The sequence below is a fragment of the Enhydra lutris genome, unplaced genomic scaffold, assembly GCF_002288905.1.
Source record: "Enhydra lutris kenyoni isolate GAN:26980312 unplaced genomic scaffold, ASM228890v2 scaffoldscaffold10, whole genome shotgun sequence".
NCBI lineage: Eukaryota > Metazoa > Chordata > Mammalia > Carnivora > Mustelidae > Enhydra > Enhydra lutris.
In genome coordinates this window covers 7586029-7646976 of record NW_019154094.1, presented here as the reverse complement: position 1 = coordinate 7646976, position 60948 = coordinate 7586029, and the positions used below count along the sequence as shown (strand labels likewise).

At 46.9% G+C, this 60948-nt stretch overlaps 2 protein-coding genes across 5 annotated transcripts; both read left to right on the top strand.

Moving 5' to 3' along the window:
- The first annotated feature begins 1004 nt into the window (after positions 1-1004).
- Positions 1005-52565, top strand: LOC111143891 (ubiquitin specific peptidase 4). 4 transcript variants are annotated; one of them, XM_022497935.1, is made up of 22 exons: positions 1005-1139; positions 3863-3990; positions 7777-7907; positions 9075-9201; positions 10267-10412; positions 10542-10603; positions 28989-29129; positions 29961-30078; positions 34287-34460; positions 36124-36282; positions 37589-37813; positions 38554-38637; positions 39750-39844; positions 42131-42322; positions 42990-43078; positions 46219-46443; positions 47588-47658; positions 47919-48037; positions 48392-48541; positions 49509-49612; positions 51357-51445; positions 51805-52565. In XM_022497935.1, the coding sequence occupies exons 1-22, from the start codon at positions 1039-1041 to the stop codon at positions 51964-51966; spliced, it is 2892 nt and encodes a 963-aa protein (XP_022353643.1). In that variant the 5' UTR covers positions 1005-1038; the 3' UTR covers positions 51967-52565. The 4 variants fall into 4 exon arrangements, with proteins under 4 accessions (XP_022353643.1, XP_022353642.1, XP_022353644.1 ...); XM_022497934.1 differs by having other exon boundaries at positions 46216-46443; XM_022497936.1 differs by lacking the exon at positions 28989-29129 and having other exon boundaries at positions 46216-46443.
- A 594-nt stretch (positions 52566-53159) lies between these two features.
- Positions 53160-56446, top strand: LOC111144083 (chromosome unknown C3orf62 homolog). Its single transcript, XM_022498190.1, has 3 exons — positions 53160-53839; positions 54739-54830; positions 55896-56446. Exons 1-3 carry the CDS (start codon positions 53313-53315, stop codon positions 56159-56161), a joined length of 885 nt encoding a protein of 294 aa, XP_022353898.1. The 5' UTR covers positions 53160-53312; the 3' UTR covers positions 56162-56446.
- The last annotated feature ends 4502 nt before the right edge of the window (positions 56447-60948 follow it).

The following is a 60948-nucleotide window of genomic DNA, read 5'->3' as shown; positions in this document are numbered from 1 at the left end:
TCACAAGCTCGGGAGTCTACAGTCTTTGGTTCATACTCTTATGGCACTTACCTACTACACACTGCTTGACCCTGGGGTTATTTGTGGAGGATCTCTTCCCCCATTAGATTGAAGTCACACACTGTGACTTATTTTTGAGGGCAGTAACTGCTAGACCAGCTGCCCGGTCTCTTCCTTGCTCCGGGCTTACTTCCCACTCCATGAGGAGGGCTGTGCTTTTTGTATGTAGGGTCGAGTGGAAAACATACAGTTTCAGGACACTGCATATTGTTCCTGCAACAAATGAAGCAGCAGCTTGGGCACCTGATGTGGAGAACACACCTGAACCTCCTTCCCCTGTTGCTATCGCCACTCAGCGGCTGCTTGTCTCCCTGACAAGGCAAGTAGCTAGCTCAGTGTGGAGGGTTTGGGGAATTCAGTCGTGGGCTACGATTCTGGCGTCTATACTGTTTGAGAGGAGTGTTAATGACTAGATCACATCTTCGAGTCCCGGTCCCACGGCGGTGGTGCACCCAGCAGCCCCCCAAATCCCTGTGGGGCCTCCAGGGCAGGCACCCCGATTCCACGTTTGGGCGGCTAACGACTGGCCTAAGGTCTCCAGCTCAAAGCAAGAAGAGCTAGTTCCATGGCTTCTCGTACCTGGCCTGGGTTTATCTAAGAGCAGGCTAACACCGCGGGCCCGGACGGCGTGCCCGAAGGGCCGAGGGGCCTGTGGTGAAGCGCTTAGAGAGATGGCCGGGCTAGACGGGGAAAGGGAGGCAAAACAACCACCCCGCGGCTCCGCCCACAAGGCGGGAGGAATGGGCGGCTAATTTGCCAGCGCCCACCTCCTCTTCCGGTCCTCTCCTGGCTTGGTCGCGCACCCGTGGGAGAAGGGCGGTGCATGCGAGGCGGGCGGGCGGGCGTTCCAGGCCGCGGCGCTAGGTGGGGCTAGGGCGCGCGCGCGCGTGCGTGCTTGCGTGCGTGCGTGGGCGCGGCCCACAGCACGCTGTGCGCGAGGCGGATGTCCGGGCCGGCTGGGCCGGGGCCGCGGACGAGATGGCGGAAGGTGGAGGCTGTCGTGAGCGACCGGATGCGGAGACCCAGAAATCCGAGCTCGGGGCCTTGATGAGGACCACACTCCAACGAGGGGCGCAGTGGTGAGCACCGGACCCGCGTTTCCGTTGCCCAGGCTCAGGGGCAGGGACTCTGGCCCTCAGACCGGACCCCTCTTTTCCCGCTTGGGTAGGGGCCGGGCGGGGGCGGTGTTAGTGACCCTGAGAGGGTGTCCTGAACCCTGCCTCTCAGGAGAATCTCCTAGGGGAAAGTGTGAGGGTTGTTTTGGCCCATTCGGAGCCCCAGAGGGCGGACCCGATGGGGGCAAGGGTTGCAGGAAGGGGAGAAGGGGAGTGCTTAAGGGGACCTTCTGGATGGGAAGAGCCCTTTGCCTCCGAGGACTCGTTGTGTGACCTTGAGCGAAGGCGACCACACCTCCCAGACCCCCGTGCCTTACTGTTAAAGCCAGGGTAGCAGTATTTGGCACCCCCACCTTATGGGTTCAGGAGAAGAGATACTTTTGTAACTTGTAAACTGCCCAACAGATGTCAAGGTCAGAAGTTGGACAAATGTTTGAGAACTCCAGGTTATTTTGGTAGCAAATGTCAAAAATAATTGTGGCAGCAGCATTTTAGAGCGGGAGAGGAGGATAGCTTAGCTCCTAGATGAAAAGATTAAAAGTACAAGGTTTAGAAAAGCAAGTCTGAGACATGAGGTTTCTTAATTGTTTAGTAGAAGAGACAATACTTCTACTAGTGAAGATGTTCCTGGGTGATATTATCATGTGAGAGTAGAAAGCTAGGGCTTGGCTTTGCATCCAATATGATTGAACATCCATCTTTTAAGAAATGATGGTGGTGTTGATAATGCCACTTATGGTAACAGAGGAATTGACCAGGGAAGGGAAACATTGGGATTAGGAGGAATTCAGATAGGGCTGTACAGCTGGCCAAGCTGTGAGAGGCAGGGCAAGCAGAAGTTATCCTGCATAGGGGTGATATATGAAGAATATTCAGAGGAACCAGAGGAAGTTTGAGATAGACTAAGATCACACACTAAAAGTGTTTGGAGGATATTGTTCAAGGGGTTTGGAGGGAAAAGAGCCTTTTAAAGGTTTGGATGTACTTATGGATCCTGTGGCCTCTGGGAAGCTGCCTGATTGCTGAGGTTTATTTTTTTATAAAAACTTAAAGGACTTGGGGTGCTTGGGTGGCTCAGTTGGTTAAGCATCTGCCTTCAGCTCAGGTGATGATCCCAGGGCCCTGGGATGGAGGCCCGAGTGGGGCTCCCTGCTCAGCGGGCAGACTGCTTCTCCTCTCTTCCTGTGCCTCTCCCCCTGCTTGTGCTCGCTCATTCTGCCTCTCCTACACTCTCTCAAATGAGTAGATAGATAAAATATTTTTTAAAAAAATTACTTAAAGGACTCACCAATATAAATGTTATGCTTTTTTCCCCCAGAGAGATTTACTACTTCTTAGTTGTAAAACAGCATAGTGATTCTTTTATTTTTTCATTTTTTTCATAGGGATACTTTAAAAATATAACCAGATCAGGAATAACTAGAGACTATTATATTTGTATAGTACCATACCTAGACACTATTATATGTGTGTGTACCTTTTTTTTTTTTAAGTACACATTTTTTATAATGTCTTCTTTGGTACTCAAAGAAAACTTGAATTGTATGGTGTTTTCATCCCATTTTCAGAGAGAGAATTAGTTTAATGCTTTTCATGTTGAGCAGTATAACCAAACTTTCTGTTCTGGACAAGGACCTCTATAAAGATCGTTATGAAATTAATGACTTGCTCATTGGCAAACAAGATTTTAGCCATAGGAGGACTTCACTTAAATAAGCATTTTGAAGCCAGTCATTTCCTTTTATTCATTCATTCCTTTTCAAAAAAAATTATTTATTTATTTATTTTATTTTATTTATTTATTTGACAGCGAGCGATCACAAGTAGGCGTGGGGAGGGGGGGGGGGGTAGGCCCCCTGCTGAGCAGAGAGCCCCATGTGGGGCTGGATCCCAGGACCCTGGGATCATGACCTGAGCCAAAGGCAGTGGCTTAACCCACTGAGCCACCAAGGTGCCCCCTTATTATTTTTTTTTTATTAAGTAGGTTCCATGCCAGAGGAGAGCCCAACACTGGGCTTAAACTCACAACCTTAAAGTCGGGACCTGAGCTGAGGCCAAGAGTCAGATGCTTAACTGAGCCACCCAGGCACCCCTTGTTCTTTCTTTCTTTCTTTTTTTTTAATTTAAAGATTTTATTTATTGAGAGAGAGAGAGGGTAAGAATGCGTGAGTGGGGGGAGAGACAGAAGGAGAGAGAGAGAGAAAATCTCAAGCGGACTCCACGCTGAATGAGGAGCCCGACATGGGGCTTGGTCTCATGACCATGAGATCATGACCTGAGCTGAAATCAAGAGCTGGACACCCAACCAACTGCGCTACCCAGACTCCTGTCTTAGTTGTTGTTGTTGTTGTTTAATAAAAATATTTATTTATTTTTAAGTAAGCTCCGTGCCCAACATGGGACTTGAACTCAATGACCCCGAGATCAAGAGTTGTACATACACTCCACTGGCTGAGTCAGCCAAGCACCTATATTCATTCTTTCAACATTTCACTTAATGGACTCTTGTCCTGGGCCAGGCTCTTTGTGCCATCTGAGGCCTAGCCCTGCTCTTGTTCTTGCAATATGTTTCTGAATGGGAAATGTGTGTTCCCTGGGTGGAAAGATCATTAAAAAAATTAAAGGAGCAACTGCAAAAACTTATAACCTCAGTTTTTCTGGTATAGTAAATTTTTATCTGTCTCTAGGTATCTTATTGACAGCCGGTGGTTCAAGCAGTGGAAGAAGTATGTGGGTTTTGACAGCTGGGATATGTACAATGTGGGTGAACACAATCTATTTCCTGGCCCAATAGATAACTCCGGACTCTTTTCAGGTATAGTATCCTGTTGCTTTTCTAACTGAAATACCCACCTAGGCAGTGACCTGAGGTCACCTTTATCAGTAACATGGATGTTGTGAACCTGACTTTCCTGTTGTGATGGATAGAAACAAGTGTCTTTGATTAGCATCTGTACCAGAAGTCTTTGTAAGACCCTCTGAGAAGAATGAAGCTACTTTTTTCCTAAACTAACTGCTTCACACACGAGCGTGCTTCTCGTATTTTTCTTTTTGGGGATTAGTTTTTTTTAGAGCTGTCAGATTTTAGATTAGCATGTGGAATGGAAAGAAATAGGTTATCATTTTAAAAACTGCATCTGGAGTCTGAAATTTGGGTACCAGAATTTTCTGTGTTACCTTTGCAGTGGAACAATTTGCAGACCTGTCTACATTCATCTAGCATTCCTATGATGATTGTCATAGGAATGTGTGAGGAGAGGTGGAAAGTAGAGTTATTATCACGGTCAGCTCCCATTGGAAGAAGTGATTGAAAAAATGATGCATGACATACCAGAGCTGGGCTTGTACCTGTAGATGCATAGATAAGACAGTTGACCTTTCCCAGGCTGTGTTCTGCTTAGCTTCAGACTCCCATGCAAGCAGAATGAGAGTGATCTGTTGATTGTGTTCAAAATCAGAGCAGTAGGAAGGCAGACACGTATGAGGTTTGATCCAAGTACTTAACATTAACCTGGGTGTTTTTAAAAAATGGGCAGTGCTTCAGGTGAGACTTGTTTTAGGAGAGGTCAGGTGACATCATAATTCATTGCTTTGTTTCCTGATGTAGGTCAGATGGTGGCATCACACCATGAAGTTGGCGTAAGGGAGCACAACAGCGTGTTTGCACTTTTCCTCCCCCTGCACCCCCCCTTCTTTTAAAGGAATCTCTAACCCCAGTGTGGGGCTCGAACTCATGACATCGAGATCAGGGGTTATATGCTTTACTGACTGAGCCAGCCAGGTGCCTCTCTTTTTTTTTTTTTTTTAAATAGATTTATTAATGCTTATAAGAATACTAATGATAAGGGCTAGAGGAGCTTTGTGAAATCATTTGGATGACCTTCAGCTAAGGGAAAGCATTTCTTCCATGGTCCCCCAATTTAATGTCATCTGCCTTTTCCTTGAAACATTTGCTTTGTGCTTAGAGGTAAGAAGTACTTTCTGTTCAGAACCTGCTTAGAACATTGACAGTACAGGAATGACCTGTCTCTGGTGAATCACCCCCTTAGTTCCCAGGCTTTCAGTCACCTTTCAGTCCCAAGCCAGCTACCTTTCACATAGGAATGTGGAATTGGCTAGATAGGGCTCTTGGAAGTGTGGGAAGGATGGGGTCTAGCCTGTCCTTCCTTACGTTGTCTGCAGAGCACCCCTTTTCTGCTTCCCACCTCTGCCTCTACTGTATATCAAATGAAATCCTTGTGCTTAGGCCAAGCTGTGCTCTCATTTTCCCCGTTTATTCTCCTCTGTGAAAGAAATTTGCAGAGACTAAATCCTCATTCCCAAACCTCTGTGTGATTTTGAGCATGATGCCTTTAGACTGGTCCTGTTTCAAGTGAAAGTCGTGAACTGCATTGGAAATTCCAATCATATTCCCTGCATTTGCACTGAGCGTGTAAGCTTGATGTGTGCAAAAATCATCACGGATCCTTAGAGGGGGAAATGGCCTGTGGAAATGATGTACTTGGGGTTGGTGATGCTGAAAGCTGTTGTTCTTTTACCACATTTAGAGATTTCTGGCTGCTGCTTGGCACAGTGTGTGTAGCCAGATCTGCATAGTGCTTAGTGTTAGAAACGAAGAAGCATATATCCGCAAGAAAGACAAGAAGTGAATAACTTCAATGACTTTTAATTTATAAATCAGAGAAAAGTTGAATTTATGAATCAGAAGTTTAATTTAGAAATCGTCAGAAAAGTGTCAGTTTCAGGGGGAAGCTTTTGTCTCAAGCAGACTGATACCAGCGGATCATCCTTCTGTTCCTCAGCAGAAAAGGCCTGCGCTGTTAGTGTTAATAATCGTGCCAGACAGGCTGTGGAAAGTGATTGGCTCATCAATAAGAAGCATCCATCCTTTTTTTTTTTTTTTTTTCTTTGTTTATTTGACAGATCACAAGTAGGCAGAGAGGCAGGGAGAAAGAGAGGGGGGAAGCAGACTCCCTTGTTGAGCAGAGAGCCTGACGCGGGGCTTGATCCCAGGACCCTGAGATCATGACCTGAGCTGAAGGCAGAGGCTTTAACCCACTGAGCCATCCAGGCTCCCCCGCCCCTTTTTTAAAAAGATTTTATTTATTCATTTGACAGAGATCACAGGTAGGCAGAGAAGCAGACAGAGAGAGGAGGAAGCAGGCTCCCTGCTGATCAGAGAGCCCGATGTGGGGCTCGATCCCAGGACCCTGGGATCATGACCTGAGCTGAAGGCAGAGGCTTTAACCCACTGAGCCACCCAGGCGCATCCCCCCCCCCTTTTAATGGTAAAATACACATAATAGTTTATCCTCTTGACCATTTTTAAGTGTGCAGTTCAATAGTATTAAGTATATTCACATTGTTCCGCAACCAATTTCCAGAACATTTTGACCACGCAGAACTGCAACCCCTACCCATTAAACTGTGACTCCCAGTCTCATTTCCTCTGAGCCCCTGGCAGCCACCATTCTACTTTCTGTGTCTGAATCTGTCTACTCTAGACACCTCACTTAAGTGGAATTGTTTAGTATTTGTTTTTCTGTGACTGCCTTATTTTATTTAGTATAATATTCGGGGTTCATCGTTGCAGCATGTGTTGCAATTTCCTTCCATTTGAAGGCTGAGTAGTGTTCTGCTGTAGGTATATACCCCATCATGTTTATCTGATCGTCCATCTCACCTTGGTATTTCTGTCCTCCGCTGCTATTTAATTCCTTTCCTGTTCTCCCTCCAGATGAAAAAGGCAGAGGTGGGTCAGGTCTGAGGCTTGCTGCAAGGAAAGGCAGAAGAGCTGATGGGTTGGGTAAAAACTGGTGGGGGGCACCAGGGGATGCGGGTGATGGGAAGCCCCCGTCACTTTGTGAATGCTTTTTATGGTTTTGGTTTTGGTTTTTAACATCATATGCCTCGAGTTACAGATGAGTTGCACCACTCTGGGTACTTCTGCAACCATTACGGCAGGAGTAGGTATTGCTGGGCACAGGGAGGCTCCGTTGGTGGGAGGTGATCAGTCTTCCCTTGATCCAGTTCCTTGGTCTTCAGCTGAGGGAGTGTGTTTCAGATCGTGGACGTCCACTCCTAGTCATGTTGCCTGCCTGTGGGGGGTGTGAGGTGGACGTTGAGCACATTAGGGTGTTAAAGACATTCCCCCCTCCATAAGAGGTTGTCCAGCTGGGTTTCAGCTTGGCTTGTGGAAAACTAAGAATACTGAATGACTCTTGGTAAAATAAAGTTAACTTCAATGATGTGTTTGTTGTTTTCTTAGTAAATCTTTCAGAAGATATTTGACCTCAATGAAGTTTCCCTAAGCAGAATATTATGTTAAATGTTCATAATTAACAGTTTTCATTGTGGAATCTGGAAGCATATTGAAAATGTAAACTGGAGTTTTTTATTCTCTCTACTCCATTTCGTTATAGAAGAAATACATGTTCCTATGAAGGCGTGGCTGAATACTGTGTTATGGCCAGTGACAGAATTTTGGAATTTTGTACCTGTTCTATAAATAATTTTCTTTCTGAAAAGTACATAAGAATCCTGTAAAACAAATATTTCTGGGGAGAAGAGCAGTGAGTTATGAGGTGTTTTCTTTTTTCAGATCCTGAGAGTCAGACCTTGAAGGAACATTTAATTGATGAATTGGACTATGTTTTGGTCCCAACAGAGGCCTGGAATAAATTACTAAACTGGTATGGCTGTGTAGAAGGCCAACAGCCCATTGTCAGAAAAGTGAGTACACAAGTTGTTGCAGCTGCTGGTCAGTGTCTGCAAGTGCTCCCTGGGGACACTGACTGGTGTTGGTTTTCTGGGTTACTGGATGTGCCTAAGTGGAGGAATAGAGGTATTTGAGGCCTTCTTTCTGGTTCTCTTTAGGGAATTGTGGTCGTGAGTGGTGGTGAGTGAGGCTGCTCACCTGAGATGTTACAGTGAGTGGCCTCCAAACATCAGAGCTTCCCATGGCTTGGGATGTGTCCAGCAGTGCCATGAGAGCACTTTCTGGAAGGCTCTTTGAGAGAAAGTTTACTTGGGGTCATGTGGACATACAGTAATGTACTGCCTCTTGTTTATCTTACAACCTTTCTGAGACTGTTTTTTCCTCTGTGCTTATGACTCTTGGGCCACACTGTTGAATATCTCAAAAAGCAGGTGTTTATAAGCCAGAGAAGCATAGCCTCCTGAGGGAAAGCAGGCTATGAGGTAGAAATCCAGATTCTTCACCCCTCTGGTAGATGGGACTTAGGAGAAGACCATCCACCCTGACTCCCACAGTCATTTGCTTGTCCTACCAGAGGGGGAATCACATGTTTGCTGAGAGGTAGACATTGGGTAAATTTCTTACTGTCCCTGGTATATAGTTCCCCTTTTCTGCGTAGGAAAGATCTGTAGTCCTGAGGCCATGCTTCTAACAGTCATTGTTTGAGGCCAGAACTACATTCTTTCTGTATCTGGAAACCTGGGCCCCTGAGAGGGGTTAGGGATCAAAAAGTTGGAGGTGTGCCAGTCTGGCAGATGTCCCCTAATGCCCACAGTGTTGCCATATGGTGAGTGTTCTGCTGCCCCAGGGTTTTAGCTACATTCTCTAGTCCTCTCATTCAGCAAACCCTGCAAGGGAGACCTCATGATTCTGACTTAGAGATGAACAGTGACTTCCCTGTTGTGCACTGTTACAGCTAGCTGGTTCTGGCTCTACCCGGGTACTCTTTCTTGTGAAGGGAAGAAAGATTTGAAACTCTTGGATAGATACTGGCGGCTTTAAAAATCTGTCCTGATCCCCTGATCACTTAGGGAAAGTGATTATTGTGTGGATTCTGCCCCCTTACCACTGATGAAACCTATTGTTTCCCAAACTTCCCGGTGTGGAACCGCTGCTGCTTTACCTGTGCCTCTTGTTTGCAGGTGGTGGAGCATGGCCTCTTTGTCAAGCACTGCAAGGTGGAGGTCTATTTGCTGGAACTGAAGCTCTGTGAGAATAGTGACCCCACCAATGTGCTGAGTTGCCATTTCAGCAAGGCAGACACTATCGGTGAGTAGCTGGGCTGCTGTTCCGAATTTCCGGAGGCGGAGAGTGCGGAGCATTGTGGCTGATGAGAGTGAAGCCAGGCACCCCCTCCAGAGTTGTTACCCACATAGTCTCAGGTTGTGGTTACCAGTCCTGACCTGATTCTTGTGGAGAGCTAGGCCTGGGAATCGTGTTTTACAGACTCTTGGACATGCTCCCTGACCATGATATGTGATACGGTGATAAAAATGAGGAAATGCAGATTTGGGGAGGTTACACTTACTTATTAAGAAACCTCTGAGTTGGGGGGCGCCTGGGTGGTTCAGTGGGTTAAAGCCTCTGCCTTCGGCTCAGGTCATGATCTCAGGGCCCTGGGATCGAGCCCTGCATCGGGCTCTCTGCTCAGTGGGGAGTCTGCTTCCTCCTCTCTCTCTGTTTCTGCCTGCCTCTCTGCCTGCTTGTGATCTCTGTCAAATAAATAAAATCTTAAAAAAAAAAAAAAAAATCTCTGAGGGGGTGCCTGGGTGGCTCAGTTGGTTAAGCATCTGCCTTTGCCTCAGGTCATGATCCCAGGGTCCTGGGATTGAGAACCACATCGGGCTCCCCGCTCAGCTGGAAGCCTGCTTCTCCCTTTCCCACTACCCCTGCTTGTGTTCCCTCTCTTGGTGTGTCTCTTTGTCAAATAAATAAATAAAATCTTTAAAAAAAGATCTCTGTGAGAAAGTGGCAGGGCTGGTATTCGAAACCACATTTATCTTAACTTCAGAGGAAGGTTTTGTCACCTTCCTGTGTTGCTTGTGTGCTGTAAATGGGACCCACCTATTGAAGAAGGAGAAGCATAGGGAAGGTTTCTAAGTGTGTGAGCGCAGGAGGATGCCCATGGAAGACATTTGGCCTTAATCATCGAGGGGCCGAGGTCAGTCGGAACTTTCGTTCCAAAGCACCCTGTGACTGATGGTCCGAACAGGAGGGAGGATGAGCATTAGCTTGCTACGGCTGTTACTAGCCTTGCATATGGAGTGAGGTGAGTGATCCTTCTGTCCGTCTGAGTGATCTTCAGTCCTGAGTGATCCTTCTGTCCGTCTCTAGCAACCATTGAGAAGGAGATGCGGAAGCTATTCAATATCCCTGCTGAGCGTGAAACACGGCTGTGGAACAAGTACATGAGCAACACCTACGAGCAGCTGAGCAAGCTGGACAACACTGTCCAGGACGCTGGGCTCTACCAGGGTCAGGTAGGAGGGCTCAGGCCATGCCCAGCAGGCTGCTCTGCCAGGGTGTGTGGCCAAGATATCTTCTGGTTCTGAGCTTGTCACCAGTGAGGTCTTTTGCATATTCCTTATTTGGTTTCCCCTTTCACTCAGGTGCTAGTAATTGAGCCCCAAAATGAAGATGGCACATGGCCAAGGCAGACCTTGCAGTCAAAGTAAGTGACCATTTTCTCTCTTGTGGCTGGGCACACAGGTGTAAGAGAGACACTATTTTCTAAGGCGTTTACTTGTGCTAAGTAAAATTTTTTCGGGGTCAGAGGAAGAAGTGATCCATTTCATATTCAGAGTCTGTTTCATATCCAGAGTCTGTTTGGGTAAGCAGCATTTTGGGCAGCTGTTTGAGGAAAGCTGTCAGAGTGTGTGAACACAGTGGTGAGCCTCCTCTCCTTGAGAATGAGAGAAGGAAGAGAAGGGGCCCAGATCTGGGAATGCTGCATGCCAAGAGGCAGCTTTGTTTTTGCCGAGGGCTGTTATTTTCTCCACCTGTGATTAGAAGCTCGGCTGGAAAAGAAGAGGGCTCAGGCATGGGGTCCTATATGACTTAAAGTTTGATCCCACACCACTTTTTACCCACAGGCCTATTATTGTTACCCTTTTTGCGTACTGGGGGGATTATTTTGCCTTTAAACTGGGACCCCAGGCACCTCTGTCTCTGGAGAGGTTTGTGTGTGGTGTGGAATTGTGCATGTCCTGAGGAGGAGACAGAAGTGGTGATGAGTTTTTCTTACAGTTGAAGGGCGGGGGAGGATTGTGTCTTTGTTCTGATAGTTATGGGCATAGTGCTGGTTTTTGCTCTCTTCCCTCAGTCAGTTCTTGGACAGTGACTGTTTGATAGTAATGGGCTAATACATAGCTCTTTTGAGAATCACGAAAGCTATGGGCTCTCTTGAGAAACACGTCGGAAGATACATTTTGCCAACAATCTCAGGGGTTTTATAGATAACCTGAAGCCTAACCATGGACTCCAGTTTTAGAAATCCTGGTCACCAGTTCCTGACAGGATGATATATAGCTGTGGTAGGCAGAATAATGCACCTCTCCATTTCTAAGTCCTAATCCGCAGAACCTATGAATATATTAGGTTCCATAGCAAGGTGATTAAAATGTGATTAAGGGTCTTGACATGGGGAGATTATCCTGGATTATCTGGATGGACTCCGTATAATCACAGGGTGAACGGGGGAGACAAAAGAATCAGGAGATGAGAGGACAGAAGCAGAGCCTAAGTGATGATAATGAGAGAAAGACTTCACTGGGCGACTTTCCAAGGTGGCACAGTAGGAGACCTTGGTTTCATTGGGTCCTAGGAATTCAGCTAGATAGTTAATTAGATCATTGTGAACACCTGCGAACTCAACCAGAGATCTAAGAAAAGCATTGCTGAAATTCTACAGATAGAGAAGTGACCACTTTCTACAAGGTAGAGGGTGTGGAGAAGTGAACGTGAGGCAGTATATGGGAAGATAAACTGCGGCGGGGGGTGGAGTGCAGCAGTCAACATAGGAAACCGATACCGCAGCTGAGTGCAAAATCAGAACTTTTAGAAGTCAGCTCCGGTAAGGGAGGTCCCTGCCTGAAAGGCACTCAAGTGGCAAAGAGGGGCAGAATCTTAGATGGGACAGTGTGGTCTCAGGATCCTTGGGGTCACAGAAACATCAGGAGTGCCTGAGTGTGGCAGAGTTCCCAGGCATGGTAGTGGGGAAGCCAGCTGCTATCATTGAACCCATGAGTGGGCTTTCAGCTTGGTTTTGCCATAAACTGCAGACTGTGGCATGGTTGGGCAACTGTTCTCCGAGCAGGGGCCCAGCATTCCACTGAACCACCACAAGACCCACCCCTTCTGGAGACTCGAAGCAGGGTCACGTGCTTGAGATAGAAATGCTTGGTCCCAGGCTGGGTGAGCATGGAGTGCGGCTGGAGACCTGGGAGACAGGAGTGATTGCTTTTTCTTGAGGCCACACAGAGGAGTGGGTCCCCGAGCTCTGTTCCAGGGCCAGAGATTGGGAGGCTGCTGTTTTCATTCTCATCCTCTAAAGCTGCGCAGAAAGCCTTCAGGGAACAGAAGCCACAGAGAGCAATCTGGAGCCGCTTGCTTAGCCTGGCCCCTTGTCAAGGGCAATGCAGCTCTGCCCCCGAAAAGACACTTGAGAATCACCTCAGCAGGCCCCTCCCCCAGAAGATCAGCAAGAATATCCTAATAAGCTCAGACCATGTTTTTACCCATCATAGAGAACTCCAGAAGTCCAGCAATAGGGAAGAATAGTGTATAGAATTCATGGTATTTTTCTGATTGTTTAGTCTTTGAATTTTAATTTTTTTCTTTATTTTTCAACCAATTTCTTATTAACTCTTTTTTAAAATTTTAATTTTCATTTTTACAGTTACAGTCTATCCTTTCATTGTATTTCATTTTATTTTTGTATATATATAAGTTTTTCTGTACAGTTCTGGGATGCAGTTTCTTGTAACAGACCAAAATACACCCAGATTCTAGTGTATTGCTCTGTTCTGTTCACCTGATTATACTCTCTCTTTTTAAAAGTCTTAAATTTTCATCTCTACAGTTACATTCTATCTTTTCATTGTTTTTATTTCATTTTTGTATATATGTAAATTTTTCTTTCTTTATAGTTTTGGAATGTAGCTTCTTCAAACAGACAGACCAAAATACACCCAGAATATATTATATTGCTCTGTTCCATTCACCAGTCTGTTTATACTCTTTTCTTTTTTTGTTGTTTTTGTTTTTTTTTCTTTTGTCCTTTTTCATTTTTATTTTTACAGTTTTATTCTATCTACATTTCTTATATTTAATTTTTATATTTAATTTTATATTTATGTTCTTAAGTTTAATTTTATTTTTGTGGAAGTTTTTCTTTCTTCACAATTTTGGGATCTAGTTTTCTAACAGACCAAAATACACACAGGATCCAGTGTATTGTTCTGCTCTGTTCACCTGTCTGGTTATATTCTCTCTGTCTTTAAAGATTTTATTTATTTACTTACTTATTTTTTTATTTTGGGTCTCTTCTGATTTGTTTAGTATATATTTCTCTGGGGCTGTTATTGCCATTTTAGTATTTTGTTCTCTTGTTCATCTATTCTTCTCTGCACAGAATGACAAGATGGAAAAACTCACCTCAAAAAAGAGAACAAGAGGCGGTACTGACTGACAGGGACCTAATCAGTATGGATATAAGTAAGATGTTGGAACTAGAGTTCAGAGTAACGATTATAAAGATATTAGCTGGGCTTATAAAAAGCATAGAAGACTCTAGAGAATCCCTTTCTGGAGGAATAAAAACTAAAATCTAACCAAATTGAAATAAAAAAGGCTATTATTGGGGTGCAATAAAAAATGGAGGCTCTAACTGCTAGGATAAATGGGGCAGAAGAAAGAATTAGTGATAGAGAAGACAAAATGATGGAGAATAAGGAAGCTGAGAAAAAGAGAGATAAACTACTGGATCATGAAGGAATTCGAGATAAGTGATATCATAAAGCAACACAATATTAGAATAATTGGGATCCCAGATGAAGAGGAAAGAGAGAGGAGGGCAGAAGGTATATTGGAGCCAATTATATCAGAGAACTTCCCTCATTTAGGGAAGGAAGCAGGCATTCAAGTCCAGGAGGTACAGAGAGCCCCTCTCAAAATCAATAAAAGTAGGTCTACAACCTCGACATATAATAGTGAAGCTTTCAAATCTCAGAGACAAAGAGAAAATCCTGAAAGCACCTCGGGACAAGAGGTCTGTAACCTCCAAGGATAGAAACATTAGATTGGCAGCAGACCTATCCACAGAGACCTGGCAAGCCAGAAAGTACTGGCATGATATATTCAGGGTGCTAAATGAGAAAATATGCATCCAAGAATGTTTTATCCAGCGAGATTGTCATTCAAAATAGGAGGAGAGATAAAAAGCTTCCAGGACAAACAGAAACTAAAAGAATTTGTGATTATTGAACCAGCCCTGCAAGAAATATTAAAGGGGATCCTTTAAGTGAAGAGAGAGTCCAGAAGTAACATAGAACAGAAAGGAACAGAGACAGTGTACAGAAATAGTGACTATAGGCAATACAGTGGCACTAAATTCATATCTTTCAGTAGTTACTCTGAATGTAAATGGGCTAAGTGCCCCCAGTCAAAAGCACTAGGTATCAGATTGGATAAAAAAGCAAGACCCATCAGTATGCTATCTGTAGAAGACTCATTTTTGACCCAAAGACACCTCTAGATTGAAAGTGAGGGGGTGGAAAACCATTTACCATACTAATGGATATCAAAGAAAGCTTGGGTAGTAATACTTATATCAGACAAACTAGATTTTTTTTTTTTAAAGATTTTATTTATTTATTTGACAGAGAGATCACAAGCAGGCAGAGAGGCAGGCAGAGAGAGGAGGAAGCAGGCTCCCCTAGAGAGCAGAGAGCCTGATGCGGGGCTCGATCCCAGGACTCTGAGATCATCACCCTGAGCCGAAGGCAGCGGCTTAACCCACTGAGCCACCCAGGCGCCCCCAAACTAGATTTTAAACCAAAGACTAATAAGAGATGAGGAAGGCCACTATATTGTAATTAAAGGGTCTCTCCAACAGGATCATCTAACAACTATGAGTATTTATGCCCCTAACATGGGAATAGTCAATTATATAAACCAATTAAAAGCAAAATTAAAGAAATACATTGATAATAGGGGACTCTTAACACCTCCTTCTGTGCAGAAGATCATCTAAGCAGAAGATCAACAAAGAAACAAGGGCTTTGAATGACACACTGGACCAGATGAACTTCATAGATAAAGTCAAAGCACTCCATCTTAAAGCGATAAATACACATTCTTCTCATGTGCACATGGAACTTTCTCCAGAATAGATCACATACTGGGTCACAAGTCAGGTCTCAACCAGTACCAAAAGAGTGGGATCATTCCCTGTGTATTTTTCAGACCACAATGCTTTGAAACTTGAACTCAGTCACAAGAGGAAATTACATGAACTCAAATACATGGAGGTTTAAGAACATCTTACTAAAGGATGAATGGGTCAACCGGGAAATTTAAAAAAGAATTTAAAAAATTCATGGAAACAAATTAAAATTAAAACACAACTGTTCAGAACCTTTGGGATGCAGCAAAGGTGGACCTAAGACAGAAGTATATGGCAGTACAAGCCTTTCTAAAGAAAGAAGAAAGGTGTCAGATATACATCCTAAACTTATAGCTAAGGGAGCTAGAGAAAGAATAGCAAATAAAGCCTAAACCCAGAGGAGAAGAGAATAAAGATTGGAGCAGAAATCAACAAAATAGAAACCAAAAGAAGAGTAGGACGGATCAACAAAACTAGGAGCTTGTTCTTTGAAAGAATTAATAAGATTGATAAACCTCTAGCCAGACTTAACAAAAATAAAAGAGAAAGTATCCAAATAAGTAAAATCATGAATAAAAGAGGAGAGATCACAACCAACACTAAGGGATCATGTTATAAGCAATTACATGTCAACAAGTAGGCAGTCTGGAAGAAATGGATGCATTCCTAGAGAGATATAAACTAACAAAACTGAAATAGGAAGAAATAGAACACCTGAACAGACCCATAACCAGCAAGGAAATTGAAAGGTTAATAAAAAATCTCCCAACAGGCAAGATTCCAGGGCCAGATGGCCTCCCAGGGGAATTCTACCAAAGACTAAAAGAGGAAATAATGCCGCTGTTTCAAAAAATAGAAGCTGAAGGAAAATCTCCAAACTCTTTCTGTGAGGCCAGCATTACCTTGATCCCAAAACCAGACAAAGACCCCACCAAAAAGGAGAATTACAGACTAATACCCCTGATGAACATGGATGCCAAAATTCTTACCAACATACTAGTCAGTGGGATCTAATAGTACATTAAAAGGATTATTCACCACGACCAAGTGGGATTTATTCCTCGGCTTCAAGGGTGGTTCAACTTCCACATAGTAATCAATGTGATATGCTACATTAATAAAAGGATAAGAATCATATAATCCTCTCAATAGATGCAGAAAAAGTATTCGACAAAGTACAGCATCCTTTCTTAATTTAAACTCTGCACAGTGTAGAGTTAGAGGGAACATACCTCAGTATCAAAAGCCATCTACAAAAAACCCACAACGAGTGTCATTCTCAATGGGGAAAAACTGAGCTTTTCCATAAGATCAGGATGGGATGTCTGGCATCCCCCACAGCAGGGATGTCCACAATTACCGCTGCTCTTCAACATAGTACCAGAAGTCTTAGCCTCAGCAATCAGACCACAAAAATAAGTCATCTGAATCAGCAAAGAAGTCAAACTCTAACTCTTTGCAGATGACATGATAATCTAGCCCAAAATTGCTGGAACTCATACAGGAATTCAGCAGAGTAGCAGGATATAAAATCAGTGCACAGAAATCAGTTGCATTTCTGTACACTAACAATGAGAAGAAAGAGAAATTAAGAAGTTGACCCTATTTTCAGTTGCACCAAAACCCATAAGATATCTAGAGATAAACCTAGCTAAAGAGGGGCATCTGGGTAGCTCAGTCAGTTAAATGTCTGCCTTCCACTCACATCACGATTTCAGGGTCCTGGGATCAAGCCCCAGGTTGGGCTCCTCGCTCAGCAGGGAGTCTGCTGCTCCCTCTCCCTCTGCCCCTCGCTGCTGCTCATGCTCTCTCTCTCTCTCAAATCTTAAAAAGCCAAAACAACAACAAAAAAACCTGGAAACCAAAGAGGCAAAGGATCTGTCCTCAGAAAACTATGCAACATTTATGAAAGAAATTGAAGGCACAAAGAAATAGAACATTCCATGCTCTTGGATTGGAAGAACAAATATTGTTAAAATGTCTGCTACTTAGAGCAATCTATATATTCAGTGCGTTCCCTATCTAAATACTATCAACTCTTCACAGAGCTGGAACAAATAATCCTGAAATTTGTATGGAACCAGAAAAGACCCCAAATCACCAAAGGAAAGTTGGAAAAGAAAAGCTTGTGGCATCATCAAGGCAGTATGGTACTGGCACAAAAACAGGCACATGGATCAGTGGAACAGAATCGAGAACCCAGAAATAGACCCTCAAGTCTCTGGTCAACTAACCTTCATCAAAGCAGGAAAGAATATCCAGTGGAAAAAAGACAGTCTCTTCAACAAGTGGTGTTAGGAAAGTTGGACAGCCATATGCAGAAGAATGAAACTGGACCGTTTCCTTACACTATACACAAAAATAGACTAGACCCAAAGTGGATGAAAGACCTCTATGGGAGACAGTCCATCAAAATCCTAGAGAACACAGGTGGCAGTCTCTTTGACCTTGGCCACAGCAGCTTCTTGCTAGACACATTTCCAGAGGCAAGGGAAGCAAAGGCAAAAATGAAGTAATGGGACTTCATCAAGATAAAAACTTTTGCACAGCAAAGGAAACTGTCAACAGAACCTAAAGACAACAGACAGAGGGGGAGAAGATATTTGCAAATGACATTCAGATAAAGGGCTGGTATCCAAAATCTATAAAGAACTTATCAAACTCAACACCTAAAGAACAAATAACCCAGTCAAGAAATGGGCAGAAGACATGAACGACATTTTTTTTTTTTTTAAGATTTTATTTATTTATTCGACAGAGATCACAAGTAGGCAGAGAGAGAGGAGGAAGCAGGCTCCCCGCTGAGCAGAGAGCCCGATGCGGGGCTTGATCCCAGGACTCTGGGATCATGACCTGAGCCGAAGGCAGAGGCTTAACCCACTGAGCCACCCAGGCGCCCCATGAACGACATTTCTCCAAAGAAGACATACAATAATGGCCAAGAGACACGTGAAAATATGCTCAGCATCACTTGGCATCATGGAAATACAAATCAAAACCACAATGAGATACTACCTCACAGCAATCAGAATAGCTAGAATTAACAAGTCAGGAAATGACATGTTGGCGAGGATGCGGAGAAAGGGGTATCCTCCTACACTGTTCGTGGAAATGCACGCTGGTGCAGCCACTGTGGAAAACAGTATGGAGGTTCATAAAAGTTGAAAGTAGAGCTACTCTGTGACCCAGCAATTGCACTACTACTGGGTATATTTACCCCGAAGATACAGAAGTAGTGAGCTCAAGGGGCTCGTGCACCCCAATGTTTATAGCATCAATGTTCACCATAACCAACTATGGAAAGAGTCCAGATGTCTATCAACAGATGAATGGAAAAAGAAGATGTGTCATATATCTATATCTATATATAGATATAAATATATAGATATAAATATAGTAGAATATTATGCAGCCATCAAAAATTTGAAATCTTGCCATTTTCAACAATATGATGGAACTAGAGGGTATTATGCTAAGTGAAATGAGTCAATCTAAGAAAGACAATTATATGATCTCAGTCCTATATGGAATTTAAGAAACAAAATAGGATCATAGGGGAAGAATAAAGTCGAAATCAGGGAGACAAATCATAAGACTGTTAATTATAGGAAATAAACTGAGGGTTGCTGGAGGTGGGTGAGGGATGGGTAACTGTGTGATGGCCATTATGGAGGGCACGTGATGTAAAACGAATAGAAAGGCTTTACTGGCCATGAGCCAGGGAATGTGCGTGGCCTCTAGAAGTCCCTAGAGGCTCCACAAAGAAACACAGCTCTTTAGCTCAGTGAGAATCATTTTGGATTTCTGACCCGCAAAATTGTTAAGATAATAAATTTCTGTTGTTTTAAGCCAGCAAGTTGTTGGTAATTTGTGACAGCAGCAGTCAGAAGCCTAGCCTAGATTGCTGACTCCCTTCTTCGAACTGGAAGTTCGAAGAACTGAGAGAAAATTACTTAAAAACTGTGAGGACCCTCCCAGGGGAGACAGAAGGTGGATCTGTGAGGTAGGGTTGACAACTTAGAGTGGAAGAGGCTGGATATACTGGCCTAGGAAGACTGTTAGGTTCTGCCTTCTTTTCCCAGAGTTGCTTCTTCCCATCTCTTCCACACCTTGAGGTCTCAGATTCCAGTGAAGGGAGATAGCTTTTGGAAAAGAGCAGTGCCTCCTTGAATTTGCCTGAAGGTTAGATTCATCCTGCAAAGTGCATCCCGTGGCCAGTGAGCCCAGAGTGAGATTCCTGAGGTACACTCCTCACTCTTCTAAAAGTTCCAGACACTGTTCTAGATACTGAGGATACAGTAATAAAGTTTGTATCCTCAAGGAACAGTAAGTAGACAAGAACTACCCACAGGTACAATGGTTTTTAAGTACTGTGGGAAAAAATCAGGGAAGAAAATCAAGTGCTAGGCTTTGGGAAGGAGCAGGTTTTTTGTTTTTTAAAAGATTTTATTTATTTATTTGACAGGCAGACAGAGAGAGAAGGGGAAACAGGCTCCCTGCTGAGCAGAAAGCCCGATGTGGGGCTCGATCCCAGGACCCTGGGATCATGACCTGAGCCGAAGGCAGAGGCTTTAACCCACTGACCCACCCAGGCACCCCAGGAAGGAGCAGATTTAAATAGGGTGATAGGGAGGCCTCTCTGAGGTGCCATTTGAGCATGGTCACAATGGAAGTGAGGGACTCAGCAGTGAGTGGAGTGCTTAATGAGAATAAGATTGTGAGGCTGAGGTGCCAGCCATGGTGGACGTTCTGAAGCCAAAGCCGGCTTTGTTGAAGACTGGTGGGAGTTTGTTGGGGCTGATGGCAGGAGGGTTCAGGGACGACGTGGGGAGCCCCATGGGCCATGTGAGAGTCTGGATTCCAGGTGTACCTTGGGGGTGGTGGTGGTAGAGAGTTTGTTGGAGGCAGTGCAGTGAGTGGAGGAGTAATGTGGTCTCACCTGGTGAACAGCTTAAGGGAGCCATAACGAGTAGCTGACAGGTACAGTCGAATGAAAAGAAAATGGCCCATTGACGGCCTGTGCTAGTGGGAGCATAATCTGTGCTCCCAGCCTCCTGGGAGCATGGAGTAAGCATAATGAGTATCATCAAGGAAAGCAAGTGGGGACATGAAGCAGGAATGAAGAGACATACTTGGGACCAAAGAATTCGGGAGATGGGTTGAGTAGCAGAATGGATGTCGCTAAAGAGTGAAGAAGTTGGAAGGTCAGGTCTAAGCATTCTGTGCAGCATTAGGAGGGATGGAGAGGTGAAAGATAGGCCGAGCGAAGTGCTATGGAGGATGGGGTAGAAATGTCAACATTTGTGTAATAGGAATCTCCAAGGCAGAGAGGAAGTGACCGGAGGAAGGGGAAGAAAATGTATGAGGTTATAATAACCCAGAGTTTCCCAGAAATCATAAAAGAGGAAAGGTCTGAAATTTAAATAATGCTAAACACAACAGATGGAAGGAAGAAATCCTACGCCTAGACACTACAGTAAAAACCTAACAACAAAGATGTAGAGAAAATTTCAAGTCTTTTTGAAAGACAAAGTCACAAAGGAATAAGGCGACTAGTATCAAACTTGACAGCAGTAATGGATCTAAGAGAGACTTTTTCAGGGTCAAAGTAAATAACTTGAAAAGCAGAATTGTGAATCCTGCTAAACTTATTTAAATGTAAAGTTGAAATATTTTTTTCCTTTAGCATAGCTGACCTTGGAAGGTTTTCCACACCAGGCTCCTGAGTGGAGGAATTACTTTTAGAGCCCAGGGGCATGCGGTAGAATCTGTAATGTGAGAGAGAGCACGCTCATAAGAAAGTGTTCTGTTGGCCAGAAAAGCAAGGGCTTTAGGACTTTGGAGTGAGCAAAGATTTCTGATAGAAGACACAACACCAGAAACCTTGGAGGAGGAAATGGATAGAGGGGGTGACTGTGACTTTTAAGAATGTTCACCAGAGAGTAAAAAGGCAAGCCACAGGGTGAGAAAAGATATTTGCAATAATATGTCTGACACATTGCTTATCTCCAGAATTTTGAAGAAACGCCTCCCAAGTCAGTAAGAAAAAGTTAGGCAACCCCATTAGAAAAGGGGCAAAACATCTTGAACAGTTAATTTACCAGAAAGGATGTCTGGATGGCTAGCAAGCATATGGAGAGGTATTAGCCTCTGCAATCATCCAGAAATGGCAAATTAAAACCATAACACAGTGCTCCTGCACACCCCCCAAAATGGCTCAGTGAAAACGATGGACAGTACCAAGTGATGTTGAGGTGTGGAACACCTTGGATTGTTGGGCCCTGCTGTTAGGGGATATAAATTGATGTGATTTTAGGAGATTTGGCAACCCTTACTAGAGGAAGAATTATGTACATATTCTACAACTCTGTGAACCAGTCCTAGGCATACAGCCAACAGAAATACATCTCATGTTCACTTAAAGATATGTTCAAAAATGTTCACGACGGCACTGCTTGCTTGTCATAGTCACAAACTGGAGTTAAACCAGATGTCCAAAAATAGAGGGGATAGAGACATTGTAGTGTATTCACCCAGTGAGAGTCTGTAGGGACCCGTTAGTGTTGTGTGTCGTGAACAGTGTTGAATGAGAGAAGCTGGACACGAAACATGGCATCCTATGTTCTCTTAATACCAAGTTTAAGAACAGGCAAAACTTACCTAGGGGGCTCAAGGTCATGGTAGCCGTTAGTTATGGGAGAAATCATGACTGACAGAAGTATGAAGAGGACACTTGGGGTCTAGGGCTGTCCTGTTTCTGGGTCAGGGTACTGGTTATGTAGATGTAATCATTTGGTTCAAATTTCTTGATTTTGACGTTCATGATTTATGTATTCTCTATGTAGTACTTCAGTAAAAAGTTGAATAATAGTAAGATAGGTGTAAGAAAGCAACCCATCTCAATACCAGTCCAGAAGTTAATTCTGGCTAATGCCAACATGGAAGACAAGTGAGGAAATGAGAGGCAGTACAGAGCTGAGAGAGATGGGAATGTTACAAGTCTAAGTAGTTGATGGGCAAAAATAAAAACAGTTGTAGGTTCTAATAAGTTAATGGAGTAACTGCCAGAAATGTAAAAGTAGAAAATATATCTTTAAAATATACTGTGTTGATTAGGAAAGGTTTGAAGGCAGTTAAGAAAGATGATACTTTAAGTCTTTCTAAGAGGAATTTCTGAGGTATCCCTGGTGGCTTAGTGGGTTAAGCGTCTGCTTTCGGCTCAGGTCATGATCTCAGGGTTCTGGGATCAAGTCCCGCATCGGGCTCCCTGCTGGGGGGTGGATGGGAAGCCTGCTTCTCCCTCTCTTCCCTGTTTATGCTCTCTCACTCGCTCACTTTCTCTCTCTCAAATAAGTAAATAAAATCTTGAAAAAAAAATTTCTGAGGTGGGTGGTCCAGTGCTGGTATCATTAGAAACCCAGCCGCTCTGTCATGTTATTCTGCTATGTGCAGCTTCTGCTTCAGAGGCTTTTCCCTCTGGGTTTAGGATCCTGAGCTGTTTGGTTACACCTGCATTCAAGTGACGAGGAGGAAGCAAGGAAAAGGAGGGACATAGCCCTTCATTTTAAGGAAATTTCCCAGAAATCATACATAAGACATCTCTTTGCTTCTCTTTGGCCAATGATATGACCATACCTAGCTTCAGGGGAGCCAGAAAATGCCTTTTAGCAGGGTTGCAAGGTGTCTAGCTAAAAATTGGGTTTCTTGGGGTGGCTGAGTGGCTCAGTCAGTTAAGTGTTTGCCTTCAGCTCAGGTCATGATCCCAGGGTCCTGGGATGGAGCCCTGTGTCATACTCCCTGCTCGGCAGGAAAGTCTCCTTCTCCCCTTACCTCTGCCCCTACTCGTGATCTTTCTCTCCCTCTCGCTCACTCTTTCTCTCAAATAAATAAATAAAATCTTTTAAAAGTTTTTAAAAAATTGGGGTCTCTAAGGAAAAAGGTTAGAATAACTTACTGGGAGACAAAACGGGGGGGGGGGGGAAACAAACCCTTTTTTTCTTCTCTACTCTACGGGTACTCGCCACTACATGTGTGTAGGTTTTTCTCACACCATCCAGTTCTCTGACACCTGTTGTATAATTTCACTCAATTCTAGCACAGTCTACCTGGAAGTACCATCAGATCCCACAGGTTAAGGTCTCAGTCCATCAGAACTGGCCCAGTTCCAAGTCCAGGTTGTTTCCTGTGCTTGGGATCACCGGCTGTTAATCAGAGGTTCCTTTGATCCTCCTTGGACTTGATAATTTGCTAGAACAATTCACAGAACTCAGGATCACCGGCTATTAATCACCGGCTATTAATCAGAGGTTCCTGTGGTCCCCTCCTTGGACTTGATAATTTGCTAGAACAATTCACAGAACTCAGGATCACCGGCTATTAATCAGAGGTTCCTGTGGTCCCCTCCTTGGACTTGATAATTTGCTAGAACAATTCACAGAACTCAGGAAGACCAGTTTGTCAAGAAAGGTTATAACTCGGCAACAGTGAGATGGAAGAGGTACCAGGTGGGTATAGGAAAGGGGTGAGGAGCTGCCCTCAGTCATTCCAGCATTTTGGCACTTCCATGTTTTCACCAACCTGGAAGTTCTCCAAAGTTCCCATACTGCAGGGATTTTTGTGCAAGCCTCCATAAGTAGGCATGATTGATGAAATCATTTAGCCATTAGTAACTGAACTCAGATTTCCAGCCCTTCTCCCCTCTCCAGGGGTTTGGTGTTGGGCCGCTGTAAGTTCCAACCCTCTAATCACATGGTTAGATCTTCTGACAAGCCCCATCCTTTGTGACTTTTTAAAAGTCATTAATGTAAACTGAGGTGGTTGAAAGGGGTGTGTTGGAAATAAGACATTCCTTTTGCTTTTAACACTTAAGCTATTTCACGAACCAAGGGCAGAAATGCAAGGATAACAGAAGATGCTCCCATCACTCATTACTGAGGAAATTACTGAGGGACTGTGTGCCAGGAATTTTGGACAAGACCAAAATACATATTTCTTTTTTTTTTTTTTTTAAAGATTTTATTTATTTATTTGAGAGATGGAGATCACAAGTAGGCAGAGAAGCAGGCAGAGAGAGAGGAGGAAGCAGGCTCCCTGCTGAGCAGAGAGCCCGATGCGGGGCTCGATCCCAGGACCCTGGGATCATGACCTGAGCCGAAGGCAGAGGCTTTAACCCACTGAGCCACCCAGGTGCCCCCAAAATACATATTTCTTACTATTTTTTAAAAAATACATATTTCTTATAAATCACAGTACCGAAGACAGCTAGGAAACTGCCACACCTAAGAAGGGAAATTGAGGGCAGGAAGTAAAAAAGAACAACTGAGAATTGGTAATTAGAAAACATGAGATAAGGAGGCTGAATTAAGGACAGCTGGAAAAGTGATTAAAATAACTATAAATGGGTTAAAATCATTCATCAAAACTCTCAGATTGGAATTTTCTTTTTTAAGATTTTATTTATTTGAGAGAGAGAACATAAGTGGGGTTTGAGGAGGAGAGGGAGAGGGAGAAGCATGCTCTCCGCTGAGCAGGGAGCCTGATGCGGAACTCAGCCCCAGGACCTTGGGATCATGACCTGAGCCATAGGCAGATGCTTAACTGACTAAGCCACTGAGGCAACCCAAGATTTTAGAGAGAGAGAGCACATAGAGGAGGGGCATAGAGAAAGGGAGAAGTGGGCTCCCTGGTGCACCTTGGTCCCATGACCCTGGGATGATGACCTGAGTCGAAGGCAGACACTTAACCAACTGAGCTACCCAGGTATACTTTTTTATTAGATTTTCTTTAAAAAACAAAAACAGCTTTATATTCAGTAATGCATCTGTCAAGCAGACACAGGTTAACCCTGAGGGAGTGGTAAAATGTGACAAGCGAATTTGTTATTCAGGGGGAAGTCATTGATTAGCCTACCCCCCCCCCTTTTTTTAACCCACCTATAGAGTCAGTTTAACGAGTGTTGTGGCAGGAGAACAGCATAAATTATGTTCAGCTCTTTTATTAGTGAGGGCCACCTTGTAAATTCTGAACATTTTAAGACGATCTTCTCTTCCTAGTGGATTGTGCAAACCTTTGTGTTCGTGCTTCCAAAGTTTTTTGTAGAGCAGGCCTTACTTCCATCTCTCTCTCTTTCTGACTCTGTCTCCCTCTGACTTTACTTGCCCAAGGTCTCTAATTCCTGGTTAACTGCACCATGGCCCCCTTTTGAGGCTGCCTGTCCAGAAGTAGAAGAGGATAGTATTCTTGAAGCGGAGATGTGGGTACATGCAGGCGAGGGTTGACAGCATTGGTGTGGGGAGAACACAGCTTAGGGTGTTGTGAAGGCAGTGAGGATTCCAGTAAGAGTTCATTGTTACCTTTTTCTTTTCTTTTTTTTTTTTTTTTAAAGATTTTATTCTTAAGTAATCTCTATAGCGAATTTGGGGCTCAAACTCAAAACACTGAGATCAAAATTGAATGCTCTACCAGTAGAGCCAGCAAGTTCATTGTTACCACTAGCCAGCCAGTTCATTGTTATCTTAATAATGCCAGGTGCTAGACTCTGGTTACTTGAGGTCATCCCTAAAGGGTGGGTTCGTCTGCAGAGCAGCTTTCAGCCTGGAGAACATCTGAGAAGCATGCAGAGGTCAGTGGAACAAGGAGGACAGGCATGAGTGTGTTACAGGACCTGGATCTTGGGTTCAGGGTATGTTCTAGTTGTGACTGGTAAGGACTAGATATGCCCAGAAGCAGGAAATACCTGGGTGGAAAGCTACTGAGAGACCAGAGGCTTGACCAGAGTGTCTTTTTTTTTTTTTTTTTTTTTTTTTTTAAACATTTTTTTTTTTTTTTTTTTTTTTTAAGATTTTATTTATTTATTTGACAGAGAGAAATCACAAGTAGGCAGAGAGGCAGGCAGAGAGAGAGGAGGAAGCAGGCTCCCTGTTGAGCAGAAAGCCCGATGTGGGGCTTGAACCCAGGACCTGGGATCATGACCTGAGCCGAAGGCAGTGGCTCAACCCACTGAGCCACCCAGGCGCCCCGACCAGAGTGTCTTTTAAAGGAGCAGAAGCATCCTTTGGAGTTGTAGCCTCTGTTTTCAGTGTTTGTGGCATGAGACCCAGTGAGGTCTTGCCTCAACTAATCTGTACCCTGGAGCTTAAGATGTTTCCCACCTGCAGTGCCCCAAAATGTGTTCTAAAGCTGCCTGATGACAAGTGCCAAGTGCCCAGGCGTTTCCCAGATAGTCACTTTTCTGCACAGAGGTCTTTTGTCTGTCAAGGGTGGAATTTAAGAAAAATTTGGTCTTGTGGCGTATGGGTGGCTCAGTCGGTTAAGAGTCTGACTCAGTTCCAGCATGATCTCAGGGTCCTGAGATCAAGATTCCACCCCCACTCCTGCTCTGCATTTAGTGCTAAGTCCACTTGTCCCTCTCCCTCCCCTTCTGTACCTCCCCCCAACTGCTAACTGGCTTTCTCTCTCTCTGAAATAAATAAATGTCTTTAAATAAAAAAGAAAAAGTTTGGGCGCCTGGGTGGCTCAGTTGGTTAAGTGACTGTCTTCGGCTCAGGTCATGATTCTGGAGTCCCAGGATCGAGTCCTGCATTGGGCTCCCTGCTTGGCAGGGCATATGCTTCTCCCTCTGATCTTCCCCCGTCTTGTGCTCTCTCTCTCTCATTCTCTCACTCTCAAATAAATATATAAAATCTTAAAAAAAAAAAAAAAGATTTTCTTTTTTTTTTTTTTAAGATTTTGTTTATTTATTTGACAGAGATCACAAGTAGAGAAGCGGAGAGAGAAGGGGAAGCAGGCTCCCCGCTGAGCAGAGAGCCCCATGTGGGGCTCGATCCCAGGACCCTGAGATCATGACCTGAGCCAAAGGCAGAGGCTTAACCCACTGAGCCACCCAGGCGCCCCGAAAGATTTTCTTATGTAAATTTTCAAGCATATAAAAAGACATCCTTATGTAGTCATCATTGGATTTCTTTTTGACTGAATTTACTCTGAAAACTACTGGCAGTATTTTCTAGAACCATTTTAAACAAATGTCAAATAAAATTTTTCTTTGTTTCCTTTCATTTCAACCAGAAATGTCTGTTTAAGGAATTGACAGATTTGGTTATGGCTTCTGTGGATATTCCCCTTTTGTGTTCAAAGAAGTAGGATGTTACTAGTGAACAGTTAGTAAAAAGGGGAGTGTTAAATTATATGCGTTGAGGTTCTGCATGTTAGAATTCGTATTTCACTATCTTATAGTACCTGTCAACAGACCTGAGAATGGTATGCTAATATAGACCAGCCTCGGGTAGCCTTCCTGCCTTTATCACCATGGACAGGTTTCCAGTGTGTGCTGAAGTCACCTGTGTGGTGGAAGAGAGTGCCCTTGGCTCTGCCGAGTCTCACTTGTTGAGGTTATCTGGATTCTTGGACTTTTTTGCAGCATGAGGATAAGGCTCTGTGAAGCAAATACTCTTCAGGATTTGAGAAAGGTGCATTTCCCTTTGGGAAGGAGAGGCGTTGGGGAACCCTCTTTTCCTCTCCCTCACTGTGACATCAGACAGTGGAGCAGAACTCAGTTCCTGGTGCCTAACTTAAACCCCTGGATAGTTTCCTGACGTCTGTCCATTGCAGGTGTGGGTACAGGGTCACTCCTTATCTCTGCTGCCTTGTTTCACTTTCTTTTCTTTTTTTTTTTTTTTTTTTAAAGATTTTATTTATTTGTTTCACAGAGAGAGATCACAAGTAGGCAGAGAGGCAGGCAGAGAGAGAGATAGAGGAGGAAGCAGGTTCTCCGCTGAGCAGAGAGCCCGATGAGGGACTCGATCCCAGGACCCTGAGATCATGACCTGAGCCGAAGGCAGAGGCTTAACCCACTGAGCCACCCAGGTGCCCCTTGTTTCACTTTCTTGTAAAGAACCCTGGTTGAGATCAGATCCCTTAGGTTGGGCTCGCTGCTGGGGCATATCATAATCATATTCTGTAGTCTAAAAATAACCCCAAATCAAGAAGGAAAATCACAGTTGTACATATTTGAAACAGAGCAGAATGATCCACTTTCTTCTACATGTTCTTATACAGATTTTAGTAGAAAATTGATAAAAAAATCATACCAACTTAGTGTTTGGGATAGCACTTGCATTTATTAATCAGAAAGTTGGTATAAATCTAAAATAAGATATATTGTGAAAAATATTGAAACATAAGTTTGAAACCGAGGTTACTCACATTTGATAAATTTGAGGAAACAAAAACAATTCTCCTTGAATAGTGTAGTGAAACCAAACTACCATTTTCCTGTTGTAGTATACTCAAAGCCAGCTGCTCATTTCGGGTCAAGTATTTTGGGGATTTTCCTCTCTTATTGCCATTTTTCTCTGTCTTTCACGTGTAACTCTTATTAGGGAAGCTTATGATTTATAAATCAAATCAGGATGCCCTAAAGACCAACTTTGTGGTTTATCCTACTGAGAGATTGGGTGGGCGACCACATGGATGAATGAGACCAGGAAGACCAATTAATTTTTTGACTCACTTAAGTAAAATTAATCTTGAAGTAGTATGACAGTAGGCCTTTGGCAATTTATTTTAAATAACTGAATATGGAGAACATTTATTTCTTGAAAAGAGACCTAAGGCATTCTGTAGGGCTTGCTTTTTGCAAAAAGTCAGTAGCGTTGTCTCTGCTTCTCTCTCCCAGATCAAGTACTGTGCCTAGCAGAAATTTTCCTACCTCTCCAACATCATCAGCAAGTCCCTATTCCTCAGTGTCTGCCTCTCCCATTGCAAATGGTGATAGCACTAACACCTCTGGGATGCACAGCTCCGGTGTCAGCAGGGGGTAAGAGCAGGCCCTTTCACTTTGCTTCCCTCCCTCTGAGTCCTTTCCCAGCCTGTGCCTGGAGAGCTCCTCTGCTGCAACACTAAGCCTAGTGGGATTAGGCTTCCCCTTGGGAGCATGCTGCATGTGTTTTCTCTCTCCATTTCATACCCACAGTAGAGTATGTCTCCTACTTCTCACTTACATTGCTTGTCCTTAGATGAGCTGCTGTTATGCGCACAGCCTAAGTCACTGGTGATCCTGGGGGGGATCACCACTTTTTGTGTGAAAGGATGGGCTGGCTGTATCACAGCACAGTAATAGCTCTGAGGGAATGGTTCTCAGCTGTGGGGGATCCCTGCCTGTTTCCCCCTCCTTTGTACGAGCATCTCACGAGCGTCTGCCACGTAGCACAGACTGAATGGAGGAGGAGGAGGGTGAGGTGAGAGTGTGTGTGAATACTTATGCACAGTTAGGACAAAGTGTGGCCTGGTGAGTGGTAGCAGGTGTGAGCTCTTAATCTTGGTAACTACATGTTCTTCCGTGAAGTCACGTGGCAGTTAGCTTTCTAGAGGGAAACGCAGTTAGCATTTGCGAAAAGCCTGAGAGTAGAGAACTCAGATAGCATTTCTCCCCTTAAGGATGTGCTTACCACCTGCTGTCGTGTCAAATCAGGGGCAGGGGTGGGAGAAGAGGAGTGGCTGGAGGGCTGGCGAGGGGTGTAGGAAGAACTCATATCATGGAATTATTACCAGATAGGGATTGCAGAGGCCCTGGAGAAGCCTCACAAGGTTTCCTGAGGGCATGTGCACAGCACTCGCTTTTATTGCTGGTGTGCGTTGTGTTTTCCAGTGGATCTGGCTTCTCTGCTTCGTATAATTGTCAGGAGTCGCCATCTTCTCACATTCAGCCTGGGCTCTGCGGACTTGGAAACCTGGGGAACACCTGCTTCATGAACTCCGCTTTGCAGGTAGAGGGGAGAACCGTCATCTCAGTAACACTGCTTCTTCACAGGACTGGGGCGTGGTTAGGAAAGGCATGCTAAAATGTTGGAGGGACCCTTTACCAGGGATCCCTGCCTACCCTTTGTTAGTACTTCAGGAATACCTGTCAGGGTACCTCCCACTGGTTAGTACAGAATGGCCTTATCACTGTTAATGGCCCTGAATCAGTCCTGGGGTTGGTTTTACAGTAAAAATATTTTGAATTTTGTTGGCCACTAGGGATGATCTTCCCAGAAAATATCGAAGTACTTGCCCAATTGGTTTCTGATGGGATGAGAATTTACTGTGCCAGTGATAGCTGTCTACTCTCATGCCCCTGATTGTGCAAAATCCTAAAGTCCTTCCTTTGATACTTCATTTGTTTGTTGATCAAATATTTATTGGGCACATACTGTGTGACCATACTGTGGTGGACATGGGCTGGAGTTAGAGTCCAGCTACAGAGTTAGGAGGGCAGAGTTCCCAAGACTGCCTTCACTTCTGATCCCAGCTGCAAGTTTGGGAATCCGCAAGACTGCCTTCGGTTTCAATAATTTGCTATTATATTAAGTATTACATTATTTAAATCAACAATTTTTTATATTTATATTTTTAACTTTAATAAAATAACATTTAATATTTTACATATATTTTAAATAAAGATGTTAATTTTTTTTGAAATTAACTTTATTTAAAATAAATAAAACTATTATATTCACAGTTGTGGTTTATTATAGTGAAAGGATACAAGTTAAAATTAGCCAATGGTTGGAGCAAATCAGGAGAGTCCAGAAGGGTCCCCAGTGTGGAGCTTCTGTTTTTCTCTCCCTGTGGAGTCAGGATGCATTATTTTCCTGGCATTGATGTGTAACAGTAAGCATGGGGTATTGCCAAATATGTAAACTCACCCGAGCTTTGGTTTCCAGAATTTTTATTGGTGGTTTATCACGTGGCATGATTAATTAATTGCCCAGGTGGTTAAACTCAGTCTCCAGGTAGACTAATACAGTGTGACCCAAGCCCCCCACCCTCATCCCCTGCTCCCCACAGGCCACGGTGGTGGTTTTTCTGGAGTGGCTGGTTCTCACCCTAAGATGACAATGTGTGGCCACCACCACCTCAACATGAGATTCTCCACAACACTGGAATCACCACATTAGATTCTCCAGTATGACTGATGACCTCCAGACAAAGATATTCCTGTCAGGGATAACATTCCAGGGGTCACCAGAGTACTTTCCAGAAGCCAAGGACGAGGGACACCTGGCTGGCTCAGTTGGTAGGGCATGTGACTCTTGATCTCAGGGTGGTGAGTTCAAGCCCCATGTTGGGTGGAGCCTACTTAAAAAAAAAAAAAAAAAAGATAAAAAATTGTACAAGTACAGAAGCCAAGGGCAAGAGCCAGCCTTTCTCTTTGGGTAAGGCGATGCTTTACTATACATAGAGACTCAGTGGTCAGCAAATGAGACATGGTTTTTTGTACTCACAGGACTAACAATCTAACTTTGAAGTTTCATGGAGTAGAAAGGAAAAAATAAAAAGATATGTAAAAAAATAGGTGACTCTTAGGTTTGGAAATTATTTTTTCCCACTGTGGTGAGATGGGAAGAGCAGAGTACTGAAGAAAAGAAACTTGAGATTTGGCTTTTCATGGGTAGGTTTTTCTCAACTCCTTGTATCCTCAATTACCCTCAACTGTTAAATGAAGATAATGATAATGAGGACGTCTATAGCTCTACATGTAAATTTCAGGAAAAAAAGAAGATTAAATTCCGTCATTTAAGTTTTTTTTTTAAGATTTTATTTATTTATTTGACAGAGAGAGATCACAAATAGGCATAGAGGCAGTCAGAGAGAGGGGGGAAGCAGGCTCCCCACTGAGCAGAGAGCCCGATGTGGGGCTCGATCCCAGGACCCTAAGATCATGACCCGAGCTGAAGGTAGAGGCTTAACCCACTGAGCCACCCAGGCGCCCCACCATCGTTTAAGTTTCTATCTCTTAATGCTAGGGAAAGAACAAATGAAACCCAAATGAAGTGGAAGGGGGATAATAGAGAGAAGAGCATAAATTAATGAAATACAGGGGTGATTAACACTGTAGCCAAATGTGATTATTTGGAAATAAAAAAACAAAAAACTAATAAAATTGCCATAAATGCTCAGGGTAACTGATGAAGAGGAAAAGAGAGAAAATATAAATGACTAAAGCTAGGAATGAAAGAAGAATATCACTACAGACCCTGTAGCCATTAAAAAGATTAGAGGATAGTAAATTAAACCAGTATTGCAGTTTATGTTCAGTAAGTAAAATCTGAATACAATTAAATTAAGTTTTTAAAAAATTTTAAAAGATGTGAACATAGTGAAACATCTTTATGCCAGTAAGACAATTTAGATGACAAGTTTGGACAAGTTGCTTAGAAAGACATAATTTATCAAACTTACACAGGAAGAAATAAAAAATATGAATAGTCCTGTATTTGTTAAAGAAATTGACTCAGTGATTAAAAGCTTTACAACAAAGAAAATTCTTGTTCTAGATGGCTTTATTGGTGAATATATTCAAGGATTTTTTTTTTTAAGATTTTATTTATTTATTTGACAGAGAGATCACAAGTAAGCAGAGAGGCAGGCATGGGGGAGGGGGAAAGCAGGCTCCCCACTGAGCAGAGAGCTGGATGCGGGGCTCAATCCTAGGACCCTGAGATCATGACCTGAGCCGAAGGCAGAGGCTTTAACCCAGTGAGCCACCCAGGCGCCCCATATTCAAGGATTTAAAGCAAGAAGTGATACCAATCATATAAACTCTTTCAGGAAATGGGAAAAGAGGGACAACTCCCTAAATCATTTTACAAGGCAGCATACTCTGATACCAAAAATTGACAAGAAATCTTTTTTTCCTGAAATTTTATTTATTTATTTATTTTTTAAGATTTTATTTATTTGACAGAGAGCACAAGCAGGGTGAAGTGGCAGGCAGAGGGAGAAGCAGGCTTTCCACATAGCAGGGGGAGCCTGATGTGTGACTTGATGCCAGTACTGTGAGATGATGACCTGAGCCAAAGGCAGTCACTTGACAGACAGACACACCCAGGCGCCCTCTAAAATTTTATTTTTAAGTACTCTTTACACTCAGTGTGGACCTTGAACTCACAACCCTGAGATCAAAGAATCATATGCTCTACCAACTAAGCCAGCCAGCACCTGCAACAGGAATTTTTTAAAAAAGGAAAATTTTTGATGGTCATATCTCACTCACAATTGTAGTCATAAGTAATGTAAATGAAATTTTAGCAAATCAAAGTCAATGATGTTTAGATGAAAGTGTAGAACAAGTACGATTTGTACCAGGAGAACTGTTAGTTTGACACCTGAAAAATTGATGTGTGTCACTTAGCCAGGTCACAGAATAAAGGAGAAAACCATATGACCATCTCAGTAGATGTAGGAAAAACACTTGGTAAAACTAAGTTTTTGAATTTGAAGAGTTAAAATTAGTATGTACACACGCATACTGATGTTATTTTTTCTACTATCTTTCCTGATCTTTTCCCACATAATGTTTCAACTCTAGTAAATATTTTGCCTTCAGCTCATTTATATTTTATCTTCCCATGAGACAGTGGAATGTTGTAATCAATTCCAGTTAAAAAAAATAAATATCATCTCATGGGGCTCCTGTGTGGCTCAGTGGGTTAAAGCCTCTGCCTTCGGCTCAGGTCATGATACCAGGGTCCTGGGATCGAGCCCCACATCGTGCTCTCTGCTCAGCAGGGAACCCGCTCCCACCCCTCCCCCCACCTACTTGTGATCTCTTTCTGTCAAATAAATAAAAAAAATCTTTTTAAAAAATCTCAAAATTATGATGTTAAAAATTAACCATCCTTCATTGAATAGAAAAGTATTCTATTGGGCACTTGGGGCATTCAGCTTTTGCCCTCTGGTAGTTATTTCAGAGACAGTTCTTAGACAGTGAGCGTGAACCCCAACACCATGTCCTTGGGAGGTTAGCTGCAAGGCAGGCCACCAGCCTGGGCTTCTGGGAGGCTGTCCCTTACAGTTGTGAGCCTTGTGGAGAGTCTGCGGAGAACTTCATTTTGTTGGGAGTCAACCCTCATTGGCCCTTAATAACTTGGTTATCTTCATCTCTGTGTGCTTCAGAAGGGGTGTGAGCTCTGATCGTGTTCTCTTTCAGTGCTTGAGCAACACTGCACCGCTGACTGACTACTTTCTTAAAGATGAATATGAGGCTGAAATCAACAGAGACAACCCTCTGGGAATGAAAGGGGAGATTGCAGAAGCCTATGCAGAGCTCATTAAACAGATGTGGTCTGGAAGGGACTCGCACGTGGCACCTCGCATGTTCAAAGTAGGTTGCTGTAGATACTTCCTTTTTTCCATTTTGGGGAGAGTGATTTAGTGTTATTCCAGTTGCATTTTGGGGTTAAGGTGGGGGTCTGAGATGAAAAGCCCCACTCGAGGAGATCCTCCTTTTCTGTTGACCAGGTATTCAGCACACGGTTACTCTAAGCGACCTCAGCCCCCGCCTGTGGGCTGGGGCTGCCGCAGAGGGCGTTTGTAGGCTGGTTGCTCAGAATGCTGTAGTCTGTGGTGCCAGTCTTGAAGTAGGAAACATCCTAAGCCAGAGTGTAACAATTCAGTTGAATTTCCGGTTTTATCTGAAGGGTACTCCCAGGTTCTCTGAGCCTGGACCCTACACCCACTGTGGGCCGCCTAAGTCAGGAACTGGGTTGATACTCCAGGAGTGTGGTGTGAAAGTCAGTTTTCACTTGGATCCCTCAGCTAGGAAGAGTGGGTGAACTGCAGTGGGCTCTTGGAGCAACTTGGGCTTTCCCTTGCCTTAAATATATTTTTTCCTGTTGAGGGGAAGGATCTTGCCTTCATATTTTGAAATCTGAGAGACCCTGTTTAGCCTGCATCAGTAGAGTTTAAGGAACCTTCATGAAGGTCGTGGTAGGAAAAGATAGATTGATTTTTTATTCAAAGGGGAGGGGGGTCGTAGCACCTTGGCTCAGTAAGAAAATTTAAATGGTTTATTGAAATTAAAAACTAATTCTTTTTACCCCTGTGGTCACATTAATCCATGGGAGATACATGCAAATTACTGTCCCCATACCATGAAGTCAGAGACTAGAATCAGGTGATGATACGTCAAGCTCAAACTCACGGAAATGAACAATTGGAGGACCATATTTAGGTATTAGGGGGAGTGCAGAGTTTCCTTGATGATGTTTTTCCTCTCTGCACTGTCTGGTATGGCAGCCAGGCAGCCCCTAGCCACTTGAAATGTGGTTCGTGTGAGCAAGGAACTGAATTTTTTTATTGTATTTAATTTTAATTTCAATAGTCACATGTGGCCTGTGGCTGTGGTACTGGGCAACACAGGTGGGAGAGCATGGATCCTCCAACGTCAGGATTCATCAGAACCTCTGGGGGGGCTTGTTAAACCCAGACTACTGGATCTGTCCTCAGAGTTTCTGATTCTGTAGGTCTGCATTGGGCCCAAGACTGTGCTCTCCTGGCAAGTTCCCAGGTGATGCTGGTGGTGCTAGTTGGGGACCATGCTCTTGAGGATTGTAGATGCAGAACAGTGCAAGGCAGGCAGTCATTTAAGGACAGGGGGGCTGTTAGGTACAGGAGGATTCCTCTGGCTGATGCAGATGCCGTTTGTAAAGTTCTCGTGGAGATTCTGAACCAAAGAAGGACATAAGAGAGGGATTTATGTCGGTACTTGCAAGGTGTTTCCCCCTTGGGGTGCCCCCCTTCACTTACTCTTCTTTTAGGGGAGTGGCCCAGGGGCCAGGTCCGCTGTTGTCCTGGCTTTTGATCTGAGCCCTCTCTCTGGCGAGAACTACTGGCCTCCTTTAGGCTCTGAGGAGTTAATTGGGCCACTTGGCCAGATGATGTTCTCCCTTACTGTCCCAGCTGACCCTGCAATGTTATTTTTGATGGCAGGTTCTCATCTGGTTCTTTAAATCTTATGCCTTCTGATGTGATTGCTTTTGTTACAGACTCAAGTGGGACGTTTCGCCCCTCAGTTTTCTGGCTACCAGCAACAGGACTCTCAGGAGCTGTTAGCCTTTCTTCTGGATGGACTGCATGAAGATCTGAACCGAGTAAAGAAGAAACCCTACCTGGAGCTGAAGGATGCCAATGGGCGGCCAGATGCGGTATGATGTTGAAGATTTTTGAACAATAACTTTTCATAGAAGTTGCCTCCTACCGAGAGTTGCAGGGTCTTTGAGTGTTGGTGCCAGGGCTCTGGTTGCCCTTTGCTGTTGATGACATGGACACAGGCTCTGGTAGAGAAATGCATTTCGGGTCAGAAAGAGGCAAACTCTAGTTACTCCTAATTCTTCTGCTTGGGGCTCTTGAAGTCAGTGTCTGTTTGTGGAGTGTAATTCCATGGCTGAACCAGAAACTAGGGCAGTCTGAAAACCAAAGTGTCTCTAGTATGGGCCTTGGGAGTGTCGCTGCTCTCATTAAAATACATACATGATTATTAAAATAGTTTGTTATTAACATTATTAAGGCACTGATTTTTTTTTGCCTCGACTTTCTGATCTATAGAAAGGGAATTTGGGGGGCACCTGGGTGGCTCAGTGGGTTAAGCCTCTGCCTTTGACTCAGGTCATGATCTCGGAGTCCTGGGATCGAGTCCCACATCGGGCTCTGCTCTGCGGAGAGCCTGCTTCCTCCTCTCTCTCTCTGCCTGCCTCTCTGACTACTTGTGATCTCTCTGTCAATTAAATAAATAAATTCTTTAAAAAAAAAAAAAAAAAGAAAGGGAATTTGGTATTTAACTTTACCCTATCACATTGGGCTTAATCATATGAAAACTTTAAAGTTGTATTTATAGCTTGAAGGAAAGACTATGAGTTGAGTGAATTAGCTGAACTATAGTATGAATTAAAACCTCACTGCAGGGGCGCCTGGGTGGCTTAGTGGGTTAAAGCCTCTGCCTTCGGCTCAGGTCATGATCTTAGAGAGCCCCGCATCGGGCTCGCTGCTTGGTGGGGAGCCCGCTTCTCTTCCTCTCTCTGCCTGCCTCTCTGCCTGCTTGTGATCTCTGTCTGTCAAATAAATAAATAAAATCTTAAAAAAAAAAAAAAAAAAACTCACTGCAGGGACTTTGGATCACTGAACACCTTGGAGGAGGCAGTCTTGCCCTCGTCAGGTCCATTTGCCCCCAGTGCTGTCAGGGCTGTCCGGCTCCCATCAGAGGACACATAGACGCCTGTATGCCCCACAGTCCTACATGAAGACTTTGTTAAGTGTGGGAATGGGCGTGGAGCTGGCATGTGATAATGAGAATGGTCTGCTGAAAGCAGTCCCAGCCCTGGCCGGCCTGGATCAAGTTCTTTGCTATAGAGACTGCCTCATGGTCCAGCTCAGATTCTGTTGTGGATCATTCCGGAGGAAGGGGTAAACAACTCAGGTGTGTTGAGAATGTCTTATTTATCTTTATCCTTCCAGGTGGTGGCGAAAGAAGCCTGGGAGAATCACAGGTTAAGGAATGACTCTGTGATTGTGGACACGTTCCACGGCCTCTTCAAATCTACTTTGGTTTGCCCAGAATGTGCTAAGGTTTCCGTTACCTTTGACCCATTTTGCTATCTAACTCTGCCACTGCCCCTAAAGAAAGATCGAGTCATGGAGGTCTTTCTGGTTCCTGCTGACCCTCGCTGCAGACCTACCCAGGTAAGGGGATCTGCACCCTAATGGCACCCCTCACCGTGGGACTCTGAGTGTGGCTTCTTCTGCCAGCTGCCTCTGAATCCCTGTGGCACTGGCCTAAGTGTGTGCCCTTGGTGTCCGTCAGACCTTTGTGTGATCCTCTGTCACTCAGGGAAGGTTGTGAAGGTCCTCTGGGCTTCTCTGTCACTCCCCGCCCCTGCTCCATTCATTCAGCTAAGGTAATATGACTGATCTGCTGAGTGGTTCTGGCATCTGAATGCTGGGAGGCAGCAGCAGGGTACTTCTTGGTCAGTCAGCCCAGAGAGTCTACTAGAACAGAAGGCCAGATGGATGGCATGGCCACCGGGTCTTAGTGTCCTGCCCTGCTGCAGGCTTACTGGAGGACTCTACTGCTTCGTCTTCTGGCTTGCATTTCTTCACCTCTTACAGATGCCATCATGTGGCAGTCTGTAGAATTTTCCACCATTCCTTAAAGGAGGTAGCGGATGACTGCTGAAAGTGAAGAATGAGACAAAGCAGTATATAGGAGGGAAAGAGATGGACGGGCTCCTCTGCTGCTGCCCAAATAGGGAGGAGGATGCTGAGGCAGAGGACTTGCTGTTTGCTCCTGACCACTCCTCAGGGCCCTGACCGTGTGTGACTCATAAGAGGTCATCTTGTGCTCTGTGATGCCTGCTTCAACCAGCTCATCTCCTACCCTTTGCTGAGCACCTTTGTCACCCCTCCCATCTTTCTTTTTGCAGTACCGTGTGGTTGTGCCACTGATGGGGGCCGTGTCTGACCTGTGCGAGGCTCTCTCCAGGCTGTCTGGCGTTGCTGCGGAAAACGTAAGGCGGGGTGGTCAGTGGCGCTCAGCCTACTGGGGCCATTTCATAGTCCTTGGGAGTGTATTTTCAAACTTGTAGCCATGTTTAGGGGGTAGTTCTTATTGGCCAACACAAACATGATTATGTGTGGATGCCTCAGACCTCCTGGCCCTTGCTCACTGTGCACACTGCATCTGAGACTGTCCCTTCAGCACGGGGAACACTTTCTCCTCCATTGATGGCACACTAGTCATGATCAGAGGGCCAGGAGTAGGGCTCTGCTCTTAGCTTTCCTGCCCCTTCGCACATGACCTTTTCTGTAGTATGAGAAGCTGGAAGTTCTTTCCTACCTGTAAGTCTGGAGTGACATTACGATGTTCTTGATAGACATCTTTATTTATTTATTTATTTTTAAGATTTTATTTATTCATTTGGCAGAGAGAGACCGCGAGAGAGGGAACACAAGCAGGGGGAGTGGGAGAGGGAGAAGCAGGCTTCCCGCTGAGCAGGCTCGATCCCAGGACCCTGGATCATTACCTGAGCTGAAGGCAGATACTTAATGACTGAGCCATCCAGGCGCCCCAGAAATCTTTATTTAAAAGCAACTGCCCTCACTGGGCTTTCTGCTGAGGCTGGCCCTGTGTGGAGGTGGGGAAAGTGAAGATCCCTTCCTCCTTCCTCCTGTATGCTCTGAGTCCCTCCCTTGTCCCAGCACGGGTCAGTGTCCTCGCTCAGCCCCGCTCTCCTGGAACCCTGCTGGTTTTAGGCGGCTGTATATTTGGGGTTTGGTGTGTTCAGCTATGTGCTGAGGATGGTTTCAAGACTCTTCGCCCCGGGGGACACTCCAGAGGTTTCTGGATGACTACCAGTCTCTGGTCAGTACTCATTCCTCACCATCCCTACCACTTGAGGGCAGATCCCATTGTAAACCTCAGGACAGATGTTACTAGCATGTTTTCTGCTGGGGGCAGTCACGTTGTTCTCCCCTGGGCCTTGGCCCCTGAGCTCTGGGGCTGGTGGCCTGGCGGTCTCTCTGGAGGCCACACTGGCAGCACATCGTTTTCATTTGCTTCTGGGTTGTACGTAGAGGCTTTTAACCATCCTGTAATCTTTCTGTTACTGTTGATTCTTAGATGGTGGTCACAGATGTATATAATCACCGGTTCCACAAAATTTTCCAAATGGATGAAGGTTTAAACCACATCATGCCTCGGGATGACATTTTTGTGTGAGTACTCAGTGGTTTCTGCTGCAGGGTTGAAGGAAACATTCTAGAGGCTTTGCCTTGTAGGTGTCTCCAGAGCAGAAGATCTGGTAGTCAGTGCTCAGGTGGATTTCCCCTGACTCCCTGGTGTAAGGGATGGATGTTCAGAGAACTGTGGGCAGCCATCAGTGCTAAGCACCTCCTGGCACTTCAGAGCTGGGCATTCCAGATAATTCTCTTTAGCACGGACATAGCCTTTTGTCAACAGTTACTACCTTCTAAGAAGACCTGTTTAATGGTTCTACAGATGGACTTTCTGCCAGAAATGCTTTTCTCAAGAAGAGTTAGAGCTGTGCAAGGGGCCATGGGAAGTTGAGAGGAGAAGGGACGTAGTATAGGCAGTGGCCCCACGGACAGGTAGTTTCAAGAGCGACAGGGAGGGTTGATAGAAGTAGCCTTTTCCCATTCTAACATTCTGTAAGCTCTGAGACTTAGTTTTCTCATCTGGGTGGGGATAGTACACCGTCAGCTCCAGAGGCCTCCTGGACCCCTTCCAAGTCCCCTTACTTCAAGGCCCTGTAACTGTGTCTGTGTCCCTCTCCCAGGTGGGGTGGAGTGGAACATGAGCTTGCCCGAGCTCCCTGACAGCCACTTGCTTGGGGAAGCTCAGATGTGGACCACACCGATGCTTTTTCTCCCTCATTCCCTCTCACTGGAAACTTGGTTTTTAGGATTGTTTTGGTTTGTGTTTTGGTTGAGGAATGCAGTACACAAAGGAGGTCTTTCCTTCCCTTTAAGTTTTCGGGCCTGCAGCATCTAGATCACTCTAAACGGAATACTTCTTGACCACATCCGAGATCCTGGTTCTGTTCACACTTGTGCACACTGCCTCCCTGCTCACAGCCATCTTCGCTCACTTTACAAACGGAGGGCACCAGGGCTCATGCTGGCCATTGGGCTAAGGCTGTCCATTTCTGAGCCCAAGTCCTGAACAGCGTCTCCCCTCAATTCTAGAAACCAGTGTTTGCACACACCAGAGCTTAGAGGAACTGGGGCATTTCCATGTGGGGAGCTTGGCAAACCACCACCAACGAAAGAATTTGTGGAGGCCCAAGTGCTAACCATAAGGAAGCAAATTGTTTTAAAGATGAAGTTGTAATTGTCATGAAAATACGCTAGTACCGCCAATATTTTTTGAGCATGTGGAACACTGTGCTGCTGAGTTACTGAATTCTCCCCACTGCCCTCTAAGGTGGGTAATCCCATTCTTCACCGAGTAAGCAGAGTCAAAGGGGAGCAATTAGCCCTGTTATAGCCGCCAGAAAATGACAGCGTCAACCTGGAATCTGGGCCAGCCTTGCGCCCAAGACCTGGTTCTTGACCCTAATGCTGGACCATAGGGCCTTTACCTAGAGCACGTCTTAGACATTTTTATGAGTTGTTCTTAGAACTCCTCCTGCACATACTTCATTTAGGATCGTTTGCCAGGCATCTGGGGAGGGTTGTGTGTGTGTGTTTGTGTTTATAGTTTTCAAAAATTGAATCAGTAAGTTTGTGTCTCCCCCTATAGGAAAAGGGAAAGACTACAGTCGGTTGCCAGCAATTTTGGTAACATCTGTTCCAGGATAAAACATCTATAAATCTCCTCAATCCCATGTATTCACTAAGTAAGACACATTTTTCAAAATCGTTGATTTGTATTTAGCATTTTCTTTGGTTATCTCTAATTTTTAAAAAAATAAATATGATTCTTTAATTTCAATGTTTTTGAACAAAGATGGCAGTAAGTTTTATAAATTTGCTTCCTTATTTGAAATAAAGAATCTTTGCCTAATATTCTGGGTATACATTCTTGTATGATATTTGGTTTTATTAAAGGTCAGGGCACGTAGGAATAACCTTTTTAAAACTTGAGCTCCTTGGTTACAAAAGATGATGAGCTTGGTGGCCAGGCACCGCCCCCTCCCCCCCATCCCCAGTGCCTCTGTGTCTGCAGTGATGGTCCAGATGATGGCTGTCATCTGTGTTGAGTTCCATTTGAAGGACCACAGAGTCGAGGCCATGGTTGGGGAAAGAGAATCATGTTAGCCCCGAGTCCCAGGTTGTGTCGGTTCACGTTTTGCTGACAGTGACCCTTAGGATTGCTGACCCAGCTTCTAGAATCATCTTGGAAATGATTTATCCACCTTTTATACTGAGGTATGGTCTGTCCCAGCAACCACAGTCCTGGCCACCACGTAGCTGCAGCTCAGATCTCTGCTGCTCGTAGTGGCCCACTGCTGAAGGTGCCTTCTTGTGTGATTGACGTAGGTACGAGGTCTGCGGCACCTCCGCTGATGGCTCTGAGTGTGTCACGCTTCCAGTCTACTTCAGGGAAAGGAAGTCCAGGCCGTCGAGCACCTCGTCTGGGGCCGTGCTATACGGGCAACCACTGCTGGTTTCTGTTGCCAAGCACAAGCTGACCCTCGAGTCTTTGTACCAGGCTGTTTGTGAGCGGATCAGGTGGGTTGCAGGAATGCTTTTTGCTTGTTGCCTAAAATCGCAACGGGCCCAGCCACAGTAGTGACCCACACACCACCACTCCCCACACCCCCCCACCCCCGCACTGGGTGGCTGTATTGGTCCGGGTGCTCAGTCCTGTGAGAAGGTAGTTGGGCCTGCCCCCTGGCAGGGCCAGGACAGGTGCTGTGGGGACAGGGCGTCTGGCACCTCTTAAGCGCCGTGACACTGGGCACCTCAGCTTCCTCTGTGGTCCCTGGAATCGTGTCTGTCGCACTTGTCAGTCATTGGGTTTAGGCTGTCTAGTGCTTTGATGTCAGTTTGTGTTTGAATACGGTTTCCACAGTACTCCACTATCATTTTGAAGCTGGCGATTAATGTTACTGAGAAATATTTCTTTTAATGACGGTGCCACGTGACATTCGTAGAAGACTCGAAACAGACATTCACAGATGATTCAGAGTCTCCAGTGACTTGGTACTTAAACATCTTTTGGGTTTGTCTCAGTTTCTTGAAGTACTGAGCCATTCCCTGATTTCAAAGTCCTTTTAGTTACCTGAATGGCTCTGTGAATGGCTGTATGTCAGTTGTGAACCACGTTTAGCTGAGTAGTGGAGAGAAACAGGTAAATGTTATGGCTTAACAATAATTCCTTGTCCTTTTTTCCCAGCCGCTATATAAAACAGCCTTTGCCTGAGGAATCCAGCGGCTCGCCCTTGGAGCCGGGGGCCTGCAATGGCTCCAGGGGCAGCTGTGAAGGTGAGCACTCGCCACGCAATGGGGCTGTCACTGACCAAATCCCTCCTGACCTCCCTCTTCTTCCAAAGGTGCACACACGGGAGAAGGAGGCTGTAAGGCTGGGCGGGGGCTCTGGCTGAAGAGGAGGCCTGGGAACCCTCTTGCACCCGCTCCACACTGCCAGTGCTTGTTGTCCAATTTGGGCACCTCGTGGAATCTCTCAGACATGTAGGCTGGCTTTCACCTCAGGCGGAGCTAGCCTGACAGGACTGAGTGACTTACCCAGGGTCATGAGGCCAAGTCAGGAATTGATTCTGGTCCATTGGGGCTGGCAGAGTTGGTGCTTAGCCAGCCCTTGATGGCCTCCATGACCCGGCTTCCGTCGGAAGAGCTATCATGTTGGCCCTTACCCGTCACTCTGGTGCAGCAGCGCCACTGTGAAGGACAGGAGTCCTGGCCAGCCAGTCAGAGGGCAGAGACAGTTTCTCGAGTGTTTCCTTCATTCTACCCAGGAAGCTACCCGTGATTGGTGACTTATGATAGCTCCCTCTGTGGGAGCCAAGCAAGCCACCGTGTGCAAAGTGGCCGGCGAGGCTGTTTGCAGGAAACCCGGAGCCCTCGCTGTCCTCCCGTGGCTAAAGGCTCACAAGCTCATCTCTGACTGGGGAGCTGTGTCTGACCTGCATTATGGTTGTCACCCTTCTTTTTGGGGCCTATGTGACTTAGTGGGTTTATCACTATAAAACCACAAATGTCCTCCAACTTATTGCTATAACTTTTCAGCTGCAAATCCAAATGCTCAGATTTCTCCAAGACATGCACAGTCTTGGAAAGTGAGAGTTGGTATTGGAAAATGCCCATAAGGCTCTGTCCTCACGGGATACCGCACATGAGAAGTAATTTAGGTTGAGTGTTTAGTATAGTCCTATGTTATTCTTTTTTTTTTTTTTTTTTTTAAGATTTTATTTATTTATTTGAGAGAGAGAGAGACCATGAGAGGAGAGAGGTCAGAGGGAGAAGCAGACTACCCACCGAGCAGGGAGTCTGATGTGGGCTCGATCCTGGGACTCCAGGATCAAGACCTGAGCCGAAGGCAGTTGCTTAACCAACTGAGCCACCCAGGTGCCCCAGTCCTATGTTATTCTTGCCCAGAATATCATGTTCTCCCACTAGGGATGAAGAGGAGGGTGTTTTCTGCTCAGGCCCCACATGCTGAGACGGCAGAGTAGCCATGGCGGTGTCCGAGCAGACCTGGGGTGACCCATGGGTTCTCGGCAGTCAGGCGGTTCAAGCACTGTGATTCCTAGCTTAAAGTGTGGGGTGGACTTCAACAAGTCACTTCATTCCTCTGAACCTTGGTTCACCCATCTGTAGAATGGGATGATAACATCTGTTTCACAGAGTCGAGGTTACAATTTAATGAGATAATGTGGGGCAAAGTACCTGGCACATAGTAGATGCTCAGTTAATCATCACACCACGGAAGTGTTTGCTGTTGTTACAATTAGCCTTGCTTTATAGACATTCTATCTCTTACTGCTATTGCTGCAAATATTGCTTTTGAATCCTTTAATGGAGTCTTGGTGCATAGACTTCAAACTCCGTTCAGTGCTGAAATACTTCTGCATCTTTACTGCCATGGCTCCTTGTCAGGCCTATGGTGCCTGTCTCCTACTGATTCTCTGAGTGATCTGGGGTAGCTGCTTTCAGTGGACTCTGCTTGTTCTTCTCATCCATGGTACCCACTCCTGCGCTAGCATTAGTTTCCTAAGATTGTCTGAGTAGCTGGCAGCCAGTGGCATAGCCAGGAAACACAGTTTTTATAGTTCCAGGACTCTGTTTGTTCACTGAGCGGGGAGGAAGCAGGCTTTGTCTGTGTCCCTCTTAGAGGGGGAGCAGGTAGGGAGCGGGGCAGGCTCACCTGGGCAGTGAAAGGGGTGGTGCAGCTGTCTCAGGAGCCAAGTGAGCTGGTCAGGAAAAAGAGTGTTCGTGAGGGCCAGGCTTGCTGTCGTAGGCCAGTTGGCTGTTGGGAACGGTGCCCCTGGGGGTCCATGTCACACCCTTACACGTGGCTATGCTGTCCTGTGACCTGAGAGGAAATTGCTGCATTGTCCTGAGCCTGACTTCGTTCCTCAGGAGCGCTCTCAAGGCAGATTGGCTTTAGAAAAGAGGATTCTTATGTTAGAACGTCCTCTTTTTCTCAGCGTTTCCATGTCTTACTGATATTTCCCGAGTATTTGATATTTGATATTTTACGTATTTTCTTCTCTTACTTTTACATCACCTTTTGGAGTTGTCCCATCTTTGTTCAAATTACTTACCCAATACCCTGGCTTTCCCCTTTTCCCCACAACAAAGAGTACCATGGCTATGTGTATGGATCATTTTACTGCTGCCACACATACCAGTTCTCTGGAAATACCTGGGAAATGGAAGTGTATGTCTTCAGAATGCCTGTTAAAACTCCCGAGGGACGCCTGGCTGGCTTAGTCGGAAGAGCATGCGACTCTCGATCTCAGGATCTTGAGTTTGGTCCCCATGTTGGGTGTAGATTACCATGAAAAAATCAATAGAACAAAATTCTTGAAACTCAGCAATCTCAAATGAATAATGAGGAAAAAAAAAAAAAGGGCGCTGTCTGCTGTGTCACCGGGACCCAGCTTGGCATCTACATTGGAGAGACACTCACCGACTCCTTGTTGAAGGGACAGTCAGCATGTTTCTTGTAGAGGAACTGAAGGCTTTTGCTCAGCATTTTTAAAAGTGACTTTTATGTTTCTTAACCCTTTGGTCCTTTTCTCTCTGTGGGTCAAATGATGAAGTTGAAAGAGTCATAGGATGTGGGTTGAAGCCCAGTAAAGTACCAAGTGTAGAGGGGCCCCCATTACGACAGGTGGGCCTGCTGACTCACCCTGTGCCTTCGGGGGCCTCAGTGAGCTTCCGTGGGCCCACGCTCCCTCATCACACGTTAGCAGGGCCCCTGTGTGTGTCTCACTGCCTCGTGGTGAGGGTGAATTCAGGTGCTTTGTAGGGGCTAGATGGAGGTTCACATACACGGGACAAACTGTGGGAGGAAGCACCGGAGTTAGGTATGAAGTAAAATTGTTAACATTGAAGCGGTGGCAGACTATATACACTGGTTTTTGTTTGTATGCCAGGAGAAGACGAAGAAGAAATGGAGCATCAGGAAGAAGGCAAAGAGCAGCTTTCAGAAACAGAAGGCAGTGGGGAGGATGAGCTGGGTGGTGACCACGGTGAGACCACCCAAAAGAAGGTCAAAGGCCAGCCCTGCCCCAAAAGGCTTTTTACCTTCAGCCTCGTGAACTCCTATGGAACAGCTGACATAAATTCCCTTGCAACTGATGGAAAACTACTTAAACTCAACTGTAAGCACTTTCCGTAACCTTTCACACTGGGCTTGGTGAGGGGGCTGAGAATCTGTCTGAAAATCCTGTTTGTACCCGGTACTCACTGCACTGGGCTCTCGCCGTCTCCCTGGAGCTCCATGAATAGACGCTTGTGTGGGCCTTGGCTTAAATCTCCCTAAAGACTTCCCGAGGCCCAAGTGCCTACCCCCGCCGTCTTGCCAGGCTTGTCTCTCTGGTCCTTTCCCTCCACCGCCACCACCCTTGGGGCCTCTGCGCTGGGTTGATAACACTTCTCGCGCCTCCTGCGTGGCAGCAGACTCCTCTTGCTCATGAGACTACGTGCCTGTTTCTTCTGTTCCGTAAGACTGCTCAGGACATGTGACCCATCTAGATGATGGTCATGGATTTCATGGGCTGTTCATTAGCTGGAGCCTGTGACACGGGCTGCTGAGCACATGGAAGAGGCCGCGCCGGACGCATGTGGTGTGGAGAGCATGAGAGGTCGGGGAAGACCCCTGCCCAGAAGCATTTTTGTGTCTCCTTCACTGGAAAAGACATTAGCTTTCTTTCACTCCCTTTCTTTTTTGTTGGATCTCTTTAAAAATGTGTGTTCTTACCAGCTTTATTAAGGCCTTTTCAGGTCTCTCTCTCCCTGTCTCGGCAGCTCCCTCCTCTCTGTGAGGCCTCCTCCTCTTGTCAGTGCATTGCAGATTCTATCTCCTTCCCCTTCTCTTGCACACTGCGGCCTGGACAGTGCCTGCAGGCAGTAGGCTGGGCCCCTGTGGGCAGCACCTTGTTTGTTTTCCTTCTCTCGGGGATCGATCGAACTCTTCCTCTGCCCCGTACCCCGCCTCAAAACATTCTTCCGCTGTTGGGTCAGGTTTTCTCATGAGTTAAGGCGGGAGGGTAAATCTGGTCGCCGTCACTTCATCTTGACCTCATCCCCTTCGGTATCGTATATGGTTAGCACTTCTGGAGCTTATTGCGGCACTGAGGGAATCTTTGCCAAAGGACGTTGGGGGCTGGCTCAGGGCAGAGCATCGTCTTGCTGTGGCTGGTGAGGGGGGGCAGGAGTTGGTGGCGCAGCCTGAGTGTTTTCTTTTCACTCCTTCCCCGAGTGCTGGCTGTTAGTAATGAGTGACATTTGGGTCTTCCTCCTCAGCTCGATCCACGTTGGCCATCGATTGGGACAGTGAGACCCGGAGCCTTTACTATGATGAGCGGGAGTCTGAGGTAGGGGGTTGGGGACTCCTGGTCGGGAGGAGAGCTGGGTTCTGCCCTCGCTGTGCACTTGCATCAGTCTCACCGGTTCCCCAGCAATTTAACAAACCCTGGGTCAGACTGAGAATAGAAAGCACTGAAAGATTTTGTCATTATATGTTCAGAGGCTCCAGAAAATACATTATATCCTGGGCATGGGAGCTTGGGAGGCTGTGGCTTTACCTGGGAAGAACTCATGTCCTTGCCGGAAGTTAGCACTTTGTCCCCCACAGGCCTATGAGAAGCACGTGAGCATGCTGCAGCCTCAGAAGAAGAAGAAGACTGCTGTGGCCCTGAGAGACTGCATCGAGCTCTTCACCACCATGGAGACCCTTGGGGAGCACGACCCCTGGTATGCAGCCCCCCAGTCTGCGGGCGGACACCCGTGCAGCCTGGACTGAGATCTGCTGGGTCCATCTATGTATATAAAAACCCTTTTATGGGGGTGGGGAGATATGTCACTTTTTGTCACTTCTTTACATGACTGACCTTCTATCGCAGTCTTTCTGTACCAGTTGTTTTCCGGACCGAGAAAGCCGTCTCCCCCGACCCCCGTTTCAGAAGCTGGCTTAGAGCTGACCCCGCCTTTCCAAGCAGCCATGCGGAGCGCAGGAGAAGATGTTGTGGGATTATGACTGCGCCTCTGTGCTTGGGGGCCCTGGCTCGCCACCTCCCCGCTGAGTGGAGGTTTCTCTTTCCTCCGCAGGTACTGTCCTACCTGTAAGAAGCATCAGCAGGCCACTAAGAAGTTTGACCTGTGGTCCTTGCCGAAGATCCTGGTGGTCCACCTCAAGCGTTTCTCCTACAACCGATACTGGAGGGATAAGCTCGACACAGTTGTGGAATTCCCAGTCAGGTGGGTCCCCGAGCTTCGGAAAATTAAAAAGTCGGCAGGAGACTGGGGCACCGGCTGGCTGAGAGTTCTGTCACCAGAGATTCTCCTGCATTAGGATGTGTGTTGCTGGGCTGCAGGCAGTTGGACTTTGGCTGACCCCCCCTCCCCATCCTCGTACCCCTGGGGAAAAGATTGTTCGGCAGAAGTGCTTCCCAGGCTCAGGGTAGCCCCTTAACTGAGCTGGGCCTCCTGTCCCTCATGGGTCCAGGGCACCTGGGCTCAGCCGGACAGCGCAGACACACAGGGCTGCTGCTCCAGAAAACTGGATGACTGGGGGCAGCAGCAGGGGCACAGAGCCACCTGTCTGGTCCCTGGGGCAGAGAGTGAGACTGGCTGCCTACTCGTGTCCCCAGGTCCCAGGACGCAGAGTGATGGGCCCAGGAAAGTAAGTCAACCAAGTAAGAGTTCGTCCACAAAGTGTGGATTTTAAAATGCTTCCTGGGGGGGTGGGAGTGGAGGTAGAGGGATAGAGTATAGACATTTGTCTAAAAATGTATTCAACTTTTCTGTATGTTCGAAATTTTTCAAAATAAAATGTTGGGGGAAAATATGTTCTGGGACCTGTTTTGGCATATAGCTGAAGTTTTTATGGCTCCAGCTGTAATTTTGATCCTGACAATCAGGATCCACATAGCGGCTGTAGCCCTCTTGTCCATGCCCAGAGCCCGTCCTCACCGCGGGGTGCGGGGCCAGAGCTCCTCGGGCAGCTTCTCTGCAGCCTGCATGGGCCAGTGCTCAGCCTGGGCCAGTGCTCAGCCTGAGCCAGTGCTTGGGCCCCAGCTGCCACGGCCTCTTCATCCGCTCCTGCCGTGGTTTGCCTTCGAGGGCTCCCGTGTTCCAGCCTCGTGCATTAAAGGGGTTGCTGAGTTACTGCTGCTTCTCTCTCTGAGTTAATGTATTAAAGGCCATTTTTGTGTTTTGTGCTCAGAGCTCTGAACATGTCGGAGTTTGTGTGTGACCTGTCAGCGAGGCCTTATGTGTACGACCTCATTGCCGTGTCTAATCATTATGGAGCCATGGGGGTTGGCCACTGTAAGTACTGGCGTTGCTGCTTCTGACGTGTTGACGTGTCCTCGGCCAGTCTCACTGGCCCTTTCCTTTGTGCCGGGCCCTGCCCTAAGCGCCTTACACAGCGCCTCAAGCCTGTATCGTCAAGGTGTCAGGCTTTGTTGAACTGCTGCCGGTACTGCTTCACTCTCTCTCTCTTTCTCTTCATATTCTTTTTTTTTTTTTTAAGATCTTAGTTTTAAGTACTTTCTCCTCCCAACATGGGCTCGAACTCATGACCCCAAGATCAGGGGTCTCATGCTCCACTGACTGAGGAGCCAGGCGCCCCTGGTCTTCATATTCTTGAATCCAGTAGTCCCACTTCTGGGAATCTGTCCTATGGAAAGTACTTGATATTGGGAAAAAGCTTTATGCACAAAGATTCAGCTATTGTAGTGAAAAATTAGTAGCTGCATCAGTGACCCAGCAGTTGGCACTGCTCTCCACCTATGTGTTGGAAGAGCGCACAGCCGTTGCAAAAGAAAATGAATGATAACATGGGGAGATGCCCAGGACATGTTCAGACTTGTGTCATTGCAGAAGCCAGTATCACAGCTATGCTAAAGCAGAAAGCAAGGAAACTTTCTCAGCTTTACCTTATCTTCCAGAATGTCTGGAATGTGTAGGTTTTTGTTTTTTAAACGATTTATTTATTTAAGAGAGAGAGAGAGAGAGCAGGCAGCCGGTGGGGAGGGGCAGAGGGAGAGGGACTGTAGGGACAGGCCCTGGGCACCTTCTACATTCTTCACCCCTGGGGTAGGCAGTGCAGTGAGGGATGAAGGGCTGGCCCAAAGTCAGTGCAGCAGGTGGAGACAAGCAACCAGTTCTCCATTAGAGTCTGTCATTTCGTAGAGTCTGGAAGGGACAGGAACTGCTCATTGCTGCTGGGATTACTGTTGTAAACGCATCTTGCTGGGGAATAGTATAAAATCAAGACAGGTAGTGTTTGCTGTGGGGAATGCTAGGCCCACTGTGAGGAATTGTTACCCAGCCACAGACTTTTCACAGTTTCAGAGAAAGATACATTTAAAGCGTCTTGTCCACATCCCAGCTCTGCAAAGCCAGATGCCCAGGGTGTCCCTCACCGGGATTACCCTGGAGGATACAGAGGTAGGAGGAGGCAGTAGTAGCCATCTGCTGGACCAAGAGAAGTTTGACTTGACTGGTTTTTTTGAGAGCCATTTTTGCTAAAATCTTAAACTATCAGCTTCCTTTGTGGGTCCCTTGGCTCTGGATGATTACTTATAGCCATCCTGAAGATTGATACTGGATTTCTCTGTTCTTTTGATTAGTTTCCCAAAATTACAGCTTAAAGCCTTGGTCCCTGACCGCTCCATTCTTACCACCACCCCGCCTTTTTTTTTTTTAAGGGCAGGAGGGAGAGAGATTATGGAAGAGGGGAGAGACGATCTTAAGCAGGCTACATGCCCAGCATGGAACCCAGCGCGGGGCTCAAAATCACAACCCTGAGATCATGACCTGAGCTGAAATCAAGGGTCGGATGCTTAACTGGCTGAGCCCGCCAGGGTCCCCATTTTTACCCTTTTTGAGGAAGAACAGATTTCAAAAAAAAGAGTTATCTTTTAGTTGTCACCTGCAAATTAGTTTTAATTTCAGGGCCTTTGTTTTATTTTTTTAGAGTTTTATTGTTGTTTAGTGCAAGCCTAATAAACTAGCCAGATGAGTTCTCTGGTGATTGCTAGAGGTATTTTCTTTGTTGACTTGGCAGACACTGCATATGCGAAGAACAAACTGAACGGGAAATGGTATTATTTTGATGATAGCAACGTGTCCCTGGCCTCTGAGGATCAGATAGTGGTGAGTAGGCTCTAGTGCTTGATTCCTCCTCTTACCTGATGGATTAAAGCTGAGAAGGGTCTCCCGGGCCATCCTGATGTGACAGTGGGAGCTAGGAGTGGTAGACAAAAGAGTTGACTGCCATTCCTTCCAGAACCCTTGCTAAATGAGAAACTTCACTCTCCGGGTTTGGTTGCAGGCACCGGCCCTTCCCCACTCTCTGGGCAGGGTCACCTTCCTGTTTGCTTCTGTGCATGGTTGCACAGGGCAAGATGGCAGAGCCCCGAGAAAAAAGCCCTGTTTTGAATAGTGAGCGAAAAGCTGGGAGAATGGGTGATCATTCCAACCGGTGAATGAACTTTTCCTCTCTTGTGTTTTAGACAAAAGCGGCTTATGTGCTATTTTACCAACGTCGAGATGATGAATTTTATAAGACGCCTTCAGTCGTCGGTTTTCCTGGATCCTCCGAGGGAGGGACAAGCCCAGGCAGCTCGCAGCAGGGCACAGGGGAAGACGAGGCTTGCAGCATGGACACCAACTGATGCTGCCTCCGAGACCCTGCTGCCCCTCAGCACCAGTGTAATCCCCCAGGAGAACATCTTTGACACTCTGAAGACTACTAGTGTTCCATCTAAAAACCAGATGAGGAAATCCCCTTCTTTTATGAGCAGAAGAAAAAAAAGACCCTGTTTTCTCAGAAGGGTTATGTCAAGAGGCTGAATTATTTTTCTTTTTATACAGGTGGTGAGAAATTTCTGTAAGACCTGTGGAGCTGGAAAGTGGGGGGTCGGGAGGGGGGTGCACAGTGGAGTAAGGCGGAGGAATTCCAAAGAATGGAGAGGAACACTATCATTGAGTGCGGTGGCCACGAAGACCCACTGCAGGCCGCCCTGAGTTCCTGGATTTCTCATTCTGGTGCTGGTTCCTGGTCACCCCAGCAGTCTGCCCACAGTAAACCAAGCCTCCAGTTCACTTGATGTTGTCCCCTTCTCCCTTGCTGTGCACTGACATGGGTTTATAATTCCCTCAAAATTGGTCCCTGAAGCCCATTTCTGTTTCCCTTTGAGCCATCTTGGAGTTTCCAGCTTTCTTCCCCGTAATGAAATGAAGATACTTGGTGTTGGGGTCTCCCGCCCCTCAATCTCGTGTGGAACCTAGCAGTTCTGTTACGTCCCTCACCATCCTTGATGAATTGAGGCGGTTGGAGACGGGGTGGCACTTTTATTAGATATCACTTAAAAGAAGTTGGTACACAAAACTTCTGGGTCCAGTGGCCCATCCAGTTTCCCTCCACGTTGGCTTGAGAATGGGAACGTTTCCCTTCTTGCCAACTTTGGTAAGAAATGAAATTATCGCCCCCCCCCCACCAGCGGTTTCTGGTTGGTCTTGCCCCCCGCATCCGGCCGCGTCCCTTGCTGGTGGGGGTGGGGGGCCCTCGCTTCCGCTGCGCCGAGTGGGTTTTAAGAAGAGGTGGTCAGTCCGGGCATTCTTGTCTGACCTTTAACCTTGGCGGGGGTGGGGGGAGCAGGGAACGCCATTCTCGGGCACGCGACCGGCCGGTACGCGCGCGGCGACCGTTGGCCCAGGTGGCGGTGTGGCTGCGCTGGCGGGTGAGGACACGCCTGCGGACCTTCCGCCTGAGGGCCGGCTGCGGGCTGCGGGCTGCTGGCGAGGGCGGAGAGGGGTTGCAGAGGCGGCTGGGGCGGGTGGCTGGAGCGGGCGGGCGGGCCCGGAGCCGGGGAAGGCGGGGCTGGGCGTCCCTGGGGCTCCAGTCCAACCGCTGACTCCTCTGGGAGATCCGTGGCCACACCCGCCACCTGGGCAGGAGGGCTCCCGGAGTGTGGGTTCCTCTGCCGTCTGGCCGGTGGCGTGGATCAAGCTCCAGGAGATGCGCCCTTTGGGGGTGGTTTGGAACTTCGTTTGTAACGTTATTCTCGTGTTGCTCTTCCAATGTGCATTTCCAATGTGTTACATAATAAAGACGTGGTCGCTTTTAGGGGAAATGTCTGAAAAACTGCGAAGATGCAGAAAGGAGCTGACTGCGGCCATTGACCGGGCCTTTGAAGGCGTCAGTCATTCCCAGGAGTGCTCGGGCCGGCCGAGGCTGGAGCTGGACGCCGCGCCGCTCTCCTTCCCCCTCCCCGTGCACCGGCTCCTCTGCAGGAGGCACCCGCAGGCGGCCTGCTCCTCCTCCGCGGCTCCCTTCCTTCCAGTCCCGTGCGCTCCTGAGAACGAGAGCCCAGCCTTTGCGCCCAACCATGCCCCAGTGAATGCAAAGCCACAGGCTTCATGCCCGAAAAGAAAACCTCTGACCAGTAAGGAAAACGTATTGATGCATTCCTCCATTTTGGCACCGGAAAGACAGTTCTGGAGAGCCGCGGGAGACGGGGAGAACTGGAGAAAAGACAGCCTAAGGTGATTCCAACTTGACAGTGTAAAAAGTTACAGTCAGGGGGCCCTCGTTTCTGAAAATGTGCACGTTCCTGAGTTGAGTGCAGCACGGCTTCTGCCTGCCCCTAGGACTGCCAGACCCTTCCTAGGGACCACTCTGCTGGTCCCACAGTGGTAGTGAACGTTAGAGAACCTGATTCTAAGTCACTTTTTTTTTTCATACTGCAGAAAGGAAAATCTTCATTCCAGTGTCCCTGCGAGGGAGAGGCCGGATGGGTGGCTGGTCCTTACTTCCTGCTTTCATCCTTGTTTCTGCGCTCTTCACCCCCATCCCTAACCTACTCCCGCTCCCCACCTCATGAGGTCTTAGACCTCATGTTAAGATCTCCCTTAGACCTTGTTTTCCCTGATAGCTTTAAAGTTTCTCTATTTACGTAATGTCTACAACGTGGGGCTCCCTCACCACCCTGAGACCAAGAGTCACATGCTGTTCTAACGAAGCCTGCCAGGTGCCCCTCTCCCCGGTAAGGTTTAAACTGCCTGGTTCTAGGCACCTTGAGCTGGAGCAAGGATGACCATATGGGATGGAACTTCAGGGTCCTGCCATCTTGGCTGCCCTGGAAGCAGAGAAGGAAGAAACCATTGAGTGGGTTCCATTCTGACATGTGAATACGGGCGTTTGTAGGCAGAAAGGCACTGTCACAAAGGTGCTGTCACCAGTGCGCGGTCAGTGATGCTCATGAGTTGCGAGGATATTATTAGTCGACTTCACTGACTCAGCAGTTTCCAGTTGTCTCTGTAACCACAGCATAGTTACCAGTATGTTTTTGTTTTTAAGATGAACACTGAGTTCTCCACAAGGTTTTCTTTGAAGAGGCTCTAACCCTCCACCTTTTCTTTTTTTTTCTACCTGGGGGTTGCAGGAAAGATATGGAGAAAGATTTGAAGGTTGACTCAAACGTGCCACTCAGCAATTCTAGCCAAGAGGTCACAAAAGATCTGCTTGATATGATCGGTGAGTACAAAGGGCACACCTGACCCCTCCTTGGGAGGATAGGTCCTTCACGCAGGCCCCTGAGTCGGCGGTGTCTTTAAAAGACAAAACCACTCTCTCAGTTCTCATCCGTCTACATGGTGCCTCTGTTTTGCCCACGGCAGGCTCTCTGCACAGGGCCCTCATGCAGCTGATAGCCGGTGGAGTTGCACAGGAATCAGGTCATTTCATAAATGTCTGGTTACAGTGAATCCCTGGGCATAAGGGATAGTCGTCCCCAGGACTTGGTGTTGAGCTTAGATCTGGAGACAGGACATAGGCAAAGATGGGGTGGGGGGTGGTCCCCCAAGATTAGAAGGAAAGTTAGAAACTCACGTCTCCGCTGTAATGCCAACACCCAGAGAAAGCCAATGTTAACAGTGCTGGAGATCCTGCCAGAGGTTTTTTCCTACACATCTGTACATTCTGTGTGGGAACTGTGTATTTTTTGTATGCTCTTTTTTTCAAATGACTCACACTGCTCAGTGGACAGACAGCCCCCAGTGAAGGGCATTGCCTGAACCTCTTGGCTCTGGAAGGGCCTCCAGGTTCTAGGGAATGAAGGGAGGCCTGGTGGGAGGAGAGGCTCCCCTGAGGCCACGGAGCAAGACGCCTACCAAGCCACTGGGCGAGTGGCTGGCATCTCCTCTGGGGTAGCTGCAGAGGGGAGCTGGAGTCCTCTGCCTCAGCTCACCACCCCCCACACTCCTTGCCAGCCCCGCGCGGCAGTCTGATTCTGCTGAAGGCTCCATTTTTCTCACAGGATGTGTTGCCATGCCTGCAGGTCAGGGAGTTCCCTAAGATCCAAGACAAGCCCAGACATGTCTGAGTCCTCCTTCCTGGGGGACCAGCGGGTAGTTGGGCTCAATAAACGCAGAGCCAGAGGGGTGGGCACCAAGGCCACCTGAGCATCTGGGGCTCAGTCTGGCAGCCTGCCTGCCCTGACGTCCCCGGAGAGGGCCGCCCATTGTGGGTTTTCGCTGGTGCCTGAAACGTCTCCTGAAACATCTCACTGGAATCGTAATGCTGAATGTTCTTACTTTCAAGACCATACGAGCATCCGAACTATTGAAGAGTTGGCTGGGAAACTAGAATTTGAAAATGAGCTGAACCGTGTGTGTGGCCGCTGCGGAGATTCGCCCTTCAGGGAGGAGGCCTGGGCCTTGCTTGTGGACGAGAGCCCTCAGAAGGGCCCGGAGAGCGACCCCGGCAGCCTCAGGCAGGCTTTCGACGATCACAATATCGTGGAGACTGTGCTAGACTTGGAGGAGGACTACAATTTAATGAGCTCTTTCAAATACCAGGTTGAGTAAGGACAGCTGCCTGGAGCTTTGGTTCTTTCCAGGAGCAGGCTGCCGTTTGGGCAGCGGTCAGCGTCCTGGGGGCCTCTGCCGCGTGGCTGGCAGGATCGGAGAATGCCACATCCTTTAACTTGCACTTGTGTCCCTTTTTGAGCTGAAAGCCCAATTTTTTTATTCTGTGGTTTTGAATTGTTTCTCACTGTTGATTTTTTTTTCACTTTTCTTGACATCTAAACTGTGTTTTTGATTGGTATTTAATACACCCAGTACCCAAGGCAGGTGCTGGTCGTGGCCTCTGCTGTGTCTCCCAGTGTTCTTTTCCATGGGCCCCCGAAGAAGTACTGGGACCACAACCAGGGTGGGCTTTGTGTACCCCCTGGGACCAGCTCAGGCCAGCCCAGCCCACACAGACCATGGCCCCCAGCCCTCCTCCCCTTGCACGCCTTGCACACAGGGCTATCTGTTCTCTGCCTGGGCTCCAGACCCTCCTCATGTCCAGACCAACCTTCCCTCAGCACCCCTAACCCTGACCCTGCTCAGCTTGAAGACCGCTGCTGGGCCTCATGGTTGTGTGGGAGGGGCTGATCCCCACTTAACAGGACATGCCCGTGAGGCCTTCCCACCACACGCCCCACATTGGACACCCAGGCCCTCAACACAGGGCAGTGGGAGAAAAAGGTAAGCACAGGTCCTGCCCATCCACCTTCATGCCTGAGGCCTCACACATCCCACTCCGGGCCTGGAGACCCTGGAAGCCACAGGTACTGGTGCAAGAAGGGGCAGGGACAAAGAAGGAGCTAGGCCTAAAAGCCTGGCAGCAAAAGCCTAGTGGGGCTGGCTCCAGCCATACCCCTGGAAAGAAAGGACAAGGACATCATCAGGAAGGGAGGCAAACTTTGATGCCTCCTGGAGACAGAGTCCCAGAGAAGTGCCTGCCTTCTGGGCTCAGATGGGCAGCATGGGGTGAGGAGGCTGGCACAGGGGCTATTGGTAAGACCCAAAGAACTGGGAAGGAAGGCCCCGTGGCCAAGGGGCCCCCTTGCCATGCCTTCTTTTAGGCTACAGACCTAAGCACAGGGCAGGCTGGTCACCAGGTCTGGTGACTCCCACTCTCAGGCAGAGACTGCACTCCCGCTTCCCAGCAGGGTAGCCACGTCATGGGATGGGCCTCCCCATGGGAAGGGCCTCGGGACGGCCCCCCCCACTGCCCTGCCTGGGGCAGAGGGGGACAAGATTAACCAGAAGCTCCTCCCCAGCCACCCTACACTCAGTCCCCACAGCGGGCGGCACCCTCAGTAAGCACTCACACCCCGTGGGGTGGGGAGTTTCTTCTCCCTTAGCAGGAAGGACAGGAGCAAATGAGGAGAAAGCTCAGAGCATCCTGGGAGGCCCTGCTCAGGTGTAGGGTGGTCTGTGTGCAGAGAGATGTCTACCTGATACCCGAGAAAGCCAGGGCTCATGACAGTGCGTTCGAATAGTAAGTGCTGATGTGGACAGTCTCCCGGGGAGAAGGTGGCGCTTAATCCGCCCGCCTAATCCCACCCCATCCCTTCACCACCCCTTGACGCTGGACTCCACTCAGTGACTCACTTCCTAGGAACAAAAGGAAAAATAAAAACATTTCTTTTTTCTTAAAGATTGTATTTATGTGGCAGAAAGAGAGAGAGAGGGGGAGCTTGCACAAGCAGGGGGAGCAGCTGCAGCAGCTCCCTGCTAAGCAGGGAGCCCAGTGCAGGGCTCGGTCCCAGGTCCTGAGCCGAAGGCAGACACTTAACCAACTGTGCCACCCAGGCTCCCCAAATCCGTAAATTTCTATGGAGAAGCCTGATGGCACCCAAGCAAGTGATAAAGGGGACACCACCAGTGATGTCATGTGGACGCCGCCACCGCCGCCGCCACCACCACCCCCGGCCATAGGGAGCAAGGAGAAGGGGCCTCCACTTCCGTTGACTTCTTACCCAAAGCCCATGTCCCCGGTCTAATCACAAGCTAAACGGCCGACACACCCAGGCTGGGGGTGTCCTGCAGGACGCCCGGCCAGCGCTCCAGACTGTCAAGGTCATGAAGAACAAGGAAACACTCCAAACCTGTCACAGACTAGTGAAGACTAAGGAGACACACTGATTCTCTGCGTGGTAGTTGGGATCGCATCCGGGAGCAGAACGAAGATGATGGAAAAACCAGCAAAGTCTAAATAAAGGCCAGAGTTCATGTATTTTTCTCAGCTTTGACAAAATGTGCTTCAGTTACGTAAGACGAGGGGAAGCTGGGTGAAGGGTGGATACAAACTGTCATCGCAACCTTCCTGTAAATCTAGTTACTCCGAAACTTCAAGCGTATTTATTTTTGAAAGTGCACTTGGTCTCCAGTTTGTACAGATCTGTGTGAGCACAGCATGTGCGGGAGATTGTCACGGAGGGACGAGGGGGTTTGTCTCTTTTCCCCCCCTTGTCCATATTTCCTAATCTATCTGCAGTGGACATGCACGGCCTCTTAAAGCCCTCATCTCCACCAACTAGCCACGGGTATCCCTACCCGCTGACTGCCCAGAACTGACTTTCACAGTCCCCAGAAGCTGGAGCAGAGGCCAGACCGGCAATGGGAGGATTCACAGGACCTTGGCCTTGAGGATGCGGGGGTCCAGGGACTGGAAGCTCTAGGTCTCCTGGAGCTGCTGCTCAGCATTCCATTCCTGCTCCCCAGCATTCCATTCCTGCTCCCCCAGGGTCTTTGCACGGGGGCCTAACCCTAACCATAGACGACTGAAAAAAAACAAAGGAAAGGATTGGAGGAGACTGTAGAGGAGACTATGGTCTTTGAGAACAAGGGTCAGCATGAGGGAGGGACCCAGCTCTCCCTGGTGGGACAGGCAGACATATTGCTATTTTAGCTAAGCCTTTATGTAAAAATTCAGATTTACCAGAGGGGTAATTCGTCCTGGGATCGTTGAATGAGATTTCCCTCACTGTAGAAACACAGCTATTCAGTTAAAGCAGGTGAGCCTTGAGCCTCTGGCTCTCCAGTCCCAGACTAACAGGGGGAGCCATATGGCCATTTCCCTGGCGACATGGACTCCTGTCTCCATATCCCTGACTCCCTGAGGTGCCCCAAGGAGACCTTCCTGCCTTTGTCATCTGCTATACTGGGCAGATGTGTGCTCACACACGTACAGCGGGGGTGTTCGGGGAGTGGGGCTCCAAGGACTTAGCTAGAAGGGGAACAGGCGTCTAGAACATTTATTTTAATACAACTTCCTCAGGTTTTCAGGGGGCTGGGACCAAAGGCTTCTCGGGGAGACAATGATAGTCATATTTGAGAAACTAAAAATGTTTTACGTCATTTGGTTCTCTCCCCCGCAGCTCATCTTGGCAAACCAAACAATCACTGAATTGTTTCCGTGGAAACACCAAACTGTGATTTGGATTAGCAGACTCAAAATAGAAACAAGGCAACCTCAAGAATAAATAGGAGCTTTGGAACCAGCTAGTCACAAACTGCAAATTCAAGCCACAGCACAAGGCACGTGAGAAGTGGGGCCCATCTAGCCCTGTAAGAGGTCTCCAGGTCCCCTGGCTGCATCCCACCAGTGTCCCTGCCCAAGCCACTAGAAAGCAGCTCTATATGCAGACTAGTAAGACTTTGTAAGGTGGGAGCTGGTCCACAGAAGCTCCTAGGATCTGCTGGGGGGCAGGCAAGGACGGTTGAGGAAGAAGGGGTAGGAAAATGGAGAGATGAGCCAATGGTTGAGTGAAGGTCAGGAAGGAGCAGAGAGCCACAGCTAAGGCCTGAGAGCCGAGGAACAGTTCTTTCAAAAGGAGAATTTAGGGATGGCCACGGGCTGGAAATGTTGACCCTGGCTTCAGCTTCGTCCCTATTGCCACGTTCTCCACATTCCTGGACATGGCTATCTAGCCACTTGTGGCTAAAGTCTGAAATCTTGCCAGGTGAGCTCTGGGGGCACTTCTGGTTAGTAAGCCTCTGCCTCTGTGTGGCTCTAGCCGGCTCAACCAGGCACTGGGGCCTGCCTTCTCGTCTCTGGGTCTCCAGGCTCCCCTCCTCCTGCCTCCTGCTCCCTCTCACTGGGGGACTAGGAGAGCTACCTCCTGGCCCACCTGTTCTGACTCCTTGGACCCCCACTTCTAATCCCAGGGCAAACCGCAAGGGGATCAGAGAGCCAGCAGAAGAGAACAGAAAACCTGGGGGCATGTGTCCCTCCCCTGTGCACCCAGGAATGTGCTGGTAGGGCGGCGACACCATCCTCCCACTAGAGGAGTTGTGAGCTGTTAGTGGTCAAAGAAATTGAGGAAGAGATTTGCAAAAGAGGCCTAATTCAGGCCAATCTCCCTCTTCCTGAATAGCCAGGTTGGGGCTCACTGGGTATCAGCGTGCCATCTCTGCCAACTGACCCCAGGACGTTTAATATGGCAGTGACCCGTGAAGAAGGCACACAGACGACAGAGGCCACTGCACCTGATTGCAGATAATTACTGAAAAGGCTTTCATGGCAAGACTGTCTGAGGCTCTGGCAATCTGCTTTCTCCCTGAAGTATGTGGGAGAATGTTAATATTTTATGTTCCAGATAAATATTTATAGAGTAGACAAAGTTTTACTTAGGAAATCTACTTGACAATGAATCCTAGCCTTAGTGGGGAAGGACTTTCTGTGCTCGGCCAGCTGGAAGATGGCTGATTTGATGAAAGGTTTTGGCCTAAGGCCTGGCATGAAAAAATTTTCGAAACTGCTCAACCCTTGTAGGAAGCAACTATCTTTTTTTTGAGTGCAGAAAGGCTACATTCTG

Excerpts from the sequence above, each read along its gene's own strand:
- LOC111144083 (XM_022498190.1), top strand. The coding sequence starts at position 53,313 with ATGCGCCCTTTGGGGGTGGTTTGGAACTTCGTTTGTAACGTTATTCTC. Across the intron at positions 53,840-54,738 it reads TGGAGAAAAGACAGCCTAAG|GAAAGATATGGAGAAAGATT; the intron begins GTGATTCCAACT and ends TGGGGGTTGCAG. Across the intron at positions 54,831-55,895 it reads AGATCTGCTTGATATGATCG|ACCATACGAGCATCCGAACT; the intron begins GTGAGTACAAAG and ends CTTACTTTCAAG.
- LOC111143891 (XM_022497934.1), top strand. The coding sequence starts at position 1,039 with ATGGCGGAAGGTGGAGGCTGTCGTGAGCGACCGGATGCGGAGACCCAG. Across the intron at positions 3,991-7,776 it reads TAACTCCGGACTCTTTTCAG|ATCCTGAGAGTCAGACCTTG; the intron begins GTATAGTATCCT and ends TTCTTTTTTCAG. Across the intron at positions 48,038-48,391 it reads CTTGGGGAGCACGACCCCTG|GTACTGTCCTACCTGTAAGA; the intron begins GTATGCAGCCCC and ends TTTCCTCCGCAG.